The sequence below is a fragment of the Peromyscus eremicus genome, chromosome 4, assembly GCF_949786415.1.
Source record: "Peromyscus eremicus chromosome 4, PerEre_H2_v1, whole genome shotgun sequence".
NCBI classification, from domain to species: Eukaryota; Metazoa; Chordata; class Mammalia; order Rodentia; family Cricetidae; genus Peromyscus; species Peromyscus eremicus.
Genome location: NC_081419.1, coordinates 138,996,967 through 139,069,055, shown reverse-complemented (window position 1 = coordinate 139,069,055; position 72,089 = coordinate 138,996,967).

The window sequence follows — 72,089 nt, the reverse complement described above, 5'->3', positions numbered from 1 at the left end:
GGCAATACCACCGCCCAGCTGTTTCTTGTAAGCTTTTAAAATGACATTTTTACTGATTTATTGTGCGTGTGTGTGTGTGTGTGTGTGTGTGTGTGTGTGTGTGTTGCTTGTATGCCATGGTGAGTGTGTGGAGGTCAGAGGACAACTTACAGGATACAGTTCTCTCCTTCCACCATGTAGGCCCTGGGGATTGTACTCATGGGGTCAGGCTTGGCAGCAAGGGCCTTTACCCTCTAAGCCAATGGTTCTCAACCTTCCTAATACTATGATCCTTTAATATAGTTTCTCATGATGTGTTGACCCCCCCACATAATTGTAATTTTTCTACTGTTATGAATTGTAATATAAATATCTAACATGTAGGATATCTGATATATGACCGCTGTTAAAGGGTTGTTCAGGATGGGGGTCACGACCCACAGGTTGAGAACCACTGCTCTAAGCCATTCCCGCCGACCCTCTCATACCATCTTTTTTTTTTTTTTTTTTTTTTTTTTTGGTTTTTTCGAGACAGGGTTTCTCTGTGTAGCTTTGCGCCTTTCCTGGAACTCACTTGGTAGACCAGGCTGGCCTCGAACTCACAGAGATCCTCCTGGCTCTGCCTCCCGAGTGCTGGGATTAAAGGCGTGCGCCACCACCGCCCGGCCTCTCATACCATCTTAAACACAGTCCATATGCAACCTTCTCTCGGCGCTGACTCAGCAGAGGCGTGACCTGCCTGCACAAGGCACACACGTCCTTACACAGTCCTTACACTCACATGTGGGACTGGCCACACCGGCTTTTCTTATATGGACAGCTGCCACGTGGAAGCCACCAGCCCACCTGTGCTGTGCAGTATATCATGTTCAGGGTCTGTCTGCTGCTAGCCTCTTTTATTTTTTCTTTCCACTGTATTTCCTGTGAGCTGGATTTAAACTGTGAACATGTTTAGATGAGTGTAGAGGGGACGGGGAGGCTTCCGAAGCGGTGGGGGCCCTTCTGCTACCTCTCCTCAGGGGAGCTTGTCTGGTGATGGCAGCAGGGACTTTCAATGGCACCATCCCACGGCCATCGACCTGGGCTCTAACGACTTCACTCCCGAATCTTTGTGGTCCGCATCAATTAGTTCATGAGGGTTCAGAGAAACTTAAATATATGTATTTTAAAGGGAGGAGGGATGTTGTGGGCTGTTTGATCATACTGTGAAACTCCAGGACTGTTAATAAAATTAACCTTGGCCAGTGAGCCTCAGGGATCCTCCTGTTGCCACCTCCCCAGCACCGGGTCACATCTGTGACTCACCTTGCCCGATTTTGATGTGGGTTCTGGGGATGGAAGTCAGTCCCTCTGCTTCTGTGGCGAGCGTTTTACTGATGGAGCTATCTCCCAACTCCTAGTGTTTACATGTGACACGTGGCTGATATACACCTCCCTTTGACGCGCTCTCCTGAGCAGCCGGGGCAGAGCCAGCCAGAGCCTGTGGCAAGCAAGCTCCCTGGGTGCCTGTTTTCCTCCCCAGATCTACCATTTGCTAGTGCTGAGGGATCTGCTTGGCTCAGCTGCCTCAATTTTCTCAGCTGTCAAATGGGGACATAGACAGCAGGTAGCCTTTTCTGAGGGCTTTGGTCAGGGTGTCATGGTTGACTGCAAAGTTCTGAGGACAGAGTGTGGTACAGAGCCATAGCCTCACTTCCCCCACTCTGGAGAGACAGCACAGAGAACCCAGCCACACAGGAGAGTCCCCTCAGGTCCCACAGGCGCTGACAGGCAGAGCTGCGTCAAAGCCCCTTAAGTTGGTCTGTCTCTAGGATCGGGCCTCAGATTCGAACAGGATGGGTTCAGAGGAGACACTCCTGGCAAAGTGGTCTCGGAGATACAAGTGGCATTGCACTGCAGGGCCAACACACTTTGAAGTGTGGGGCCGAGTCCTGGGGGCGTGTAGTGGCCTCTGTATCCCGAACCCCACACTTCCTCATACTTCATGCTAGTGTTTTAACAGATCAGCACTTCTCAGTGCTAATGGAAGCTGAAACCAGCCTTGCGGATGTCCCCTAGGCCATGTTTAACATCCAAGCAGAACCTGCTAAAGACAGGCCAAGCACCAGAGAATATACTCTGGTATGAACCAGGCCAGGGGCTTAGGCAAATAGACTGCCAACTTTAGCTCAGGCACAAATGCAGCCTGAAGAATTCCTGGGGTTTGGGAACTTCTGGGTGGGGAGTGGGGGTGGGGTGGGGAGATAGCTCAGTCAGAAAGTGTTTCCATGCAAGTGTGTGGACCTTGTTAAATTCCCAGAACCCATGTAAGCCAGGCACGGTGGTATGAACTTAGTCTCAGAGCCGGCTAGATGGCAGATTTCTGGGGCTCACTGGCCAGCTAGCCTAGGCTAACCAGCAAGCCCAGGTCCCAATGAGAGACCATGCTTCAAAAATAAGGTTGACAGTCCTGAGGAAGGACAACTGAGGTTGACCTCTAGCCTCCATGCATGCACACACACACACACACACACACACACACACACACAACCCTCACATAATATGTACACACACTCCAAAATAAGCAAAGTGAAAGAAAACCAGGAGGACTGGAGAGGGGCAGACAGGAGAAGTTGAGATATTAACAAGTCGTCACGGAGCCACCACAGAACTGCCACTAAGCACTACCGGGATCAGATTCCCATGAATCCAGAGGGAGGAAAGACACATGAAGCCGCAGCTCCCAAGAGCTAAGGTCCCCATGGACTCCATTGCAGACCATGGGATTTACAGCGGCTGTGAGCTTCACTGGGTGCTCCTCATTTTGTGTGTGAGTCACCATCTCCCTGAGTAGACCAGGCTGGTCTTGAGTTTGTGATGCTCCTGCCTCAGCCTCCCGAGTTCCAGGACTACAAATGGCCTCTCTACACCCAGTCTGACCACTTTTCCTGGCTGAAGAAATGCAAAGCAGTGGCCAGGGACCAGTTCTTTGGGTGGAAAAGACGCTCATTACGCACCAAGCCTTGACCCATGGTGTAAAAAACACGGAAGAGGAGAGGAGAGCCAGACATTGAATGCCTGAACAAGATGACCAGCTCGGCAGGTGGCTGGTGGCACTTGCTGGGGGAGGGACTGTCCTTTGGGGTTCACCTGTCAGCTCTGGAGGTTGTCACAGTTTGGGGAGGGAGGGCGTCTAGTGGTCAGAGGCCAAGGATGCTGCTACTCCACAGGCCACAGGACAACCCTGAAGCATGAGGTCACCTGCCCAGAGCGGCAAAGGCGCCAAGGTCCAGAAATGCTCTTTAGAAGAACGCTGAGTACTGGGGTGGATACAAGTTTCAAACACTAGTTTGAAAATTCAATTTTAAAGTTAAGAATTTAAATTTAAAAAATGAAAGGCCAGAGGGTTCCAGAAGCAGCTCAGCTGGTAAAGGGCTGGCCGTGCAAGTCTGAAGACCTGAACCCCCAGAATCCAAGTAAAACCCGGCAGTGTGCACCTGTGGCCCCAGCACCGGAGAGGCCGAGACACGAGGGCCCCAGAGCCCACGCTCCACAGCGGAGCCACGATAGTGAGCTCCAGGTTCTGTGAGAGACCTCGGCTCAGAAATAAAGCGCAGAACAGCCGGGAAGACAAGCAACACATCTGTCTGCCACATGAGCATGCAAACACATACCTGCTCCTATGAACATGCACACACACACACACACACACACACACACAGGAGAGAGAGAGAGAGAGAGAGAGAGAGAGAGAGAGAGAGAGAGAGAGAGAGAGAGACGGACAGACAGACAGACAGACAGACAGAGGTAAGAAGAAATCTGAGTGAAGGCAGCCCCTAAGATCCAGGGTAGGTGTCTGATAATATTCTCAGGTGGCCCCGTGTGGGCTATTCCCTTCTTTCAGGGGCTGAGGCCCTGGCAGCCGTGAGGCTTAGCTGTGAACACTGCCTCAGCTGGACAAAGTGTCTAAGAGAGGCCCACATCATGAGAAGTGCTGTCAGGGGGGAGCTCACACTGAGGAAACACCAGGTAAGTATTTGTTATCCCTGGGCTCACCACATGCAGGGAAGCTAAATGAATGTGTATGGTAGCCCAGGAGGGCCAAGTGTCAAGAGCCTAGCTGAGACCCTTGTGCATCTCTTGGCCTTCTGGTGTCTTAGGGCTGTATTCACCCCACTTGACAGGAAGGAAGGATATGGAAAGAGGCCCCCCTTCAGATGCCTTCATTTTATCCAAGAAGTGCTTTTCTACCCATGCCCTCCAGCCGACTTTCCCGTATCTCATCGGCTACTGTCTCATGTGGCCACACCTAGCTAATCAGTGACGAAGGACTTAGTCTGGCCATCTTCTATCCATTTGGCTGGGAAAGCGGCCAAGCAAGCAGGGCTGGGGTTCTGTAGTCCTGGAATGGGGGACAGTGGCTGCTGGCTGAGCCACAAGAGCTTTGCTGTGGCTTTGAAGGGCCCAGCTCCACCACGTCCCTCAGGGCTCCCCTTCTGGTGACATTACCATTCTCCCCAGAGTCAGTTAAAGCAGCGAGCTCCTGCTGCACTGCAGTCTGTGTGGACCTGCTGGGTCCTTCTGTCCTTGGATCTTGTGCCCTTCCCCCACATTACTGTCACCGTTTCCAGGAAGCCCTTTCCCAGCACCCCCACTGCGGTCACCATTTCGTTCCACTGGAGCAGTCTACATGGCACCCAGACTATGTCTCGCAGGCCACCAATCACCGCTGTGGTGGACAGCTGAGTGTCCCCTTGTGGAGTCCTGGCCTCCCCATCCAGATCCTGTACAGTCCCCATGAGCCACAGGGCCTCAGTGTGCTAGTCCAGATTGACAGGTGCCCAAACACTGCAGCTCAGCGAGAACCAGATCCCAAACCAGCAACACAGTGCCTGGTGACCTCATAACGTTTACTCTGCCCTAGTGGATGACACTTTGACACGTTGTGGTAGATGAAAGGCTTCTCAGTTTGTTCCTATGGCTACTGGAACATTCAAACCGTGTGTGTGTGTGTGTGTGTGTGTGTGTGTGTGTGTGTGTGTGCATGTGCAACCCAATGCAACACCCTTTTGGACCACCTTGTTTGAGACTTTAGCATATACTCCATGAGGGTAGAGAGTGGAACTCAATGGTTTCTTCTGTCCCCCAGGGCTTGGATCAGCACCTGGCATAGAATACACATTGAATGAATTCTGGCCCAGTGAATGACTAGATGAAGAAATGAACGAATGAATGAATGAATGAAGTTTAAAGGACTGTAGGTGTGTGCTTGTTCCCATCCTGACTGTTGGACTGAGGGTGTAGCTCAATGACAGAGCACTTGCCTAGCGTAAACAAAGCCCTGGGTTCCATCCCTGGTGTCATAGGAACAAATACACCCTGGTTGTCAGAGCACTCCCTTCCCACCCGAGTTTTCCAAAGACCCTCAAGGGCCACCTCATGGAATCAGTGCTGTTGCTCACCTTGTCCCAGCCTGCATGGCTGCCAGCCTTCAGACTAGGGTTCTGTAAACACAGCCGGCTTCCCCACCCTCCTCACGGACCCAACCCTAGAGAGAAGACAAAGCCAGAGAGCCGCTCCTCGGGGCTGTGGAGCCAGGACTTCCCATGAAAATCAACAGACGGTGGCTTGGGAATGTTGTCAACCTTGACTGGACAAACATTCTGAAAGGGCCACTCGTCATTACAGGGCCCAACCTGGCAGACGGGAGCCAAGGCAAGCCAAGCTGTGCCAAGCCCAAGGGAGCCAGAAGGCCAAGCCTCAGAGCGTCTGGGAGACCGGACAGGCCTGGGCCCGAATCAGCTAGGTGGGATCACCTGGCTCCCTTCTGAGCCAAGGAAAACAGCCATCTAGAATGGGAAGGCAGGACTGGTCGGACTCAGGAGCTAGGAGGCACGGGCTCAGGCCCCAGAGCGGAACCTTTGGCCTGGGACTTCCTGGCATTCTTAGAGGCTGAGGGTGAATCATGCATCTGAGGGCTCCCCAGGACTGGAGATCTAACGCGGGTCCACAACTGCCTGTCAGAAATAGAGAAAGGAGACTACAAATCTGAGAGGTCAAAAGTCATGACCAAACCTTTTGTCATGATCCCTTTGTTCGGGAGGCAAAGGGCTATGAGTGTGAATTCTGCCTTGGAGTTGGCTTTGCACAGTGAGGTCAACGCTCAGCTCACTCTTGGCGAGAGGCTGTAAGTGTAGACAGGCTAGGGCCTGAGTGCTAACGCCCAGTGCCTCAGAATAGGAGTGGAGTGGATGCCAGGGAGCCAGGGCAGAGGTGGACTTGAACCCCACAATCCTCCTCTTGAAGTTCCTTTGAATGCAGCTTGGCCGCTCACTTGTGGGAACAGGCTTGGGTACTGTCACTGCTCTCCTCTGATGCCCAAGGCTTGTTCCTCTAAGCACGTCATTGGCTGAATCCAGCACTCAACAAACCCTTACATCCTCAGCTCAGACATTCCCTGATTCTAGCCAGCATGTAGCTGTCACATACGCTTCAGGATCAGGCCTGGGGACTCACTACCTGCCTGAGAGCCCACTATACCGCATCTACTTGTGTGTGTGGTGTATGCGTGAATGCACGGGGGAGGGGCACATGTGGACGCAAGAGGTGAACATATGTGTCTTCCTCCATTGCTTGTCCATTTTATTTTTATTTATTTTGAGGTAAGGTCCGACTTTACTGACTCTGGAGTTTATGTTTCAGCCACACTGCCTGGCCAACCAGCTTCTAGGGTCTACTTATACCACCTGCCCCACCCAGCACTGAGGGTAAGGACACGCATTACCACACCCGGCTTTTTAATCAGGTGCTGGGGATCCAAAGTCAGATCCTTTGTGTGTGCAGCAAACACTTCACTCACTGGGTCGTTTCCCTAGCACCCGCCCGCCCCCACCCCCACCCTGTGTAGTCCAGCCTGGTTCTGAACTTACAGCCAATCGACCTCGATCTTCTGAGTGCCGAGATCACAGCTATGAGCTATCACACAACTTGAAGGGAGTTGTGGCTCTAAACCAAGAGCCTCTCCTCTCCCAGGCCTCAGGGATAGCACTTCTCGAGAGGGGTGTGTTAAGTGAACCAATGCTACAAAGCGTCCTGCAGGTTACCAGGTGGAGGGGGCAAGTTCAAGAGCCTTTTGTTGAACAGGTGGCTCAATGGATTGAATGTAGGCACAAGGACTGGAGTTTGAATGCGAAGAAGCCGTAAAGCCAGGCATGGGGGAGCACGTGCCTGTCATCCTACCTCTCCTATGGCGAGGTGCGAGGCAGAGGCAGAGGCAGGAGAAGCTCGTGGGCCAGCTAGTCTGGTGCGTGAAGCACAATGCTAACAAGGAGGCCCGGTTTCAACCAAGTGGAAGGTGGAGACTGACACTCAAGGCTGTGTTCTGGTTTCTACACGGCACATCATGCCCATGTGCACACACATACATGTACACACACCATTCACAAAAATAAAATAAAATATGCCTTTTGTCTGTTGTGCTTACGAGAGTTCGCCCCAGAAAGGAGGTGAGTGGGGAGGAGTCTGGGGGTCCCTGGGGAGGGAGACAATACTTTCAGTATTCTAGCCCTTTGCCCCTTGCAGGACATGCAGCCTTTTACAGTTATCCGCAAGGCCCGCCCCCACCATATGCCAGCTGCCGCTCAGGGCTGGCTGGCTGTCAGTCCCTGGTGACTGACTCCAACAGCCTCCTGGCCTGCCTCCCCCAGACTCCCTCTGCCAGCTCCCTGATCGAGGCTTTAAAACACCATTCTGGCCTTGTCATGCCCCCACTAAAACCTCTTTAATGGCTCCCCACTGCCCTTGGGCTAAATTCCAAACTTCACAGGGACCTAAAGCCGTGGCTTTCAATTTCTCTGACCCCCAGTGCACAGTTAGAAACCCATTTTACAAGACAACACAGTGGAGCTCTTCACCAAACTGGGGAGAAAGGTTGGAGAGACCACACTGACCTCAGGCACCCCACTCTGTGTTCTCTGCTCTATTCTCCCCGCAAGCCCCTCCCTTCGTGCGTGCGGGCTGCGGCCCGACGAATCTTCGAACAGATTCCATGGCTTCAGGGCTGAACCTCTCCCACTTTAGAACTCTGAGAGCCAGCCCTTTGGCCTCATACACCGCCCCCATCCCCACCCCCTGCTGCTTACCCTGGCATCTTACCCTCTAGCCACTGGGCCTCTTCACCTGTGTGTCTTTCAGTCTAGAGCACTGTTCCCGCTGTCTGTCCAGCACAGCCAAAGGCTATCTCCCAGAAGATCACAGACCCTGTCTCAAACAAGGTGGCAGATGAGGTTGTCCTCTGACCGCCACATGTGTGCACCCCCACACAAAGCTTTTAAAACATCCCACGAGAATAGAGAGCCCCTAAGTCCAGCCTATTATCCTGTTTTGTTTCCTCCGGAGCCCTAAAAATCAAAAGTCACATTTTATATTTATTTCTCCCCTTGTGCCCTGCACCCAGTCACAGCTCATGAGTTCAGGTCCTGCCTTGCTGCCGTCAGGGCAAGTGCAGGACCTCCTCCACAGCCACTCAGCCTGTTTCTTCTCAACCCTTGACCACTGTGGGCACTGCCCTGGGGACACAGAGACACACCTCAGAGGAGACAGAAGGGAGGTTAGTGTGGGTCCTCATCACCTGATGACAGGGATGTAGGGCACAGAGTTTGGTTTGGAAACACCTGTCAGGGCCAGCTATGGCCAGGGAAAGGCAGTCTATACTGACCACACAGTACCAGGGGACCTCCTGGAGCCCAACCGTATCACCTTGGGCAAGTCACACAACTTCTCAGTGCCTCGGTTCCCTCACACACCCACAGAAGCCACACAACCTCCATTTAGTGAGGTCGTCAGGAAGAATACAATTCATATAGGTGAAACACTCTGGACGGCTTCTGGCACTCGGCAAGCACGTCAAGAAGGCTCAGCTCCAAGATCAGCTTCAGTGTCTCCTCTTCCTAGGCCTGTTCCTTGCCTCAGGCTTAATCTGTTCTGCATGGCCCGAGTCGTCCCTTAAAAACTCATTTTCTGGGCTTAGTGGGAAAGTGCTTGCCTAACATGCACAAGGCTGTAGGTTTAATTCCTAGCATTTACCCTCCATCACCCCAGGAGCAACATAAATAAAAGTCATTTTCCTATAAGCTTTCCCTGAGATTTCCGATTGAGCTGGTGAATCCCAGGGCCGGTGGCTCTGGGGTTCCTCTGGGTGCCTGCTGCTGGAGTGGGATTCTGCAGAGAGCAGATGGGTGGATGGATGTGCATGTGTGTAAAAAAAGCAAAGCTTCCTTCTCTCTGTCACTTACACATGCCAGAGTGGGAGCAGGTGGACGGAGAGGCTTACCCTTGTTTGTGTGTACACAGGGTGTGTGTGTGTGTGTGTGTGTGTGTGTGTGTGTGTGTGTGTGTAGCAGAGAGACACAGGAAGAAGTTGAGGATGCTGTGGAATGGAGGCCTGGGTTGGAGTTCTGAAGCGGGACCATGTCTTGCTAACATCAGCTAAGACGGCGACCCACTACTGTGCAGGCAGACAGGCACAGGCAGGCTGAGGAGACCGATGTTCCGGTTAGACAGGAAAAAAAACAAAAAAAGATGTGTGCACTTCCACTACAGACAGGCTGGGGAGAAGAAAGTGCCAGGGTTGGGGCTCAGGAGCCGGCTCACTGGGTAAAGCATCTGCTGTGCAAGCACGAGGACCTGAGTTTGGATCCCCAGAACCCACCTAAAGCAACGTGCTTCTGCAATCCCAGAGTTCATAGGTGAGATGGGAGGTGGAGACCTCAGGATCCTCGGAAGTTCTCCGGGGACCTGAGCTCAAAGTTTGTTCAAAGTAGCAAACGGCAAAGAGACGTTATTTCAAAGCAGCTGAGAACCAAGTCATCTGATTTCCACGTGCGCAGCGTGGGTGTATTTTTTAAATACACATTTTTTTTTTAAAGGAAATGCAGAGTACAGGGGAGCCACTTCAGAGCTCCAACAAGTCTTAGTGGCCAACAGTGAGGGGTGAGGAGGTGGCCAGGGAGACTGAGGCCTCCAGGCCAGCCATCAAGGGAGGGAGGCAAGCATACACCCACCAGGAGGAAGGTCAGCAGGATGTCGGGGAATTCAGTTTGGGACAATCTACAGCTCAAGTTTCCTACACATGTCATCGCTCAGAGAACCCCAGGAGGCCTCGAGGTGTCCCGGCCTCCTGTAGCTGCTGCCTTGAAGTGCCACATCCTTAGTGGCTGAGGATAAACATGAATGTATCCTCTCAAACTTCAGAAGGCCAAAGTTCAAAGTCAGCACCACTGGCTCCGTCAGGTTACGGTGTCTCCAGAGCTGTGTCCTCTTGAGGAGACTCTTGTCTCTCATCTCTTCCAGCTCCTGGTGGCTCCCGTGCCAATGGCTTGTGGCTGCATCCATCCATCCGGTCTTCAAGGCGACTGTCTTCAGATTCTGTCTTCACACCGCTTTCTTAGGTGATGTGGGGATGTATGAAGTACACCTTTTTTAGAACACCCATTATTGCATTTGGGGACAACTTGGATGATCTAAGATCATCTTCTCCTCTCAAGATCTTTAATCCAACCCTAGCTGCAAAATCTTTGTCACCTAAAATAACATTTCCCTTTTTATTTTTATTCTTCAGCCCCTCCTGGGGGTCAAACCCAGAGCCTTGCACATGGTAGGCAAGTGCTCTGCCATCAAACCACACCTTTAACCCTTTGAATAATTAACTTTTATTTTTTGAGATAGACTCTCATTTTGTATCCCAAGCTGGCCTTGAACTTACAATCTTTCCGCCACCACTTCCTGAGTGTTGAGATTATGGGTGTCTACCACCATGCCCAATTAATACTTACAAATCTCAGTATTAAGAATCTCTTGTTTTTGGGAACATAGTTCAGCCCAGTGCACTTGGTGTTGATCAGTTTTTATGTGAAATTCTAAAAAGCCTGGAGGGTCAACAGGCCTGCCAGTTAGTAGGGATTAGGAGTTGGTGAAACAAAATCGGCAGTGAAGCAGACATCTGCAGAGACAAAGGACACATGGGGGATGCGAGGATTATGACACTGTAGAACAGGGAAGAACAGTAGCAGAGGTCATGCTTAGTGGGTGCCTAGCGCTCTGTTGGTACTGCTTGGCCCTGACAGAGACATCTAGTTTCAGAGGTTCTGAGGAGGCTAACGTGCTCACCGAAATCCAGCTTGCTTCCTCTTGGACACAGGTGCACACCATTTCCCCAGATAGGTGCAGCTAGGTGTGGCTAATGACTGTTCTGACCCATGGATCATGAGAACGTGTCCTGTGTGCAGGGTGTAGCTGTGATACAGACCACATGCAACACAGATCTTTGAACATGTGTCCTGTGGCCCTTCAAGCTTCTAACCCTCAGTCATAGCTTCTCTTTTCTCAACAACTTGTCATGGAGGGATCAGAGCGGGGAGCAGCTAGGGAGGGGAACAAAACTTATCAGAAAATCTGAAATTAGTCTGTACATGGGAAATCACCTATGATTGTGCTGCACCTTGGGGCTACATGCTGTGTTTGTCATAGCAGCTAGCATTACCATGACCACTCCTTAATGGCTCTTCTTGCATATGTAAGTTCCCTTGCCTCTTCTGAGGGAAGCCTCCAGAGCACATATTTATTTTTGGTTGTGAGCCTATCCTTTAACTGCTGAGGCATCTCTCCAGCTCAAAGGAGAGATGTATTTATTATAAGCTGGTCCGATCAGCAGTAAGTCCTGAATGCCTGGAGAACTACCTGCTCGGTTACACATCCTTCATGCCAGCCTTCCCTTCCCTTCTTGTCTTTCCATTTCCAGTACAGTGTTTCCCAGAATCACCTCTTAGATGGGTCACTTGCATCTGAATCCTCATCTTGGGGTCAGCTCCAGGGGGAGCTACACTGAGATTCTCTGAGTACCAATACACAAAACTATGAGTACCCATTGAGATTCTATGAAAGCTGCATACTAAACCCTTCTAGACTGTGCTTAGAGGCAGAACCAGCCTAAGCAGCCAAGATGGCTTAATCATGATCTCTGCCTTTGCCTTTTGGATCCCACAGGAGTGAGTCTGCTTGAAGGAACCTAGCTGCAAGGGAGTCTGGAAATACTGTCATCAGCCAGGTTCTCAGCCTAGTGACAGAGTTGGGAATAGGTGTTGTAGGTTGACCACTGTGCCCTTCCTACAGTCTAGCACTCCAGCCAAGGTCTAATTTTGGAATGTGGAGGCCACCTCTAAGGCTTCCATATTCATGGAACTCAGTCTCAGAATCTTAGACTTCCAGGGTTAGAGGGCCCTGAAGAATATTTTATGGTAGTGAAGACTCATCTCTGAGAGGGGAGAGTTTCACAGAGGGCAAGGGGCACATGGGGAACAAGAATATATTCCTCTCTGATTCTAGGAAAGTAATTAATATTATTTAAAGACTTATCTATTTTACTTTATGTGTGTGAATGTTTTGCCTGCATGTATATATGTGCACCACTTGTATGCCTGTTGGATCTCCTGGAACTGAGGTTGCAGATGGTTGTGAGCCACTGTATTGGTACTAGGAACCAAACCTGGGTCCTCTACAAGAGGAACAAATAAATGCTCTTAATTACTGAGTAATCTCTCTAGTCCCTGAAAGTAATTGGTATTTATATTACAGCTATGTGTCTGTGAAGGCTGAAGTGCCCTCTTCACCCGTGTCCCTGCATCACCTTTAAACAAACCCACAGAGGTGGCTCTTTACACATCAGTGTGTAGTCTGTGCCAGGAACACACTGTGTCTATGTGGTAAAGAAAGCAAAACTCCAGAGCCAACCGCCTGGCATGCACTCTGGCCCCACAATCCCACAATTCACCTTGCTCAGCTTCCTGTTGCACCATCCCTGTATATTTTATGCAAATCACAGGAGGGCTAAAGATGCATAGTTCAGGCAGACAAAGGTTGAGACCCTTGTCCAAGCCCCACAGTACGTCAGAGGCATGACCAGAACTGTCACCACAGAACTCTGCCTCCATTCTCCCTCCATATTGTGATGTATAAACACTCCCAACTCCCAGAATAGGGATTGACACCTAGAAAACTATCAAGCGTTTAAGCCAAGCTTGTGTAGTCTATTCATTCAATGAACAGTTACTGAGTTCCTCCTGTGTGCCTAAGAGCATGGGGGTTGGGATGCCCCCACCATCTGGCTCATGTGCAGGCTGAAATGAACATAATCGGGTCCACAGCCAGAAAGCACCAGGAATCCTCACTGTCTCACCTGAGCCCTGACTCAGCTGTGCCTAAACTTTATTCTAACCTCAGACCCTTAGTTCCTCCAGCCCACATCTCCCCTCCTCTGGCTAAACTGGTTTGAACTGGATTTTCTATATAACTGAGTCTTCATCGTGAGAATGGGTTTGGTCCCACTGAATCTCACACCATCTCAGTTCTAACCACTGAACTCCCAGGCTGGGGAGGTGACTCCATAGGGGAAGCCCTTGCCGCACAAATATGGAGACCTGAGTTCAGATCTCCAGAACACGTGAAGCCAGATGTGGTAGCATCTGTAGCCCCAGGCTAGATTCTGTGGACATTGGAGGTTCACCTCTGACCTCCACACACAGCAGTGCACACCTGCTCCCCACAGAATTGGAATGATTAGACAAGACAATTCTAAAACGGGCCAGTTTTCCTCTTAGGCATGTGACAAAAAGGAGCCGGAGCCCACTACTCACCGACCACCTAAGGCAGGGAGATGGGTCAGCAGACATTTTATGTGAAAAGCTGAGGGGCAAATATTTCAGGCTTCTGGGGGCTGAGAAATTTGTCACTTTGTTGTAGAAGGGGAAACATGCAAAGGCTACAGGAGCCAGTGGTCATGGCCTTGTGACAATAAAACTTTATTTACATTACAGACAAACAAGGAAATTTGACCTTTGGGTTTGAGTTTGCTCAAACCCCTGTTTCTGGCTGTGGACCCGATTATGTTCATTTCAGCCCCTTGCTCTAGGGGATCACTTGAAGAAGAAGCAGATTAAAAGGGCATGAAGGAGATCCACAGAATGGTTAAAGAGGGATTCCCATTTGAACAAAACCTGTCCTCCACCTAGGGGTCTGCAAACCCTGGCCTCTGGATCGGTTCCGGCTGATGTCTTCATAAATAAAGGTTTATTTGTTTCGGTATTATCTGTGCCTGCTTTGACACAGCCACAAGATGACTGGAGTTAAACAGCTACTGGAAGACTGTCTGGCCCTCAGAGCCTGAACTCCCTGCTCCCTGGCCACTCACAGAGCATGTTTGCTAGCCTCTGGCCCCCACAGACACCCCTGTGTTCAAACAGTGGTATCAAGGGGCTTTTGGGGGACCTGGGGCCACATGCACAAAAGCTCTGAGAACAAAGGCAGCCCCAAGCAGAACAGTGTTTTTAATAAAGTGGATAGGGCAGTCGCCAAGACAAGAATCAAAGTAACAATCTGCCCCGCACCCTGGAGAGACTCTGACCACAGTGACGCCGGAGAAGCGAGTTCACAGCTAAGACGCACTCCATAAATGTTAAAATAACAAGAACAATAAATAGTAATAAAACACAAAGCCCTGCATGCAGGCTCCTCGGGCTGGACCTCCCAGGGTTTTGAGCTCCAGAGCCAGGAGGTCAGGCTTGGCAGAGGTTCTGCAGGGCCTGCAGGGGCTGAGTGGGGCCAGCGGAGGAGGAAGTTCCCATATGAGTGAGCAGGCACTGGGGAGAGCAGCCTGGGTTGCAAGATGGTACCACTTGTTAGGTAAAGAGACCCAGGTCCTAAGGGTAACTCAACACCACTAACTCAACACCCTCCATGACGGGGCCGGGGAGATGGTCCTGTTGGTGATGCGCCTGCCCTCCAAGCATGGGGGCCTGAGTTCCATCCACAGCACACTTGTAAAAGCTGTGTGTGGCACCTTTAACTCCAGTCCTGGGTAGGGGGAAGAGATAAGAGGGTCCCTGGGGTTTGCTGGCCCACTAAGCTCCAGGTAACTCTAGTTCCAAGGGATCTGATGCTTTCTCAAATCTGTGTGCACAAAAATGTGAGTGCATGCTTGCGCGCGCGCGCGCGCGCGCGCGCACGCGCACACACACGCACACACACACACACACAAATAAGATAAATAAATCTTAAAAATAAAGTGGAGAGTAAATGAAGATGACACCCAGTGTTGACCCCGACCCCTAGTCTCCACACACATAGGCACATGTGTGCACATGCACCTGTGCACACACATACCTACACCTCCCCTCACTCCCAAGGGTGCTTAGCCTGTCTGTGTGCTGAGGGTATCCTTGGCCCAATCACGTGGGACCCCACAGACCAGGCCTTCCAGAAAGCTCCAGTGACCCAACACAGTGTTTCCTGTATTTCCACCCCAGACACACCATCAACAGCTAATGGTCCAACTAGATTGTCTTGGGACACTCATCTCTTCAGCAAAGAGCAGAGGAAGGTCTTCAAGGCTGGCAGAGCCCAACAGCATCATGCCAGGGGCTGAGGCAGATAGGACAAAGACCCAGCCTCTCGCTGAAGCATGCCCAGAGGTAAAAGGCAGACCACATCCCAAATCATCAACAAAGAGTCTAAAGTACTCTCAGAGTACCCAAGACCCAGAGGACTGTCCGGCCTCTCAGTGGCCAGTGCGCTCTGCAAGACCCTAGTCTCAAAACCAGGAGGTGTCCTGTGGTTCACAGTGGGCAATAGGCAAACGAATCCTTTCTGAGGCTGCTCGGCTCCTTGAGATGTCTTAGAGGTGGTTAAAAACAGGGAGCTTTCAGGGTGCCATCAGCTTGTCCCCAGTACCCAGCCACCCAACTTCACTTGGCCAACTCCTCAAGAGCTCTAAGAGTGCTCATAGCCCTGTATCTAGCCGAGGGCACCACATCCCCCATGCTGCTGGGATGTAGATACAGTAGGACTCCATGTGACAGACGAGGAGGCTGAGGTCCAGAAGGGGAGATTACCGGGGACAGGGGACCTTCCTGCTATTTACTGTGGGGCAGGGTGACCAAGGAATATCTTTGCCTCCACACCCCTTACTTCTAGCTGGGCCTCTTAAGAGTCAGCATGCTGGAAGTTGAGCAACACTTGAGACATAGCCCAGCGATCAGTTCGAGAATATTCAGAGAGCCAGGTCCTCCTGGAAGGAGAAACACGGTAAAGAGCTTATAGAGTGTTCTGGAGAGCTTGAAGGAGCTGGTCTTGTCTTTCTTCCCAGGTTAGAGATGAAAGTGACAGAAACCATGCCCAGCTGCATGTAGGCCAGGGCACCCTGCACCAGCTAGCAAGAGGCCAAGCTACAGCTGTCCCGATGCCAGTGCAGTCCTTACAAGGGCCACAGCATCAGATGACCACCTCCAGAGGGAACCTCTGACATCTTATCCTCATCTCCACCCCTGGTCCTTGGGTCTGGAGAGACTGTCCACATCACATACAGGCTGACTCACAGGAGGACTGGGCTAGGAGTCTTCCTATTTGGAGCCGTGGACTGCAATGTCCTCCCCTTTCTCAGACACACAAAGCCACTTCCCTGTCACAGCCATTCCCAGACACCAGAACAAGTGGAGATGACAGGGGAGGAAGGTGTTGCTGAGTACAGCCAACTCCCCATGCCAGGAAGACAAATGACTTTTTCCTAAGGAAGGACATGGCTGGAGGGCTGCTGGGGGGATGGTGGGGATGGCTCCGGGTAAAGTGCTACTGTCCAAGTGTGAGGACCTGAGTTCCAATCCCACGCACCCAAATAAAAAGCTGGCCATGGTGGCACCAAGGAAGTGGAGACAGGAGGATTGCTGGAACTCACTGGCTAGCTAGTCTTGCCAGTTGGCAAGCTCAGGGAGAGATCCTGTCAGAAAATCAATCAATCAAACAAACAAAAAACCCCACCAAACTAGACAACGATAAATGAAGACTCCCCCCACTGACCGCTAGCCTCCACATGCACACACAGAAGACACCGGAGACACCGGAAGGCACCAGAAGACAGAAGTGTGTGAAGGGCTTCCAGCCCTGGAGGCATTTTACTCAGGAGCCCTCTGATGAACCAGGCACAAATGTGGCCACCAGCATGGGTTAAATTCCCTCAAAATTCTTCCTGCTTGGGAAGGAAGGAGGAGGGGAACGGGGCCAAGTACTCTAGTCTCCTTAGCTGCTGCCCCGAGGCTCCACCCAGGCAGGTGCCTCGGCCAGCTTCCTTCAGAAGCATGAGTTTGAGCCGGAAGCAATACGTGCTGAGATCAGACCAGCCCATCTTCCAGATGAAGCCTCTTGCCCCAACCCCAGCAGCCTCCCTGGAGCCCTCACTGTTCCTGTAGGGGGCCACACCGGCAGGCACTTTGGTGCATTTTCTCATTAAATCTCACAACTCGACTGTGAGGTGTGGGCATTCTCTCCATGCCAGGAGAAAGGGAGAAGGGAGCTGGCAGGTTGGCTAAATTCATCAACAAAAATGAGCGTTCATTGACCAGAAGTCACCTTCTACTTCAGGACTTTTATGGAGATTACTGACACTTGGGGAAATCTCTCTGTGTCAACGGTTCTCAATCTGTGGGGCGCAACCCCTTTGGGGGGAGGGTCGAACGACCCTTTCACAGGGGTCACATATCAGATATCCTGCATAATCGATATTTATATTATGATTTATAACAGTAGCAAATTACAGTTATGAAGTAACAATGGGATATTTTTATGGCTGGGGGTCACCACAACAGGAGAAACTGTAGTAAAGGGTCGCAGCGTTAGGAAGGTTGAGAACCACTGGTCTAGATGTTCGAATCGGGATTCCCTCACAGATTTATGCTGTCAAATGTTTCCCCTGACAAAAGAGTGACTCCAGGGATGAGACCAGGCACTCTCTGTAGGTGGGCTCCAAGAATTCCCTCTGAGCTGGGTCTGTGGGGTCCTCTGCAAAGGGAGGAACTGACTTGGAGGAGTCACGTGGCTTGCTTTGTCACACGTCGCAGGGTTAGTGTGCCAGGTGGGGTTATAATCCGGCAAGTCTCAAACCCACAGCTGGTGTGTAACCCGCTCCTGCCTGACCCCCCTCCCCGGGGAGGGGATGGGTTATGCCTTCGGTGTCACAGAGCTGAGTCAGAGACCCTTGGAGATGTCACCTTAGGGGCTTGTGTTCATACACCCAAAGACACACAAAACTGTCCCTGAATATCAACAGGCCCCTCCCTCCAAAAAATCTGTTGACAGACCTTTCCTAATGGATGAGATTTTGGTCACCCTGAGAGCAAATATTTATCACGGAGTCACCACCTGCCAAGGCCCAAGGGCTTTTAAGATATTTCATCTAATCCCAGGACAAGCTGCAGGGGAAGGAGCCAGAAGTCCCCCCATGTCACAAGTGAGGAAGCTGAGGTACAGTGAGGGGAAGCCACTTGCCTCAGCCACATGGTGGAAAGGCAAGGGAGTCTGTATGTGTGTGTGTGTGTGTGTGTGTGTGTGTGTGTGTGTGTGTGTGTGTGGTGCATGCATGTGTACATGTTCATGTGTGTGCATGTGTTCATGTGTATGCACGTGTGTGCAAATGCATGTAGAGGCCAGAGTTCCACATCTGGTGTTTTCCTCTGTCTCTCTCCATCTTCTCTCACAAATTTAGCTAGACTGTCTGGCCAGCAAGCCTCAGGGATCGTCCTGTCTCTGACTCCCCAGAACTGGGGTCACAGAGGCATACCCCTACTCCTGGCTCTTTATATGGGGGTTCGGGATGCAGTTCCTCAGGCTCGTACAGCAAACACCTCACCTACGGAGCCACCACCCAGGCCCTGCAGCCTTCTACTTGTCACACGGCCTGCCTCTCTGACCAGAACCTGCTGGGATCTGTGGATGCCATACATATTGATAAACTCACCTCCTAAAGGCCTTTCTGTCATGGGACGTCACCTCATTTTACAGATTTAGAAACTAAGCCCCCAGCAGCCTAAGGAAACCAATCCAGGCCACAGACCTGGAGAGGGATGGCTTTGCCGTCAACGGGCTTGACTCCAGGTAGGTCACAGGGTGACAGAGTCATCTCATTAGTGTCTCCAGCTCCTTGCAGGGTGGAGACAGGAACCTGCTTTGCACATGACAGAGGGGCCAGTCACCAAAGACGCTCCTGGGGTCCATGAGACCTCGCTGCCTGACAGCAGGCGGGGACCCCAGCTTTCTCAGCCGGTACACAGTGACATCCAGGCCTTTGGAGGAGAGGATGCCCTATCCATTTCTTACCATCTATTATGTATGTAGCTGCTTCTCCGTTGGTGCTGAAGGGGAGAAGCCAAAATGGCAGTTGCAGGTGGGGAGACAGATGGTGAGGCTGGAGGCCGCAGGCCGCAGGTGAACCTTTCACCCCAGGGTCACCGGCCCCACTCCGCAGGTCGCCTGTGGCCAACAGGCACATTCTACTGTGGCAGCTGTTGAAGTCTCACTATAAGAGGCCTGGGGGGACTCAGGCTTGGTCAGCAGGGGACAGCTGGCCTCAGCCCCCATGCCACCAGCTGCCTGGAGCTCTCCTGACCCACTGTCCCTGAGAAGCCATCCCCAAGCTGGGCCTTTCCCCGAGTCCTTTGCTTGGCCCTGCCCTCCTTCACTGAACAAAGCGTTTAATCCGTGGGGGGTAGGAAGCACACAAACCCAGACTAAGTGCTGGCCACATAGTCTATCCTCCCTCCCTCCCTCCCTCCCTCCCTCCCTCCCTCCCTCCTTCCAGCACAAGCTGACTTCCCATGAAGCCTGACGCACAGTAAGTGTTCGATACTACTAGTATGTTGCTGGCCATACCATGTAGGAAGTCCCCTTGCTCACTATGGTTTTTAAATCTGGGGAAGTGTTTGGAGGGCTAAATTGATCCCTTCCCCCTCCAGGAAGCTTCCTGACACAGCCAGGGGGGCCTGTCTGACTGGCGCACCTCTAGAGGCCTCACACAACCCTAGGCAACAGGGGCTGGCAGTGCAGGTGAACGGCTGTTTTGTCAAGTTCTTCCCATAACTCAGCACACACAGTCTTACGTTTACACTCTTCTAAAGTCTGTGCCTTAATAATGGACCCACCTTATTGATGAGGAAGCTGAGGCTTGCCAGGGCTATGTGACGGGTGTGCCAGCCCAGGGCACAGGGTAGCAGGAGGAGAGGGGCCTGAAGCTTGCCTGGCACCATCTCCAAAACTCTCTCAACCGTCCGAGCCTGACTGTGATGTCTGAGAATGCGACCCCAGCTTTTCAGAGCAAGACTCTGTTGCGAACCAATTTACATCTGTGGCGAAGAGTTCCAGTAAATCATCCCCACCCACCCCTTGCCTGGAAGATGCCTGGCTTAGTCAGGACCCTTTCCCATGCAAATAACAGGAAAGTTAGTGCAAAGTGGTTCAAATTAAAAGGAGGACTTACTGATCCACATAGCTAGAAACCCTAAGGATCTGGCTTCAGGCACCGTTTGATCAAGGGTTTTTTTTGTTTTTAAACAATGAACCTACTACCCTGTCTCTCCCCTTAACTGTCTCTCTTTCTCTGTCCCCCATTACTCTGTTTTGAATTCCCCCAGAGCCTCTCCCACAAGCAGCTGGCAAAGCTGTCTCCCAGAGCCTTCAAGTGGCCCTGGGCTCCTTGTGAGAAGATAGCATGGTTTCCCTAACTTACAGTAAAGGCTAAAAATCCAGGAAATGTTCTGATTGGCTGCATTTGAGTCACGTGCCCATCCCTGATACAACCACTATCAACCCTGGTGTTGATGTGCTCACTGGAGGGATGTGAGTCACATGCCTTTCATGGTTGGGGGATGGGACCAGAGAACCCTGAGCTAGGGCCTGACAGTGGGAACCGCGCACTTCCTAAGGTATAAGTAAAGGCGTGTCTGTGTCAAGGGTGGGTGGGTCTAGACTGGCCTCTCAGGCCTGGCACAAAGATCTGGCCGAGTGAACCATGAGAGATATTTACAGAAGAGTGAACGAACAATTGAGTTGATTTTCTGGTGGTGGTTTCCAAATTCTCCTTTGTTAACTCATGTCTAAGCTGCCTTCAGGAAGCATGTCCCAAAACGCTGGATTAAAATCTGAACAATGAGAGGCAGGAAAGATGGCTCAGCAGGTAAGGGCATTTGCCGTGCAAGCCTGATAAGCTGAGTTGGAGTTCTTCCAAGCACTTAAGACTGGGTGCTGATTCATGGACCAGACCCAGAAGCAAAAGACGGGAAAACACTGAGAGGTGACGACATCGACCCACGATCACATTGCCACCAAGAGGCCTCCTGTCTCATGAACGTGTACGCTGTCACGGTCCCCACTTCCTGAGACAGTACGCTGAGCACCGAGCTGACAAACCTTGAAGACACCATTGTAACTACGATGACCGCTGCAGTGACGGTCAGTGATGGCGTTATCGTTGTCTGAACACTGTTCTGTTTCATCCTCATCACAGCCCTGGGAGGGATGTGTGTGTGTGTGTGTGTGTGTGTGTGTGTGTGTGTGTGTGTGTGCGCGCGCGCTCATGCACTCACGTGCACGTGTGTACATGGAGGTCAGCTGGTGTCTTCCTCCATCTTATTTTTTGAGACAGGGTCTCTCCCTGAACCTGGAGCTCATCAATCCAGCTGGGCTGGCTGGCCCCCCAGAATCTTCCTGTCCCTGTCCTCAGCACTGGGATCACAGGTGTGCACCGTCTCACTCAGCTTTTATGTGAGCACCTGGGATCCTCTCCCCAGCCCCACAAAGCTTTCCAGCGGAGGAGAGAGACTGAGGGTAGAGAAGTGAGGCATCCGGGACAGTGAGCCCTCAAAGCGAGTCTGAGCTGCTCTGTTGGTGGCAACGTCTGCTGACAGACGGGACAAAATGGCTGCCAACGGGCTGCCTGCTGGGGCACCCAACAGGACCCCCGGAACTGCTTTCTGGGACTCAGTTTACCTGGTAGTGGACAGGCTTTGAGCATAGCCATGAGAAGGAAGAGTGCTCCCACCCGGCTAAGCCTGGTCCTCTCCCACCTGGACTGAGCCCTCATCCTCTTCCCTGGCCTCTCTGTAGAGTGAGTTGCTGGTGTGTATTTGCAGGGTTAAAAAAAAAAAAATGTCATCTGAATGGACAAAAATGAAACACTAAGCTAAGTAGCCTTTTCCCTCTGATCCACTTCCCACCAGCACTGGCGTGTGTCTGGCCATGCTCTGGACTGCAGTGTCGGCCACCAGCCATGTCCCTCTCAGCCTGGGTGCTCCGCTAGTGTGAGCTAACCTCCTTCCTGAGCCTGTCATAGGCCTCCAGGCCTCTGCTCAGGCAGTTCCCTTGGCCCAGCACTCTCCTTGGGCTCTCCCCTCCCTCTCAACTCCCCTCAGGTTCACTGAAGTCTCCCTCTTTGCAGGTCCTGTGGACACTGCTGGTAGCATTTACAATGCCTCCGCGGTCCCCGGCACATCTCTGTTCCTCTCTCTGATTGTTCTTCTGAGTGGAGCTGGTCGTCCTAGGCCCATGGTGCTGTTTCAAAAAGGGACCAGCTCATTTCCCAAGCTCTCTCAGAGCCTTGAACCATCTGTGGCCATTGTTCTGACTCGGTATGGGTGCATGACCCAGTTGGACCAGCAGCTGTCCGTCCTGGGACTTTGGGGGACACTATCAGGACAAAAGAGTCCCTTTCTGCTAATGTGGCCTGCCCTCTGAACAAGAGATGCCTAGATTAGAAGGAAAGGGAAAACTTGCCCCAGAGGAAGGTGACAGAGAAAAAGAGAGCCCAGAGATACAGGAAGGTGAGGATGAAGGGAAGGGGAAGGCCGCTTTAAGAGATGGGCTTTCTGGTCTGTGAGCTCATTAGGTCCTAAATTTGTTTCAACTACTTTGAAATTTTGTTGTGGTTGCTGTTACCTGCCACACAAAGTGCTTTAACTCCTACACACACCCCTGACATCAACAAAGCCGCCCACTGATCCAGGCAGTATTGTTTTGGTTGCTGACTCAGTTTACATCCATCTTCTGGCCTGCAGTGGGAGGCCCTGATAGCACTCGCCAGGCCATACTGACTTCCACATTGCCAGAATCCAATCCAGAGCCTGACCCAGGGTGGGGCTCACTGGACTTTGCCTGGATAACGTATTTGTCCATTTAACAACTCTTTATTGAGCATCTACTATGGGCTGGACACTGATAGAGGTGTAACGATCCGGCCTTCCTCTCTCCCAGCGACTCTGTATCTTAGTGGCCTTGGTGGCAGCCATCACCCAGACTACAGATGATGGGCTCAACTGTGGTCTAGGCCGAGTCTTGACACAATTCTCAAGATCCTCCCAGGAACACGACGAGACATCAGAGGAAGCTGCAGGAGTGCTTCCTTGTCACCTCTTTGGTTCTGGTGACATGGGACCCCGGACCCATCTATCTGCCTCCTCACCGCTGCAGGCCACAGAGCCACCACATTGCAGCCTGGATCTGGTTCTTCAATGTGACTTGACACTTGTGTCGTCTGCCTCTAGTATTCAGAAGCCGGCACCAGACAGATCTCCCTCTCAGGGGCCACAGCCTCAGAAGTGGTGACCTGGCAACGGTAGCCACCCGGCAACCTGGGGACTGCCGTTCTGCTCAGCAGCCCCACCAACCTCTGGACCCCATGCTCCTTGGCCGGCTTGTTGCCTAATAACATGGATCTCGTGCCCTGAGCTGACATGGACTGAGCTGTCGCTGAGCTCTGCACTATGCCAAATACACAGCAGCTTTTCCAGTTTCCATCTCAAATGGCCCCATGGATAAAGGTCCTCATTGGCCATTAGTACCCATTCCACAAGGGAAGAAACTGAGGTCCCCTTGTCTACCCTCAGCGGGTAGACCTCACCCCAGAGCCATGGTTAGATGCCACAGGGCTGGAGTGAGTAGCACTGGGCTGGAAGATGAGCTTTATTTAGGCACAGGGACACTGGAAAGGTGAGGGTAAAAAGAGGTTCTACCAGGAAGAGGAAGCTGGGGACACAAGGTTGGAGCAGAAGGAGGGCCAGGAGCCTGGGGTGACAATGGGATGTGAAATAAAAAGCCACCCCCACTGGTTAATCTCTCCACCACCCTGTGGTTGTGGAGGGCCCTGGCTGCTGGGCCAGGACCCCAGGAAGCTCCAGAGCTGCAGAGCAGGGCCTGGCTGGTAGAGCATTCCCTCTATTTTCAGACCAGTGGATTAACATCTTTGGTGTGCACATCTTCCCAGGATCCTCCCAAGACTCCTGCTGGTGGGAGACACAGGCCCCATGGCTCAGACAGTGCTTCCTCAGGACATGGGTGGGACACCAAGGCCAAGTCTAGTTTTATCTGCAGCTTGGGGCTGACTGCTCAGGGGTCAGCAAGAACTCTACCTAGGTGTAACACGGGGTCTCCAGTACAAGGAAGCAAGGAAGACTTCTCCCACCAGCCCTTTCCTCCCTCAGCACGGCATCCCCATTGTATAGAGAAGACTGGGGACAGGGAAGTTAAAGGCATCGGAGCTCCAGAGATGACATACGCACTGGATGAGGACATTCAGCTCCAAGGCCACTGCTCTCTGCTACCACACCACCAGCTTGCTTGGAAAACCTTAAAGATACTTCAGCCTGTCTTCAGAGATGCCCACTAGGCTTCAAGCAGCAAAGACACACAGTGGAGCCCTGTAGCACCGCTTTCCATCACTGTCCCTGCCGCCAAACCCAAAAGACGACGAAGAACCCGTGTGCCTCAGCACGTTCTCGTCTCCAGCTCTTGTGACTGTCCCGAGTTCCTTTCAGTTCTTGCCAAGTTGCAGAAATCCCAAAAATGCACAATCCCGGGGCAGAGGCACACACATGGAATGCCAGCATCCGGGAGACTACGGCAGAGGACTGAAAGTTCAAGGCCAGCCTGAGGTACACACTAAGTCTCTACCTCAAAATAAACAAGAACAAAATTTAAGAGAACTTAAAGCAAAATCATGATCTCTTTTTTGTTTGTTTTCATTTCTTCTAGCACCTTCTGGTCCTTCCCGTGGCACCCTCTCCCCGCACCTCAGACCTCATAGAGGTCTCACCCACACAGAAGACACATGAACATCATGGACATGGGCCTGCATCTGATTTATATTTCTGAGTCACCCAATGTGAAGCAAGCACTCTTGCTCACTGGCGTCCCCTCCCTAACCTGGGACTCGCTACAGAAAATAAACGTAAAAGCTCTTGGTGCAGAATCCAGGAAGGGCGGCTACTGTCATTGGTCTTTTACTGCTGAGACGTTGTAGGGCTGAGAAGACAGTTGAATGAGTGAAGTGTTTGCTGTCCAGGCATGAGGACCTGGGTTGGATCCCCAGCACCCTCGGAAAAGCTAAGTACGGCGGTGTGCGTCTGTAATCCCAGTGCTGGGGAGATGTCAGAAGGGTCCCCAGGGCTCTCTGACCAGCCAGTCTAGTCAGCTTGATGAGCTCCAGGTTCAGAGAGAGACCCTGTCTCAAAAAATAAGGCAGGGAGTAATAGAGGAAGACACCCAACTTCTTCCTCTTGTTTCTACATGCATGAGCCCAGATGTACACATACAACATGCTCAAACACATGTGCACAGGTAAACACAAACAAACACATATGTACATGCAAACATATGCACAAAAATATGTACAAACACACATGTACATGCAAACATGCACAAACACTCTCCACACACATATATACGAATACAGATACATGCACACACAAACACGTACACACACAAATGAATACACACACAAAGAAGTCTTATAATTTTCTTTAAGTTCCTACTGTACCTTTAAGTCATTTTAAAGCTCACATAAGAACACAGAATTGGTCACAGGGGACAGGTTCCCCAGGGAACTGGCATTGCCAACCTGCCCACTGTTACCTACCGGCCATTAGTGCCTCTCTCTAAATAACAAAACACCAGCCGCACACCCCCAGGCTGGGCTTGCACTCTCTTCTCTCCTGTTTCATCCAAATCAGAAACATATTTTCCTGGAGTCACAGACGTTAGCGGTGGGAGGCACAGCAACCTCGAAGCCGAGGTTTCCAGGCGCTTTCACTCACCCGCTGCGCGTTCTGGAGGGCGGCTGAGCACCAAAAGGGAGGGCGCAGTTCTTTCGAGAAAACCAATCAGGTTTGGTTTGAAGAGATGGCTTGGCCAGGAAAGTGCTTCCTGTGAGGGCATGAGGACCCGAGTTCAGATCCTCCGGCCCCCACATGAAAAAGCTGGGCCAGGCATGGGCACGCACACCTCTAGCTTCAGCTCCAGGAGGTGGAGACGGGGGAGTCTTGGGGCTAGCTGGTTATCCATGCTATTCAACCAGTGAACTCCAGGTTTAGTGAGAGACCCCGTGCCCCCAAATAATGTGGGGCTAGTAAGATGGCTGCTGAGCAAGCCTGGTGACCTATGTTCAGTCCCTGAAACATGTGAAAGGTGGACAGAGAGAAGAAACTCCCAAAAGTTGTCCTCTGGCCTCCACACACAGGCTGGGGCACATGTGCACTCACATACCTGTACCATGCACACACAATAACGATACATTAAATTAAAAAACAAGATAGGGAGCTGGGCGGATCTCTGTGAGTTCGAGGCCAGCCTGGTCTACAGAGTGAGTTCCAGGAAAGGTGCAAAGCTACACAGAGAAACCCTGTTTTGGGGGGAAAAAAAAGATAGGGAACGGTTGAAGACGACACCTCACACCTATCTCTGACCTCCACATGTGAACGAACACACACATATGTGCACACACATATGTGCACACACACAAACACATGCAACGTCTATGGTATTTTTCAGAGTCTGCCTCCATAATCAGTTCCCTTTCCCTCCACTCACTGTGGATGAGAGCAGGCCCTGCCCACAGACCAGAGTGTCTGAGTTTCTGCTTCATGTTCCATATCCTTCCCCAAAACTGGACCCCGGCACCACCACCAGGCTCTGCCTGAATGCTTCTGGGTGTGGTCCCCTCACTACCACAGGAGGAGTACTGTGTGGGTCCAGAATCATCCTTGCCGGTTTTCTTCTTCCAGGACCCTGATCATCCCTGACAGCACTTATTTCCTCAAAGAAATCTCATTTTAAAGGTACGGGAGAGTTTTTTCACCCCACACGCTTGTGCCCCTGCTTCAGCTCTTTCGGGGTCGTTACAAAGAAGCCGAGTGATTCCACCAAGCCCCTTCCAGGTCTGAGAGGGGACTTCTATTCGTGGAACATTCCAGGCCCCTTCTGAGGGTTTTCCATGAGGCTATGGGGTATCCGAGCCTCCTAGATCTGGCTGCGTTCACGCTCTCTTCCCCTCGGCATTGAGGAAAAGCCTGCAGTAACTTTTTTCACACCCCTGACTGTGACAGCAGAGCCCAGGCCGCTCCAGCCCGCATCTGGCCAGCCTACTCCGGAACAATGGCCCCATTTTGTTATTTCTCCCATTTCTCTCCTTCAGATAGTCTGCCCTGCTAAAAGTAGCTGTTGGCAGAGATTTCTGCATTTCAAATGGCTGGGGTGGGAGACCAGGGCCAGGACACAATACGCTCTTGTTGGAGGGAAGAATTGGTGTGTCCTTAAGAGGTGGCCATGGGGACAGCAGCACAGCGCCTCTTCCGGGCCACACAGCAGCCCTAGAAGCTGCTGATGTCTGCATCATGACCAACAGAGGACAGAGGACAGCTCGGGGGAGCTTCCACCAGCAAACACCCCAGGAATTGGTGGTGCTGCACACAGCACTATGTGCCCCCCACCCCACAACGCTAACTCTCACCTTGTGACAGCCCCCCCCAAAGACACAGGGGAGGGGAGGGCCCAGACTTCGTCTTCAAACTCTGACTTTTCCTCTTACAAGTGCCTGAAATCCCGAGCCTCCCTGAACATTGATCTCTTCATCTATAAGGTGAGGATAACAGAGCTCAGGAGAGGGTAAGAACTCTTTGCAGGGGTCAGTGACTGGTGCCCAGCAGGTGCCCAGCAGGTGCCTTGGGCACAGTGGATGCTATCAGCTTCCTCACCCCCTTTATGTTGGGAAACCAGGCTCTTAAGGTTCGTAAGCTGCAACCTCTCAAAAGGCCCAGCCTAGGCTGGCATATGCAGCTGGGGGTGTGGGCTCACACTTCAGACTCATGGCCAAGGTTACTGAGGAGAAGCTGAGCTCCCGTGAGTGTCTGAGCTGAGCTCTCGCCTGGATTCAAGGCCCACCTCTGGCGCTCCAGGGCTGGGCGAGACAGCTGATCTCCATGGCGAGACCCATAGTGTGATGGGCCTCGGTCTGCTTCACAGGGGAGAGTGGCTGAGGGCAGAGCCTGGGATAGTGCCGGGGCTCAGTAGCTTCCGTAAGAGTCTCACGTGCCATTGTGTTCCAAGCAGCTGGCAATGTGCCCTGGACTGGAAGCATTCTATGCACACACCCATGCTGCCCTCTGTGAGTGTCTCAGCTCCCAGGTTCCAGGACTGCTAACACAACTGGTTTACAGATAAGAGAATTCATAGTGTAGAGAGTGGAGTGGTATGTTGGACACCACACGTGGAGTGAAGGGGAGGGGTGGGTTCTGTGTCCCACCCGCTCTGCACACCTGTTCCCCCACGAGACAGCACGCTCACCAGAGGTGACCTGGGCAGTTTTCCTAACTAAGGGAAGGGTGTCTGTGGATCTCACTGAGTTCTTAGCGTTAGGAACTCAATGGCAGGTAGACACGCATGGCAAGGCTCCTCAGTTCAGGTGAGCTTGGTGGTTCATGCCTGTGATCCCAACACTTCGGAGGCTGGGGGAGGAGGACTGCCACAGTTTGAGGCCAGTCTGGGTGCTGTGGGATGTCCTGTATGTCAAATGTGTTGCTAATTAGTCAATAAATAAAACACTGATTGGCCATTGGCTAGGCAGGAAGTGTAGGCGGGACAAGGAGGAGAATAAAGCTGGGAAGTGGTAGGCTGAGTCAGAGAGAGACACTGCCAGCCGCCACCATGACAAACAGTGTGTGAAGATGCTGGTAAGCCACGAGCCACATGGCAAGGTATAGATTAATGGAAATGGATTAATTTAAGCTGTAAGAACAGTTAGCAAGAAGCCTGCCACGGCCATACAGTTTGTAACCAATATAAGTCTCTGTGTTTACTTGGTCGGGTCTGAGGCTGTGGGACTGGCAGGTGATAGAGATTTGTCCTGACTGTGGGCCAGGCAGGAAAACTCTAGCTACATCTGGGCTACAGAGTGAGGCCTTATCTAAAAAGACAGACAGACCCTGGCTTCAATAAAAGAAATAAGAAGGGTCCACTTCCTTGTCCAGGGCACAGCTGTTCCACCTGTCCTGCTATGGACCATGAGTTGATCTGCATTGACTATGAACTCTCAAGGATGTGGTGTCTCCTAGAATCGCAAGAGAGGCCCCAAATTCAGAACTGAGGATGTGAAAGCAGCAACATGCATACCAAGCAACCCTCTGCACCAGCACCAAGGCTGGGCATAGGCTATTAGTGTGTGTGTGTGTGCGCGCGCGCGCGCGTGTGTGCATATATGTGTGTGCGCGCGCGTGCGCGCGCGAGAGTGTGCATATGCGCACTGGGGACAGACCCTTGGGTAGTGCACAGGGCACACATGCATTGTACCTTTGAGCCACACCCTAGCCCTTGCCTTGATCTTTAGCTTAATTTAAAATGTAGATTCTAGACTCTCACATGATTCAGAAACTAAAATGAGAGAGGAATTCAATGAAAAGCTCTCACCCCCATCATTCCCACAGCTGTGTTCAGTGGGATGATGGTGAATTCTGTGTGTAGACTTGACTGGGCCACGGGGCACTGGAATCAAACCGTCTTTACCTGTGTCTGCAACTGGGTTCCCAGATGAGATTGGCATTTGAACCCATGGGCTCAGCAGGTGGACCCCCTCTCCAGTGTGGTTCTGAATAGAACAAAAGGTAGAAGGGTATTTTTTCCCTCTCTCTTCCTCCTGTCCTCTTCTCTCTCTTCTTTCTCCTCTCTCTACTTCATTATTTGAGCTGAGACATCTGCTCCCCTCTTCCTCTACTTGAACTGGGGTCCCATCCTTGGTTCCCTGGTTCTCAGGTCTTTGGACCCAGGTAACATCCCCAGCAGCCTCCCCACATCCCAGGCTACAGAGAGAGAGAGCCTGTAGGTGTTCTCAGATTCCACAGTCGCATGGGTCAGTTTCTGGGGATGGGCGGGAGAACGAGATTTATTTCCCACTGGTTCTGTTTCTCTAGAGACAACTAATACACTAGTTTTTAAAGTAAGCATTCACATTTTCTTTATGCACATTGCAGCAAATACAAAAACATATTCTTGTTCACGCCATTCCTGTTTTTAAATAGACAGAAGCATCCTAGATCACTTTCTTTTAGAAATACTTGTTTTGGTGCTGGGCATGATGGAGCAGGCCTTTGATCCCAGCACTTGGAAGGCAGAGGCATGCAGAGCTCTGTGAGTTCGAGGCCAGCCTGGTCTACAGAGTGAGATCCAGACAGCCAGTGATACACGGTGAGACCCTGTCTCAAAAGCCAAGAGAAAAAAAGAAAGGAAGGATGGAAGGAAGGAAGGAAGGAAGGAAGGAAGGAAGGAAGGAAGGAAGGAAGACAGACTTGTTTGGAAGTTTTGACCAAAGAACGCCTGGAGTACGTTGTCATTCTGTCTCAAAGGTAGGCTGTTAGAAATAAGATGAAATAAAAACTGTTCCGTGCACTGTTTTGTGTGTACACTTGCCATAAGTTACCAGAAGTAAGTTCTCAGAGCTTCACCTGTAATTTGAATAAACTTGCCATGCCACATCTCCCTCCCTCCCTCAGGCCTGGGTCTTTACACACTCCTAACATAGGAGAGTGTCTGATTCCCCACAGCCACACCCCCCAGCATATTAGCAATCTTAGAATTCCTGTCCATCTAATGTGAGAGAGAACACATTTCCACATATTAAGAGTCTCGTCTCTTTCCTTCTCTGTGAACCACCTACCTGTTCACATCTTTCACTCATTTTTTAATAGTTTATTTATTTATTTATTTGGATTTTTTGAGACAGGGTTTCTCTGTGTAGTTGTGGTGCCTGTCCTAGATCTTGCTCTGTAGACCACACTGGCCTTGAACTCACAAAGATCCGCCTGGCTCTGTCTCCCAAGTGCTGGGATTTAAGGCATGTGCCACCACCGCCCGGCTTTTAATAGTTTATTCTCTTGTTTCTTCTCCTCCTCCTTTTCCTTCTTGTCTTCTTTTTCTTTAAACTGATTTCTAGGAAGCTTCCGGTGTGTTAGAGAAGTCAGCTGCTTTTCTGTGACGTGAGCTATTCAGCCCCAGTTGTCATCCGCTTTTTGATTTTGCAAAAATTCCATGGTGTGCCTGAGCTATAGTGAGACTCTGTCTCAAAAAGCCAAGAATTGAGCTATGTGGCTCAACCGCAGAGCCGTTGCCTGGCATGGGAAAGACCCTGGGTTCTGTCCCCAGCACTGCAAAAGACAGACTGACAGACAGACAGACAGGTGGGCAGACAGACAGACAGGCAGACAGACAGACAGAATTAAAAGACAGCTTAAACAGCAAAGACAAATCTATAAGAAAGTGATGCTGTCCCAGGGGTAGTTCCTGTCTGGCGGCTCTTCTTTTTCCAGGGAGAATTATCAAGTGTTTAGTGTTTATACATAAAAACAAGAACAGGCTGGGGAGAGGCCTCCGTCACCAGTGTTTGCCTGGAAAGGATGAAGACCTCGGTTTGACACCACCACCCCAGCCTATGGGGAAAAGCTAGGCATGGTGGCACAAGCTCGCAATCCCAGCACTGAGCGGGTGGAGAGGTGGAGACAGGTGGACCCCTGGGGCTCTCAGGACTCCCACCCACCCTGGCAAGCCCCAGGCCAGTGAGAAAGCCTGTGGATGGCATGTGAGGAACAATACCAAGGTTGTCCTCGGTGCGGGAGTACGTTTGTGCAAACAAACAAGAAACCTAGCACAAACCCAAGACACGCTTTCGGATGATTTTAAAAGTTTTCCAAAGTCTCTGTGTGATTTTTCTGTCACCAGTGCTCCGTGTGCCATCTAAAATTGTCACACAGCTGGGAAGACAGCAGACTCCTGGGACACTGTGGGTCCTTCAGAGGCCAACCTGCATGAGCACAGTGTAGAGAGCATGCACGTGTCCTCCAATCAGACGAATCGGTTGTCAATATTTCACAGATGGCTTTGCCTACTGCTCTCTGTCCCAACATGTGGGCACGCATATTATTTTTCTTTCACGAACCATGTGAGAGAGGAAATCACACCACAACTGAACACTTCCATGCGTATTTCCTAAGAGTTAGGACCCTGTCTTACCACCTTAGCTCTGTCATTAACCTCAAGAAGGTGACATTGCCAGTGTGCCGTCACATCCACTTACCACAGTTCATTGTTGGGGAATGCGGTTCAGTCATCACAGCTCTTTGGTTCCTTCCTTCTAGAACATTCTCTCATCCTGCCTTTTCCAATGTGGGCATGCTTGAAAGAGCAAAATGTCTGTTACGCAGTGGGATATTCCATGTTCTTTTGTGTCTTTTCTTCCTGAGTTGTGCCCTTTCTTGGAATACCCCACAGGTGATGATGTGTCCTCCTCGGGGCATCCTGTCCATCCTCCTCCTCCTCGGGGTGGCCTGTTTGTCCTCCTCACTGCTAAGCGTGGTACAGATTACCCAGATACCAGATTGAGTAACTTCTCCACCACATAGTGACTATGTTTTCTCTCTGAATCCAGGAGCCACGCCTACTCCTTGATACCCCTCCATTTAAGACAGGCTAAGGATTCTCCATGAGCTGGTCTTCACAGTGCCTGTTAGCCCAGCTCCTAGCTGGCTAACACTTGGCCTTGGCCCCCTGCCCTGTTGGTTTATGTATTGATTTATTATTAGTACAGCTCTGTGTATGCATGTGTGTTGTATGTGTTCATGTATGCACTTTTATGTGCATGTGTGTGGAGGTCAGAGGTCAATGTTGAGTCTTTCTAAGCTCCCATATACCTCATTTTCTGAGATGGGGTCCTTCTTAGTCACTGTTCTATTGCTGTGCAGAAACACCATGGCCAATGCAAATTATAAAAGAAAGCGTTCAATTTGGGGGCTACTTAGAATTTCTTACAATTTCAGAGGGTGAGTTTGTGACCATCAGGTCAGGGAGCATGACAGCAGACAGGTGAGTGTGGTAGTGGAGTAGTAGCTGAGAGCTCATGTATGATCCATAAGCAAGAAGCACACATACACACACACACACACACACACACACACACACACACACACACATACACAGAGAGAGAGAGAGAGAGAGAGAGAGAGAGAGAGAGAGAGAGAGAGAGAGAGACTGGGCCTAGTGTGGGCTTTTAAAAGCTCAAAGCCCACTCCCAGTGACACACCTTCTCCAACAAGGCCACACCTCCTAATCCTTCCCAACACAGTTCCACCAACTAGGGACCAAGCATTCAAAAACACGAGTCTATGGGGGCTGTTCTCATTCGAACCACCACAGGGTCTCTCACTGAAGCTCACATTTGCTGATTCAACTATAGTGGCTGTTGAGGAAGCTCCAGGGATCCTCCTGTGTCTGCCTCTCTGGCACTGGGATTAAGGAAGTCACATCAGGAGAGTCTAACCCATTCAAACACTGCAGCACAGGGTTGACATCTACAAAGTTCACACTCAGGAGCCATAAAAAGAGTCTCATAATGTTTTAAGTATATTATCAATTTGTGTTGAGCTGCACTCTTAGCTGTCCTGGGGTACATGCAGTCCATGGACTATAGACTTGACATGCTTGCAAGATGTCATACCAAGCCGGGTGGTGGTGGCGCACGCCTTTAATCTCAGCACTTGGGAGGCAGAGCCAGGAGGATCTATGTGAGTTCGAGGCCAGCCTGGGCTACCAAGTGAGTTCCAGGTAAGGCGCAAAGCTACACAGAGAAACCCTGTCTCGAAAAACAAAAACAAAAACAAAAACAAAAACAAAAACAAAAACAAAACAAAACAAAAAGATGTCATACCAACTGGGCCAGTGGCATAGGTCTGTCATTCCTGTGCTGAGGAGGCTGAGGCAGGTGGACCCGAGTTCAAAACCTTTCTGGGTAACAAAACAAGTTCAAGCAAGTTCAAGGCAACTTCCTGAGATCCTGTCTCAAAATACAACGTAAAAAAGGGGCTAGAGATGTAGCTCGGTGGTAGAGCACTTGCCTAGCGTTTTCGAGGCCCTGGGGTTCATCCCCAGCACCTTAAAGGAAAAAAAAAAAAGCCATCGGGCCAGCAAGATGGCTCAATACTTAACGGAGCCTGCTACCAAGCCTGATAACCTGAGTTCGATCCCCAGAACCCACAGGGTAGAAGGCGAGAACTGACTCCCACAAGTTGCCCTTTGGCTTCCACCTTGGCACCATGGCGTTCACTGCTCCACACACACACACACAAAATAAACAAACACGTGTAAAAAATGTTTTTTAACTCTTAGCCGGGCTCACACACCCAACACTCACACATATAGCTAACCTCTTCTCCACGAGCCCACTCACTTACTCACTCATACATGATCACTTGGAGCACAGTTCACGCACACCCACAAGCTCTGGCATCCCCTCTGACACACACACACACACACATACACACACACACACACACTTCTTCACACTTGCACACTCATATATGCACACACACTCCTCCCTAACAATCACACAGGCTTTCTCTTGAGCAATTAAAGATTATTTAAACTTTTCCAAACGGCTTAATTTGGTTTAATAGCATCTCAAGTCTCAGACAAGCAGGGCAGATTTAGGTCAAATACGTTTAATTCAGCCTTAAAAAAATAAGTGGAAACTCTAGGGCTGGCGTGTACAAGGGCAAGCGTCATGCTGGCAGAGGAGGGCCAGCGTTACAGAGGGATGGAGAGTGAGGGGGGGCTTCTCCGGACACAGACACAACACTGCCTGCATATTAAATCCACACCCCCCGACCACCATGACAAAAGAATGTTCTCCCAGCTAGCTGTTAAGCAACTGGTGGTTTTGTTGTCTAATCTCCCTTGCTCACATACATGTTGAAGACATGTAATCCCAGGCACCACAGAAGCTGAGGCAGGAGGCTCCTGAGTTTGAGAACAGTCTGACAACTTAGTAAGATCCTGTCTCAAAACAAAACGAATGTGGCTGGGGACCCAGCTCAGGGGTAGAGGACTTGCCCAGCATGTGTGAGGTCCTGAGTTCAATCCCCAATACCACAAACAATAAAAAGCATTCTGGCCCCTGAGAGAGCCAAGACAGGATTCTGAGATGGCTGCCTACCTGGAGCTCCCAAGATGAACAGGGTGTGTTCCAGGGAAAGGCAGTGACTGAGTCCCCAATTGTCACCGTGCAGGAATGTAGGCCTCGTTGGCAGATCTCCCAAGGGCCCGGGAGAAGCCAGAAATCCAGGCTTTTATATGGAATCTCCTGAGTTTTAAATGCTGGCAACTTGCTCAAATCAAAACACCCTCAGGCCAAAGAAAGCACATTTGTGGAGCAAAGGTGGCCTCAGCCCGTCCCCATGACCTGGGATCAAAGAGTTCGAAGAAGTCAGACTTGGGATCTAGAAATCTGCATGAGACCCGGGCGCGTGAGTCCACAGCCTCCCTCAGCCTCAGTTTCCACATCTGTTTGGGGGAGCTGGCCTAGACAAGAAGTGTGCTCTACCACCACAGCCCTTGGAAACACTGTCAGGAGAAAGAATGGTGTATCCAGGCCACAAAGGGGGCATAATCTGACACCGTTTCAAAAACCGGTAATTCAACCAGAAATGTTTCCCCTTCCCCGGCTGAGGTTTTTGGAGGCAGTGGGTGTGTTTTTAGAAAAACACAACACACCAAGTCAGGAATTTCATGAGGAAAAACGTGGCAGCTGGGAAGGCCACATCTGGGGATCTGCTTGCTGTGTGAGTACATGCCGTTCTGCCTTCCCCAGAGCAAGGCAGGGCTACAGCCCGGCTGCTGCCGGCTCCTCTGGGACCCGGGGTGCTTCGAGGGCCAAGGCAGGCCTCCTGGGGAGGGACACACACCCAGATAGGGTCTCCCTCCTCCAGGACGAGGAACAGAGAACTGACAAGGCCAGTCCCAAAGCTCTCCAGCATGAGGCGCACCAAAACCCTTACCCCACCCCGCTACGAATATCAGTCAGGCGTTGGTTACAAACCCAGCCTTCATACTAGTTCCCATCTGGAACAACGCATGCCGTAATAGCCTCCTTTGCTCTGTACAGCTATGGGGCTAGTACAGCACTATGTGCCTGTGACCTCGTTTAAGCTGCTGGCCCCACTCCACAGATGGGAAAACTGAGGCTCAGGCGGATAAGGACAATAAGTGGCGGGTCTGGATTTCCACCGGTGCCTGAGTGGCACGGAAGCTATCCGCACTGCCAATCATTTGTCCACAGAGCCCTGCATGTTCTATAGGAGTATGCTCTCCTTGAGGTCTAAGAGGGATCTGTCCAGCTGAATCCACACATATGTGAACTCAATCGCTGGGCTGCTGTCTGTGGCAATGGGATGAGTCCCAGTGACACTGTGGGGTCCTTTGTGGAGTCTCTCTAACCTCAGTTCCCCAAAACAGAGAGTTGGGACAGCCTGGGAGAGCCCAGCAAACTAGGAGGGATGATGGGGTGGTCATGTGGCCACAGTGTCAGCAGGCCGACACCATCAGCCATCTTGGTCATGCCGTTTAATCTTTTTGGATTACTGTCATATTCCCTGAAGTGCCAATAAAATGTCTGGCCTGTGAGGATGGAGGTGGCGGGACATGTCTGGACTGTGAGGATGGAGGTGTTGCTGGACATCTGGGCATATCCTAGCAGTTGGTTTGGAACCAGAATCTCCAAGGTACCTGTTCCTTCTTCTGGTGACTGGTCCACTGTGTCACACTTTATGAATCCTCTGAGATCTCATGGTCCACCCCCTGTCCCCACGTTCTGTTCTCAAGGCAGCCAGATCTCACTGTTCCTACTCTGCTCAAAGCCCTGCGGTGCGGTGGCTCCCACCTTGCTCAGAGCATAAGCCAAGAACAGACGGGGCCTGGAACGTCCCTGTTTTTCTGACATCCTGACTCCACCTGCTCTAGCAAATTCCTGGCTATTCCAGAATGTACCGGCCACGACCCACTCTGAGTCCTGTGTGTGCCCTTCTGCCTCAGCACTGAGGGAGCCTTTCTTTGATGATGATGGCCTGTCCTGTCTGTGAGGGGCGGTTAAGCCTTTTGTAGCTGGGCATCCGTGAGAATGGAAGATTCACATCTGGAAAGGCATAGTCTCAAATCAGAGCCCTGGGTTTCCAGAAAGCCAGTTTCCCAGCATGCCGTGGCAGTGGCCACCTTTGTTAATTTAAATGTAGCAACACCCACCCCTGCCCAGCCAGTTTTCATAGCAGACTTGTTTTCAAGCTGAGAGGGCATAGTGGACAACATTTTGAGAGAATCTTGAGAAACATTCACGATGGGCTGCAGCTTGCAGGGCCAGAGCTGGACATGCTCAGAGGTCACTCGGTCCCTCGACCCATTTTCTCACAGGCTTCAGTCACTGCCTGAACCCCATACGGCAGCCGCGTGGCAGGGCCCAGATTTTGAAAGGGGTATCCACCGAGGCCTCTCAAAGCTAAATGTTAAAAAGGGTTCCAAGGATTCTGTAAAAAAAGATCGATCCTCTCACCCATGCCACATTCCTTCTAGAACCTTCTAGGCAAGCAGTTGTAAATGGCCTCAATGGCCAGCAAATACGCATACAATCAAGCTAGTCAGTCAACTCAAAACTGCCACTGCCAGCAAGGTCCCAGCAGGGACAACTGTCTTCACTTAGGCCAAGTCTGTACCGAGCTGTGGTGGGTGCCAGTGGCACAGGGGGGTGTGGGTCTCGGTGCATCACAGCCTATGTGTGGATGTGTGAATGTGTGAATGCCATTCCTTAATAATCATGGCAAGAGATGGAGACAGTCAGTGAGGTGTTGGCCACACAAGCACAAGAACCTGGGTTTGATTCCTGGAACCCAGATAAAGGTGGAAAAAAAAGAAGTGATGTCATATGCCTCCTGACCTCCATGCATACCATGGTGTACACAATGTCTGAACTCACGGCACACACATACACAGTAATAACAAAATAAGAAGCTGGGTGTGGTAGCGTGTGTTTATAGTCTCAGAACTGGGATGGAAGGGTCAGGCAGATCCCTGGGGACTTGATGACTAGTCGGCCTAGCTTACAGGATGACTGCCAGGACAGTGGGAGACTCTGTCTCAAAAACGGGGGTGGGGGAATGGTGTCCAGGAACAAGACCCAAGGTTGACTTCGGTCTTCCACAAACATGTGCACACTTAGGCACACCTGGCACACCTGTGGAGGGGGTTTAAGGTCTCCTATATGCTCAAGCTACACCTAGTGTGGCACATAGTCTCCTTCTGCCGTCTATGGATCAAGATGTAGAACTCTCAGCTCCTTCTCCAGCACCACATCTGCCTGAGCGCCGCCATGTCTACTATAATGATAATGGACTGAACCTCTGAACTATAAGCCGGGCTCAATGAAATATTTTCCTTTATAAGAGTTGCTGTGGTCATGGTATCTCTTCAAAGCAATAGAAACCCTAACTAAGACTGTCTGTGTGTGTGTGTTCATGTATGTGATTGCAGGCATACACATGCCATAGCACATGTGTGAAAATCAGAGAACAGCCTTGGGGGTCAGTCCTCACTTTCTACCTTGTCTAAGACTGTTCATCTTGTTCGCTGCCGTGCAGGCCAGGCTAGCTGGCCCTCAAACCTCCAGGGGGGCTTCTGTTTTCATCTCCTAACTTGCCATAGGAGCACTGGGGTCACAGACACATACCACCATGTCCAGCTTTACACGGGTGTGGGGATCCGAACTCAGGTCCTCACACTTGTGCGGCAGTACTTACCCTCAGAAGGCCCAGACATCTGCTGTGCTTGGCTAGAGCCCCTAAATATCGAGTCCCAATTTTATACCAAGCACCATGAGAGAAGATGACCCAGTGTCCATCCTCCACGCACGAGGACAGATGAAGGGCCCAATAGCAGCATGTCTTATAGTTATCTGCCTAACAGGAACATTTGGACAGTGAGGAGGAAACACAGAAGTCCCGCCCTGCGTTTGGACAAAGGGCACATTTCATAACTAGCATAGCAACCAGGAGAAGGATGAGGATGCATGTCTACAAGTGTACAGCGATAGTCTGGGGGCCACAAGGAGCTTGCGTACACATCTTCTCTAGCAACTGCTACTGAATTCAAACATTTCTCCATTCCCTCCTTGGTGCCGAAGGTGACAATATAGAGGATGGACTAAGATGTGACATATGACCTACAGATGAGCTCTTGACCCAGCTGCACCTGAAGCCAGATCCCCCAGGATGTCTCATTTCCCAGGTCAGTACATTTCCTTTGTAGTCTGTGGGCCAATTCAAAAGTTGTCCATCACAGAATAATCTCAACAGCTAAGGGTGCTGTTGGCTGGGGTTTTGCTCAATGCGACTTTCAGGGTGGGGAAGAGAGATAATGATTTCACTGCCAGCCTGGGCATCAACACGTCTTTTAAAAGCTCCAAGCACATCCCTTACCACGTCACCAGACCCCCCCCCCCCCAGTTCCTCCTTCTGTGTGGAATCCTCCCAGGTCCTGTCCCCACACAGAGCAGCACAGGTTCCCTGATGCTCTTGAGAGCACCAGACAACCCCTTATGAGACCTGCAGACATCTTACCCCTCTTACATCAACCCCAGATAACATGACCGTCATCTTCGTGAATCCAGTGAAAACCCAGGGGATGGACTTGGACCGCTGCGCTGTTATCCATAATGAGCCGTGATCAGGGAAACTCCTGAGAAACACACGAAGCTGGGGAGAGCTGATTGCTCCTTGGAAGACTCGGCCAGGCCCCGAGAGGCCTGAGTCCTACTTTTTCCTGGAAACAACATTTAGTGACTCTTGGCATCTCTTCTGGTTAGGATTTAGTCAAAAGAAACAAAGTGACAGGAGCAGGGCGAGGCGCAGGGTCTGCTGCAATGAGATGCCCGGGACCTGTGATGTGTGCAAGGAGGAGCCAACCGGGTTCCTCATTCGGGTTTGAAACCAGGACCTGTCTCATGAAAATCAACGGCAACATCTTTTGGAAAATCAAAACACCTGGCAGCTGGAGACTGATCCTGGACTAACTGGTACATCTCATTCCCTCTCTAGCTGCTCTGAGCAGCCTGCTTTAGACTAAGGGTGTGTGTGTGTGTGTGTGTGTGTGTGTGTGTGTGTGTGTGTGTGTGTACACCTGTATGGGTACATGTGTGTACATGGAGGCCAGGGATTGACATCATGTCTTCCTCAAGCATTTTTCCTCTTCCTTCCTTCCTTCCTTCCTTCCTTCCTTCCTTCCTTCCTTCCCTCCCTCCCTCCCTCTTTCTTTCTTCTTTCTTTCTTTCTTTCTTTCTTTCTTTCTTTCTTTCTTTCTTTCTTCCCTTTCTCCCCCTCCTTCCTTCCCTTCCCTTCTCTTTTCCTTCTTCTTTTGAGACAGCGTTTCTCTGTGTAGTTTTGGTGCCTGTCCTGGAACTCACTCTGTAGACCAGGCTGGCCTCGAGCTCACAGATATCCACTCACCTCCACCTCCTGAGTGCTGGGATTAGAAGGTCTTCACCTTCTTTTTCAAGTGACCCTTCAGGGGCACTCACTGTTTTGGAGCTTGCTGATTGGCTAGACTGGCTGGGCCAGCAAGCCCCAGGATCCTGTCTCTGCATCCCAGAGTTGGGATTACAGGTATTTATGCTTGCACCTAGTTTTCTACCTGAATGCTAGGGATTCACACCCAGGTCCTCACACTCACATGCTGAGTACTTTACTGGCTGGGCTACCTACTCAGGCCCCCTGCATTTTTTACTCTTAAAAGTATCCTCCTCTGGAGTAGAGCCTGGTACACAGTAGGTACTCAATACATGCTTTGGAATGTATGGATGAGTGCAATTTTTATTCAATAGAAATGAGATGGGGGATGAGTAAGGGAAAGAGGTAAGAAATTGCTGATTGCCTGTTCATTAGAAACAAGGTAGAGACTTCTGGAGAAAAACATTGTCTACAAAAGAAGGCAAAGGACAAGAAATAGAAAGAAGAAAATCCTTAGTGGGTCCAGCAACTGCTGTAAGCTGGGGGCTCCAGGGCCCGTCTGTCCTCCTCCAGCCTTGACTCACAAAACCCAGGGTCCTCGGACACAGGGCTGAGGTCTTTACTCTGGCTGTGCAACAACAGGCTAAGCCCTCACCTGACTCAGTTTCCTTATTGTGGCTACTAATCCTCAGGGGCTTTGACTCTCAGGCTTCTACAGACGACCCCTGGGAACCTCTCAGGCAGGGCAGGGGGAACCAGAAGTGAGTGTCTTGGGATCAATCTAAAGTCAGTCCTAAAATCTGAGCTCCTTTACAGGTCATACCCGTGCCGCAGGCCCTTCCCCTCTCTTCACCCCCAAATGAGCCCAGGAACATTCATGTCCAACAGAAAGCTAGGATCCTGATGGCTGAATCCTTTCTCTTCAGCAGGTGATACATAGCTTTTAACGACTGCTGTGGGTCAGGTTGGGTCAGGGGCCTCCTGGCGCAGATCACATCTGTGACCTCTATCATCTCATTGAGAAAGAAACTGAGACCGGGAGGGGTCGCGTGAGCCCGGGGCTGTGAGACCAGTGGGTGCATTCATAGCAATGCTTCCATCTGTGATGGACAGCATGCACAACAGTGGTCCCGTAAGATCACAGTGGAGCTGAAAGTTTCCCTCTGCAGGGTGACAGCATAGCCCCTGAATCATCCCAGTGCGCACAATCATGTTGGGGTGGTTGGCACTGGCGTAAACAATCTCATGGCGCCCTCAGAATAAACACAGCGCACATGATTACTCATAGCACATCAGACTCGACCAAGACAGTAAACCACCTGTCAGCACCCAAGGACCGGCTTCTGCTACTTCACATCATCCTTGGAGCGTGTCCCGCCTCCACAGTGTAACGTGGGATGCTGCGCACACCAGAGCAGTCTTGGCTATTACATTCACTGTCGGCATCTGGATCGAATACAGCAACTGTATAGCGGAGATTGGTCTAAATGCACACAGCAACTAAACCACCCAATGGTGTGTTCCTCGGAATGTTTAAACTACAAAATCGCAGCTGAGAAACTTTTACCTGCTTTGTACACTTGTGTTTAGTTCATCCATGACACGGTTAAGTGAGGGGGAGTGGGAGGGAGCTGGATTCTTTCTGGGTGATAGAGGCTGGGCAGTGTAGTAATCAGGGAACATACCTCCTGACCCAGGCCTCACATAAAAGCCTGGCTTGACCCTTCTCTGTGTGGACTTGAATGGGCCACTGTGTGCTGCCCTTTGCTCGTCTATACTAGGAACAGCTGTCATGAGGAAGAGGGAGGTTTGTGTCTACGGCCATTCGGGGTTGGACCATGCAGAAGGGACACTCAGACTATCGCTGCCACCTCTGTATGTGCCCAAAGCTGGGCCACACACACGCGCACACATGTACCATACAGCTGCTCAGTCAGCTGAGACCAGCGGTGTGTGTAGGCCTAGACGGCCGTGACTGTCATCCTCGGGCACCTCACTCCCTTCATCTTATGCCCGATGACAAAGCACAGAGCAGCAAGACCAGAGTCTCACTACACCAGAGTCTCGTTATTTGAGGGGAGTTTAGAAATAAAGTATTTCATTGTTGTATTTTGTTTTCAGTTTTTGAGACAGGGTCTTGTTATAGAGCCCAGGCTAGCCTCAGAATTGAACACTTCCTGCCTCTGCCTCCTGAGCACTACATATCCCACCATGTCTGACTTAAAGTATTCCCTCCCTCTCTCCCTCCCTCCCTCCCTCCCTTCCTGTCTTTCTTCCTCCCTTCCTCTTTTTCTTTTTTGGTTCTATTGAGACAGAGCCCCAATCTGTAGCCCAGGCTAGCCTGGAACTCATGGCAATCCTCCTGCCTCAGCCTCCGAGTGATTGGGATTGCAGGCATAGGCCACTACACCCTTCTTAAAATATTTCCTTTTAAATAAAGAGGTCATGGGGAAACCCCTGACCCTCAGACACACGCGTCAAGACTTTGCTCTAGAATTCAGGCACACCGGTTTTGTTGTTAATTAGTTTATGGGCTTGGGTTTTAAACTATTCTAAACTGTTTTATGATGAGCAGTAAAAACTTTGGAGCCCATTGGCCCTAAATTTTTTTTCCTGTTTTCCAAAGTCTAAGGAGAGAAATGTCCCTGCACGTTTGAGCTGCTGTGGAAGGGTGCACACCTTGCACACCTCTCTGAAGACTCATAGGCTCTTGCAGAGTGTCTCCAATCCAGAGACTGTACTACTTGAGAAGCAGCAGGATTCGCCTAGGACAAGTGACTTTGACTTTCATCCTCTTTTTTTTGAGTTCTTCTGAGGGCAGATCTACTCCCACATGCAAATTTTAAATTGTAAGACATGATTATGATGTGTATGTATGTTTGTACATGTGTGTGCATGCATGTGCAATTGTACATATGTTTGCGTGACTTCACTGTGCATGTATGTGTGAACCCAGAGACCAACATCAATTTTTCGGGTCAGAAGTTATCTACCTGTTTTGGAAGCCCGAGTCTCTCATTGGCCTGCCTTTCTCCAGCCAGGGAGCCCCAGGAATCAGCCTGTCTCCCCCGAAGGCTCCGGGTTTGTAAAGGAACATTACCGTACTTTGTGTGGGTTCTGGAGTCAAACTCAGGTCCTCTTGCTTGCAAGACGAGCGTTTTACAGACTAAGCCGCCTCCTCAGCCCTGGGATATTATTTGATTGACGTCCTTATAACAAATCTGACACAGAAGCTATCTGTCTCATGAGCTGGCAAAAGTCCTGAGGCTCAGAGGGCTCTTGGCATCTGCCCAAAGTCACACAGAAAGTAGGTGACAGGGTGAGGAGTCAGCCCCGGCCCCAGTACTGCCCCATTTCAGACATAGCACTGGCCCTGCCTGGTCTGAGGAGGCGGTCCCTCGTGGTGGGCACGGGTTCTTAAGAGTTCTGGAGGTCCTCACAGCCCACTTGGGTTCCTCTCTCTATCTGCTATCAAAAAATGTATATACCGGTTCTCACGTGAGCTGGACAAGGAGGACATAGATATGCTAATGTGGACGGGGAAATCGTGAGAGACCTCAACCCTACACAAAGAACTGTCTTCGACCAAGGAAGGCTGGAGACAGGAGAAGTCTTCCCCAGGGAAGAGCACACTAACTGACTGTCCAATATACCCGATGGTCAGCCCTGAAATCATACACACAAGTTACATTATACACGCAGACACACACACACACATACACACATGCGTGCATGCGCAACAAATTAATGAAAAAAGAGACCATACATTAGGAAAGGCAAGGAGGGGTATGTGGAAGGGTTTGGAGGGAGGAGGGGGAAGAGGGAAGTGATGAAAGGACATTAAAATCTCAAAAATAAAAGAAAAAAATGTTGAGAACTGAATGATCAGTCTTTTTGTGTTTTGAGACAAGGTTTCTCTGTGTAGCTCTGGCTGTCCTGGAACTCACTCTGTAGACCAGGCTGACCTTGAACACAGAGATCCACCGGCCTCTGCCTCTGGAGTGCTGGGATTAAAGGCGTGTGCCACCACCGCCTAAGAAAAAAATTTCTTAAAAAGAAAAACATTACTGGTTCTCAGTGAAAAGAGAGGGTAAGGACCCCAGAAACCCTGGCTGGTTTAATATAGAGAACCCTGCCATCAGCCTCTCAATTTGTCACACAGACACACCTGCAAGACAAGGGTCTTGGTTTTGTGTTGTTTTTGTTATTTTAATGTGTAAGAGCATTTGCTTGCAAATATATACATCATGTACATGTAGTACCTATGGAGACCAGAAGAGGGCAGAATTAGAAAAACAGGCATTCGTCAGCCTCCATGTGGATGTTGGGAACCCAACCCAGGTGCCCTGGAAGAGCAACCAGTGCTCTCAACTGCTGAACCATGAGGATTTTTGGAGAGACAAACACATTGTGAAAGTTCACAGCACCTAAAAACTTGGTGAGGTTTTTAATCTACTACCCCTCCCCCATCCCTCTCTGGATATTGAGACGATCTCAACCTCTAATACTCTCATAATTTCATTCTCCAACGTCCCAAAGTCTGGGGACATTTCACACTCTAAGGAAAGCAAAAGACGAAAGCCACCACCCCGATGCATTCCTACCACAGCCCCCAAAACCCGCAGGTTACCTGCATTGTGAATGGGGAAACTGAGGCAAAGTGAGGCTCTGAACCCAGGTCTTGGCTGTCAACAATGTACAAACTCCCTATCTATAAAGTCTGGGGGAGAACACTGTTGAGATTAGGTTAGCTCAGATCATTCCAAGGTGGTCCCTCCGAGGGTCAGAGCTATGTCACTAGCTAGCCAGTGAGTCCCAAGGACACTCTATGAGTCTTTGGCATTAGGAGAAAATCTTTTGTTTTTCTTTTTCAGCCCCTTAAGGTTTGCTAAACGGAGCAAGAACCTCATTTTTCCCCCTTCCTGTGACTTCCCTTTCATTTAAATGGGAAAACATGCATTTCAAAGAGGTTCAATAGCAGCGTTGAAGTCTCAGGTTCAATCACAATGTCCCCATTGTGGCTGGGGACTCCTTGGCCTTTAAGCTTGGGTTATAAAAATTTGATTTGAGCCCAAAGTCTGGCTTTAATAGAATATTTTAATTTTGTTTAATGAATATTATTTTAAGTCTATTTGGCAGTTTAAAAATGTGTTCTTTTATTTTCAAATTAAGCTTTACCCGTGATCTGTGCTTTCTTGGGGGTGGGGGTACAGTGTGCAGCAGGGGCGATAATAATACAAGCTACCATTTATTGAGTGATTACTATGTGCCAAACGCCCTGTGAATGCGTGCCACCTCATTTAGTGTGCACAGTCTTTCCAGGAACAGCCAGCCGCTGCGTCCAGAGGTGGCAGTTCTAGGGCACCGTCAGTAGCCAAAATTGACACCAGCTCTGTCTGAGTTTAGAACCTGTGCTCTTAACCACAGCCCAAACTCTCTCCACGCGGACCTGCAGTTCCCAGGCACCTCACCGGCCTGGTGTGCAATTCTCTGTCATCTTTACAGCCGGCTTAGTAAACACAGACAATCGGGACCACAAAGCCAAGACAGTCACAGGTGATATCTTTACATTTTCACCACAGTCGATGGCAAAATCCTTATTATCATTATCACGCCCAGTTTTTTAAATGGAGAAACTGAAGCACAAAGAGCTAAGTTGTTAGCCTCAGGCCACGTGATCACCGCAGTGTTTGCCTCGGTCGTCCTCATTCTCTGCCCACTGCTGCACTTTATCTTAGTACCGTAATCTCACTAGAATCCCCGTTGTGCAGATAAAAACACTGAGGTACGGAGAAGTGCAGTGACAGGCGGGTAAATACCAGGAGAGGACTTCAACCCTAGCAGACCAGGGTTCCCAGCAAGGCTCCCATGTGGGGAAAGCTGAGCCTTCCCACCCTGCACCATTTCCCAGGGAGGCAGAGAGCAATGGTCGGGGTACCAGCACTTCCCACGATGCACAATGCAGTTTGGGGCACAGAGGCTGGAACGCCACTCCTGCTGAGCTGGGCATCTTGGGGTGAGTATCTGCAGAGTTGCACTATCCCTCATCCTCCATGGAAGCTATAGAAAACTCTAGAAAGGTCTGGGAGTCACAGCAACACCTATCACCAGGACTAAGGCAGGGATACAGCTCAAGGACATGAGTCCCACTCTTGTGGGTCTCTCTGATCACAGGCACGGAAGTGTCTCTGAGGAAAGGATAAGAATAAAGGTGTCGGGAAACACAGCACGTCTTTGGAATGGCTTATCAAATGCTCAACGCACACTCTTTCTTGTCAATGGAATTTATCTTGTCATACTGCAATGGGTCAAGGGTCAACATATTTTGTTCTAAAGGGCCACGGCCAGTGTGCCAGGCTCCGTGGGCTGCACAGTCCCCGTAGTAACACTGAGGTTGTTATAGTGGGACAGCAGTTGAGGACAGCCAGCTGCAAGGTTGGGGACCGCCAGCTGTAGGGTTGCAGACCAGCTGGATTGTGGGTTTCAACAGCCCCTAGCTCAGAACATGCCTAGGCTTCCACAAGGGCAGATTCGAAGACAGCATCTCCCTCTTTCTTCCAAGGTTGGCTTCTATTTTGACCCTCTGCGAACACCCATAAGGCCATGCAAGTGGAGCTGACTTTAAAGTCTGCCTGCCCAGGGCCGACGTGGAAGCTGCTTGTTCTAGGGGCTTCGGACCAGAACTGGACGTAATCCTGGCTCTGACACAGGCTATAGGACCCTGACCACGTGACTTTACCCATCCCAAACATTCCATTTCCACATCTGTAAAATGGAGATAATAACAGCTTACTCCATCCAGAGACAAAGCAAAATATTTCCTAAGTGTCGTGGCTGGCACCCAGCTCATCTTCAATAAACAGGGCGACTGGCTATTGCCAACAATTCTTTCACACTGGCAGCATATTTTTTCTTTTCAAAAACAAAGAAACCAAAAATGAATTCACTGAAGTAAAAATATAAAAAGGCAGACAAACGTTCCAAAGCAAGTTCTCTAAAGTTACCCTGAGGGTCCCAGAGGTCAGAAAACACCCCATCCTGGATCAAACCACTAGAAACCCCGCCCCCATGCCTCTCTTGCCTCCCCAAACCTGCATCCACGTCCTGTACCAGTCTGTCTTTTTTGTGGTGTCTGAGCAATGTGGAGACATTCCATGAGTTTCAGCCATCTGCTGAGATGAAGACATCACACACACCCCTGCCCCGTCGACTCTCCCCCTTCCCCCGACACCCCAGCTACCAGCTTCTGGGGGTGGGGACCAGTCTCTTCAGCAAGAGGAAAACACACAGAGCTCAGGGTCTTCACAGACCGGAGGTGAATAATCTCCTAGGCTTCACTCTTTGTCAGGGCTGGATGGGGCCAGAACTCTGTTGACAACAGGGATACAAGTCACAACTTGTTGTGGCACTTGAGACCATCCATCCCAGCAAAGCCGTCAGTCAGTCTCAGCTTCCCTTGCCTTCCCAGTGGCAAAGAAGGCCAGAAATCCGTGATCCTCCCCCTCTCCACCCCTTCCCTAGCAAGCAGGGAACACAGACCTTTGCTGGAGAGACACACGGTGCTAGAACATTCCAAAACAAAAGTGGCCATATGTGCAAATAATATACACCCACAAAAGCAAACACTCTCTATGGGCTGACACCTTTTCTGTCTCTCAGAAGAGGGTTAAATCCTTTGTGGAATTCCTATCAGCAACTGGGTTGGTACCAAATTCAGGGACACGCAGACACACTGTGTGTACACTTCAGGAAGCCGGCGGCTAGCGAGAGCTAAAGGCTTGTCTTCACACTGTGCATCTCACTTTTTAAAAATCACAGAAACAAAAAAGAAAAGAAAGAAAAAAGAAAAAAAAAAACCATGGTAAACTGTTAATACTTCAACCACAACGTGACCATGAGCTGGGGAATAAGAGGAAATTGACCGGGGACCACAGGGCGTTTTAATCTCGGACTCCCACAGATCTGAACATCAGGAGGAGGCATCAGTGGTGACAGATAGACCCTGAACCCAGTTTTTCTCTAGAATAGTGAAAGAGAAAGTTCCAGAGGAGACCGCCATTCCAGCCTCTCCTTTTACCACAAGACGTCTTTGCTAGTCCTCGGAGAAGCCAGATCAAGTCAAGAGCAGAACACCCCTCTTCTGTGTCCAATTCAACCAAACACGTCTAACAGGCAGGAACTCGGACTTGGCCCAGGGAATGATGGCTGGTGGTTTCGTCCTGTTTGGGTGACCTTCAGTCCGTTTATTTATGCACTTCAAGCCCATGATCTAATCATGTCGGTCTGGCTTTCGTGCTCACAATAACAGCCTGGAAAAAGCTATTGAGAATTCCCCGTGTTTTCTCATTTTGGGTCAAGAAAATAAAAATCGATATCTAAGTAACCTTTATAAAAATTTAAAGGCCTGTACAACCCCTCCAACATGGAGTGTTTCACCTGAAAGAAGGCTGTCTCTTAGAGCCTCCTTAAGGTGCTGGTGTCCGCCTACGTGAGAATTAGCTAAGAGGGACTTTTCTAAGTCAAACAATGACATTTAAAACTCACGTTAAAGCAATTACCATGCAGAATCTGCCCGTGTTTTTCCCATTTCTTAAACAGAAGTGTGTATGTTTTCACATAGTTTCCTGCAGTGATTTTGTTTCTTGGCAAACTCACGTCGTACCATGAAACCCAAAGTATTCACGTTGCAGGAACAATAATGGCCGAAACAGACCCAGTTGCTTCTGCCATGATTTTTCTTTACAAAATTAAAATGTCTACTGCTTAATACACGGTCTATTTCAGTTCTGGAAAACGGTGCTTAGGAGATAAACAGAAAAGAGACAGATCCCCGCCTCTAGAGGATGCAAGAAAGAGTGTGTTGCCACACATGTAGGAGTAAGGGTTGGATCGTTCCGTTCCTCATTCTTCAGGGGGCGGGGGTAATGTCGACTTTTATCATTTTTCCTTCAATTACAATCCCTACGAGCTGACTGGTTCCTGAATGAGTGAACACAAGCAGATATGTTCATATGAGTTATGCCTGAGACTACACAGACTTTTGAAAGTTAATTTTCCTAGATATCCAGACTGAAGGGGAAAGTTGGATGCCATCGACATCACACGCATTTTATGGTATGGGCACAATACTGTGGACGGTAAATGACAAGACAGTTTTTAACCTCTGTTAAATTCTTCACACATTTTTAAAGATGTTTAAATTGGCGTTCCTTCGCGCTGGCATTTCTGTTTTAAATTTCTGCATAGACTCAAGAGTACAAATTCATATATCAAAACACCGGGAGCTGGCAAACCTCTGTTGGAAGTGCTATAATTGCAAGAAAGGCAAGGCTGTGAGGCCGAGGCCCCTGCTCTCAGTGGGACGGTGTGCCGAGATCCTGTGTTCCATCCATTTCCCTCTGCTTCCCTTCCGAGGATGCACCTCTCAGGCCCTATTAACCATAAGCCTGCGCGTCCACACACTCAGGCTACCGGTAGCATCCCTTGACATTCTAAGTGGCCAAGATGAACTGCTTCTGTTACCTGACTCTCCAGACCACCTGTTCCAAATTACTTTGTCCTCCAAATGTTTATAATCGAACCCCAGGCCAGCTTCCACCCGTAGCAATACAATGCAGCTCCTTCCGGTAAAGCCGACCTGAGCCGTGCCTACCGTAATGTTTAGGGCCTTCTCTCTGCCGGTAAATTTATTGACTCATTTTAGGAACAGAACTGCTCGGTGTTAATACAAAAGGGACAAATCAAATTAGCCCTCGTAAATAAACAGCCGTTTTCCTTGACAGGACCAGACCCAGCCTGCTAAATACGACTCCCAGGGTTTCTATTCCTGTTTTCTAAATACCGAATATGATTTCCCTTCTATTTAAAACAAGAGAGAGAGAGAGAGAGAGAGAGAGAGAGAGAGAGAGAGAGAGAGCGCAACCAGGGCAGCTTCAGAAAATGGTTTGCTCTGTGCATGTGCAGAAGCGTCCAAACTGAGTGTCACCCTCCAAGGGGAGGGAGAGCAGGGTTTTCGAGGACTTGGTGAGGCACCACTGGGGAACCGAAGGCTTGGGTTTCATCTACACTTCATTTGCGGCCTGTGTGAGTCATCTGCTCTGTGACTCAGTTTCCTCCTTAACAAGGCTGGGCTATTAATAATAGATAATAGACACCCAAAGGACTGCTGTGAAGAGCCACCCTAAGGATCGCTGAGCTGAGCTGACTGTTGTCCTCTGCATTCAAGTCCTAGATGTGGGCTGGCTGTTTTTGTTGTTTGTTTGTTTGTTTGTTTTATAACAATGTGTGTTTCTATAAGTGAATCTTAAGTGTGGTCTATAAGTGAGAAAAACAGCATCAGCGTTCACTGGCCATGAACGCCAGTGAGAAGAAAAGGGAGAGGACACGTAAAAATGTGTAGCTTCCTTCAGCTCTAGGTACACTGGGCAGGGACTTTCCTACCACGAATTACACGCTACAAAGAATGAGCTCCTGTGGATCAATTACAGAGAGACAAGTGGGTCTGCAGTGACCAGTTGTCATTTCAAGTATTAGTCCCCGGTGGAGGATTGACCCTCCCTGGATTAGAAGGTGTTAGGCAAACATCATTAAAGCGGTTAACACAACCAAATAGCAAAACCGGAGTACTGTCACCAGCAAATTCTCCACTCATTGTTTTCCTACCAGAAGTTTCTTTGTGTGCGTGGTGTGTTTGGGACTCTTTTGTGGCCTCAGATGCTGAGCGGGAAGTGAGGTGCTCACAGAAACTGTGATTCTGGAATCAGGAAGAGTGTTGGGACTGAGCGAGGAATGAGAGAGAGAGAGAGAGAGAGAGAGAGAGAGAGAGAGAGAGAGAGAGAGAGAGAGAGAGAGAGAGAGAGAATGTGTGTGTGTGTTCTGTCAACAGGCCATGTTTTCTCAACTCCCGGGTTAAGCCTCTGTAAAGGATTCCTTCTGGGCAAACGCCTCCAACTCTTTATTCAGAACAAATAGCCAGGAAAATGTTTCCTGCCCACAGCAGAACCCAGTCTTGGTGACAGGCAGAAAGTGTGGCGTCTGGGAGTGACTCTCAGCCCCAAACCCCAAGATCGGGAGGCCATAGAACTAAGCAATCCTCCCCTTTCAGAAGCCTCTGGGAAGGCAATTCTCTCTCTTAAGGAATTTCTCTCAAGCCCTACGGTCTGCCTTTGTATCTGGTGCCTAGGTGAGAGGCAGGTAAATATCTCTGGCCATGTGACAGGAAGCAAGTCCTTTCTTCCAGACTTCACAGACAGACACACAACACACACCTCAGGTCTGTGGACACTGCCTGAGAGCTAGGCTTTCCCGTGTGCGCCCGAGCATCCTTCATGGTCAGGATGCCTGCTCAGCAAGGGCAAGCCCCTGCTCCAGCTCCCCATCCATCCTCTTAGATGCAGGGGCTTCAGCAGCTGGCCCAGCTGAGCAAGACCTCTCCCCTCCCTTCTTTTTCTGACAGCCAGAAACACATCTGCTGTGGGTCGCCCGGAACCTCACTCCCGCTCAGTGATAGCCTATGCTTTTGCTACACAGAAGTTTATTGCTGAGCTAATGAGTTTCAAAGGGGGCGACACAGCTGAGGACACCCAGCACACATCTTGTGTATGTCTGTGTGTGTGTGTGGGGGGGTGGCCCGGACAGAGAAAGAGTTCTCGCGGAGCCTGGCTTTAACTGTGTTAGTTGGATGGCCGCTTAGCTCTGGTCTCCTGCGCCCTGCACAAGTTATCTTTGGGAAATAGCTGAAAAATAAGGAAATGGTTTCTTCTTTGTCAGGGATGGAGTCATCTTGTCTTGGGGGAACCAAAGGACATCTTGAGTGGACGTGCCTGGACTGTGCATACATCTTTGCAAACTGCCAGCGTCTCCACAGTGTATTCAACCCAATTCTGAAAGTACCCAGCTACACCACGGGACCCAGTTTTCTGCCGGCTCTTCCACTCTCCCACAGCAGCTAGCATTTTATCAGTTTATCCAGAAACTAGACTCGAAATCTCTTACACACGATTTAAGGCAGCAGGGCATTTTGGAAGCGGTGTACTATGGGTGGTTCCCCCCTCCCAAATGGTAATCCTGTAACAGGTCAACAAATCACATCTCTTTATGAGGTGTTTAACCCAGCACGAGAGTCATGAAAAGATGCTAGAACTTAGGACATTAAAACAGCTGGCTTTTTAACACATAAAAATATCGGGGCACAAATCTTTTCATTTTTACTTCACATTGTTTAGTTATCTGACACTAAGAAACCAACTTATGTGTTTGTGAGTTATTTTTATACATTTGGCCACAGCACTCTACAAGTTCTCTAAGACACAGGAAGAAAATACCAATTATTTTAAGGTAAAATGGCTTATCAAGTTGTGAACTATGATACAAAGGGGCCTAGGGATCTAAAAAATATAGCGCTCTCTCTCTCTCTCTCTCTCTCTCTCTCTCTCTCTCTCTCTCTCTCTCTCTCTCTCTCTCTCACACACACACACACACACACACACACCACTGAGGTTCTCTCAGATCTATCCACATTGGTTTTTCTACAGCTGCAGAATTCCGAGTTTCAAATACACACTCGATATTACGTCCGGTCACAAAAAAAGATTCCAAACATTATCATTTCTTACATAAATAGCCCGTTAATTTCCCCCAGTCTGAAGACGTCTCAAGACAAGGAAATATTCGGCTTGAAGAGCTTAAGCTGGAGGGAAGGAGTGGGTATCTCTTGAATAAAACTGTAGAACGTCTCTCTCTTCGCCAAAGATTATTTTGAAAAGTCTGTGTGTTGGGGTCTAACACACTGCCGCGGGCTGACGTGTCTGCTAACCCACACTCTGGTTAGTAGAAATTTCACCCGAGCATCAAGGGCTTGTGGAATTAATAGACTTGGCTCCAAATACAACTGTTGTCTCCAGTTGTAATTTCTTTGGGGCGGGTGACTTGTATACCTCGCGCTGTATTTTTTTTAAGTCATTAAAGGTTGTGTAGCATTTCGGGTGGTGGAGGGAAGAGAGAAAGGACAACCTACGGTAGCGTCTGCCTTGCTTTCCCCGCAGGCAATGAGTGAGGGCTATCAAGTGCGAGTCCCGGATGGCTTTGGGGCAGTATGAACCTTGCAAGAAAGGCTCGCATTTAACTGCTGAGCAAAGCACGTTGAGGCTTTAGCAGTGGGATACTTCTCCCAGTCACGCTTCCCTAATACTCCTTGAGCCTGAGAGCTATTTGAAAAGCATTGAAGCAGCTAGGGCCCGTCCACAGCCGCCTGGCTAAAATAACTGCAGACCGCGCGCTCTCCCCTTACTACGAAACCCAGTCTAAGCGTTCTGATGGAAAGTTGTGTTAAAGTTTCAGCTCCAACTTCAGCGCCCTGAGCTGGACCACTGCTGGCTGCTGGATCTAAAGACTTTTCAAAAGAAAATCGGCGTGGAGGAGGGCCGGGCCAGCGGCTCCGAGTCCCAGTGGTTTGTCCCGCTCCTTGGCCACTCCAGCACCCCGGCCCCGGGCATCAGCTTGTCCCTGGGTTCCTTTTGGGTGGGATCCGAGATTCACCACGAGCCTCCTCCAAGGCCAGGCATCTAACCAAACACAGAGACACGGCCGCGTCCTGCACTTGTCCCGCGCGCGGGAGTTGCCAACTTCAGTCACTGCGCCCCGCACCCCACTCACCTGGAACACGCGGGGAAACTGAGGCCCAGAGACCCAGAGGGATCCCGAGAGGGGATCTGCCTGCGGCCGCCGGGTCCCCAGGATCCGCGATCCCGCCCTTCGTCCCCCGAGCGCGGTACTCACCCGCGCAATGCAGAGGCGTCCCGAGCGGGCCAGGCCGGTTGACGGCACGCGGAGCGAATGTCGCGGGGCTGCGGCGGCCGCCTGTGCCGGGGACCGGCCCCCTGTCCCGGCCGCGGGTCTCCTGCGCCCCCGCCGGGCCGCGCCGTGCGTGGGGGCCGCGAGGCACGGCGCTGACTCCGGGCGGAGACTCGGCCCTGCAGTGCGCGCTGCTCTCGCTACCGCCGCTGCGCTCCCGGAGGAGGGACGCGCCGGCCTCCTCCCCGCGGCGACGCCCACGCCGCCTCCCGGCCCCGCAGCGTCCTCACCGCGGCCAGGCGCGGCCCCAGAGAGCCAGCAGCGCAGGCAGGGACCGCGTGCACGCTTTCATCCATCCATCATCCACCCACCCATCATCTATCCATCCATCCATCCATACTCCGCTGGCCCTGCCGGGTCAGCCGCTCCACTAGAACAAGACCAACTCGTTTGCTGTCGTCCTAGAACTTTCCATTCACGCCGAGAGAGGGATCATGAACAAAGAATCCAGGAAAAAGAAGACAGTTGGAGAAAGTTGTAAATACTAAGGAGGAGGAAAAAGAGGGGCGGGGTGGGGAGAGTAGAGCATCAGAGCAGTCCTGGAAGACGTCTCTGAGGAGGTGTCACCTCAGTTTCAGGAAAGGGGTGTTGTGTGTGTGCGTGTGCATGTGCATGCGTGTGCGTGTGCGTGTGTGTTAGGGCAGCGTTCAACATTACTGTCATCCTCAATTGCTCTGTACCTTTTTTTTTTTTTTTTTTTAAGGTTGGGTCTCTTTTTTTCAATTCAGCCAGAGTGGCTGACCAGCAAGCCCCCGGGACTGTCTCCCAGGCACTGCATTACAGGTAACGACTGCCATGCCTACCTTTTTATATAGGTGATGGGGATCTGAACCCGGGTCCCCATGCTTGTATGGCATTTTAATGACTGAGCCAGCTCCTCTGTCCCAGCATCTCTCTATGGAGCTCAGCGGGCTTCAGAGGACTACTACCACTGCCTACTCGGCTGCTGGTGCTATAGGTGTCTCCACCAAGCCAGTCAGTCTCTGGGCACCTTATCAGAGGCCCTGATGGGAAACTAGACGTGGGCTCCGACTGGACTCCAGTGGTGGAGGATCTGTTCCAAGTTTCCAAACATCAGCCTCTTTTGGCCTCTAGCTGTGGTCAGTCAAGAGCCTCTGACTCTTTGAACCCTGACTCCCTCTTGTTCCGGAGGCCACTCACTACTACGCACAACTCCAGAGGATCGGATGCCCTCTTCTGGCCTCTGTGGGCACTGCACTCACATGCATAACTTCCCCCACTCCCACCCACACGCATACAGATAGATAAAAAACAAAATTCGGGGCTGGAGAGACAGCGCAGCAGTTAAGAGTCCTTGTTGCTCTCACAGAAGACCCAGGTTCAGTTCTCAGCACCCACATGGTGACTCACAACTGTCCTAGCTCCGGTTCCAGGAGATTCAACACCATTTTCTCAACTCCACACAGTGTACATTCATTCATGCAGGCAGAATACTCGTGAACAATAGTAAAAGTAAATCAGAACCAGCTGTGAATCTTTTCCTTAATTCAAAGGAATATCCATCCACCTGTATGTCCACTTTTGTACTCGTGGTGATTTTATACTCTTGTGAGACAAGGGCCCCCGACTGTTGACGGGTCAGGCCCTGGCATTTCTGGTCCCATCTCCAGTCCTATCTGTCTCTTTTCCCCACAGACACCATATCAGAGCAAGTGCCTGCAGCTGGCCTGGATGTCCCCACTCAGTGAGGAGGGACCAGGCATCTCCCGGTCTTATATAATATTAGAGGGACCAGCCTCAATATTATACATCCCAGGGGCTCGGGAGAGAGAACTACTAACGGCGAGGACTATTTTTAGGAAATAGAATCTCAGCACACCGAGCTCTATAGTCCACTTGCTTTAATTCTTCTGGCATAACATCCACATGTACACAGCTTCAGTTCTGTTCTCGTGCCTAGCTCCTTTCTTGCCTGATCTCTCTCTGTTTATCTACTGTTCCCTCTTAAGTTCTATCTTCATTCTGCCTCATCTAGGTCCTTTTCACCTTGTTCTTATTCAGCTAGGGCTTTCCCATCTGACTCTTCCTCATCTTCCATCTCGTTCCTCTAGTACTCTTTTCTAGCCCTTCAATCTAGTTCTTCCCTGTCTCAGTTTGTTCTTCTCAAGTTCTTACCCATGTAGTTCTTCCATTCTCTTTTTCCTTCTCTGTCTCCCCGTGCCCTGGAAGTCCCGGTATATATATATATATATATATATATACACACACACTTACAAGCAGTATTCCCTTAGCAGTGCAAAGCCAGGCTTCTAGGGTCAAACGGAGGGGTGATAAGAATCATATAGGGAGGCAATAACCGTTAATTATTGTTTGCAACCCCAGGGTGGGGGAAAGTGTGCTCAGTCACTAGGCAACCTGTGTACCACTAGATGCCTCTGGTGATAGTTAAAGGGAGATCTGGAACTAGAGGTAAGGTTTGGGAAAGGAGGAAGTAAGGCTTAATTGGCACATCCGCCAGGCCTTTTCAAACAGGTAGCCTGGATGCTTAAGTCTGTTCTTAGAGAGTACAGCGGTAACTCTGATAAGGTACTTTCCTCCATCTGGGGATGGACCTGGCCGGATGCTGCCAATGATGATAATTACAGGGAGGCTTGAACTGGGGTTCTGGCTGAGCATAGCTGTCAGCATAGAAAGTTAACTAAATATTCCTAGAAGTGGTTAGGTAAGGAGTTAAAGGTCTATAAAGTTAGTAAGGCTGTAAGAAAGGAGGGTCTGAGCTAAATTGTGTAAAGCTATTACTTAACATCCACCTGACCTAGGTGGTGTCTCCTTGTGGAATTTGCCTTAAATCAGCAGGAGACTTGCATGTGGACTGTTATTACTGCTAGTCCTTGAAAGTGGCCAAGGGAGATATCTGATTCCAGAGAAAGCCTTTCCTGAGGCTGTTCTCCAAATACCTGGAATGTGTATGTCCAGAGAGTGATCAGTCCACACTGTTAGCCCTTCGTAGGGAAAAGTCAATTGGGAAAGCTATGAAGGCACACATGTTTTTCATAACAGAATACAGCTGATATATAACAAGCCAAGTAACACCAAAAACTCCTTGGGATTTGGCTTCCTCTGGAGGAATTCCCTGATTCCTCCAGGTAGTGACTTTGCCATAATCAGCTGAGTTCTTGTGATATATTTCTGCGGCCTGCAGCATCCCTGCATCACAATGACTCTTCTGCCCTTTAGAAGCCACAAGGGAAATAAATCTACCCTTGGTCTTGATTTTCTCATCTAGAGCTCAGAAACCCGGGACTTACTTTGTATTGTCACTGTTAGAATGCTGGGTGCCCACACTGCCACCAAGGCTGAGTCTGCCACCAGCCATGCTCCACATATTACCTACCACTCTGGGCACTTCGTTCCCCTTGGGGTCATCTCAGAAAGCACAAAGCTGCCCTTACTTGAGAAAGTGTTCCTTGCCAGGGCTTTGTCTTGGCCCCTGAACCTCACTTTTTCTTCTAAACACAAACCCAGAAACCCAGAGTGAAGGGTTAGGGTGGTGTCTCAGCTGGTAAAGTACCTGAACTGGAAGCATCAGGACTTGAGTTTGGATCCTCAGCATCGTGTAGATAGCTGGACCCCATGGGCGGCTCATGCCTGTAATCCCAGAATCAGGGAGGCAGAGACAGGAGGACTCCTGGGGCTCACTGGCCAGCCAGCCTGGCCTAACCAATGAGCTCCAGGTTCAGTGAGAGACCCTCCCACAAAAAATAAGGTAGAGTGTGATTGAACGTGCCACTCGACATTGAATTCTGGCACACACACACACACACACACCCCACAACTAGGTGAGGATAGACTGGACTAGGACATGTCACATGAGTTGGCACAGTATGAGTGCAGGTCTGCACTCTCAGATTCAATCAATCCCAGACTGAAGGATTCAGAGAAAAGCACTTCATCTGCACTGAACAGGAACCTGCCTTTTGACTAGAGGTGCTGAGGACTGAATCCATGTGGTGTCACAGCAGGCAGTTGTGTTTCCCCAGCCTCCTCTCACACACTTTTTCTTGTCATTATTTCCCAAGAAATATGGTACAGCAACTATTTTCATCACCTCTGATCATAGCAGGTGCCCAAATAATCTGTAGTTCACAGCCCATGAGGGGATACACAGACTCTATGCAAATGTTATGCCATTTTATCAATCACTTGCATATGCTGAAGTTCTACAATACATACATACACATGCTATATACACACATACATATATACATATATACATGCACAATATATCATATACACATCATATATTATATACACACATACTATATATACATATATACATGCACAACATATCATATACACATCATACACTATACACACACATACTATATATATACATATATACATGCACAATATATCATATACACATCATATACTATATACACACATACTATATATATACATATATACATGCACAATATATCATATACACATCATATACTATATACACACATACTATATATACACATATATACATGCACAATATATCATATACACATCATATACTATATACACACATACTATATATACATATACCATATATACATGTAGTATAGAAATATACTATATACACATATGCTACACACATATTATATACATACACACATATACTATATATACACATATAAACAAGTGCACACACACAGAGGACCAGGATATGAAATGTTCCTTTCTCTGTGGACTGTGTGAGGAAGTCTTGGGCATCTCATAAACTCGGTGAGAGTTAACATATCCCCTTCAGACTGCTGCCAGAACTGGCCCGTTACCTCCCTGTGTCCTCACCAGCCTGATGCCCCTGAGATGTGTGTGAGAGGTACCTACACCGACACACACCTACACATATACACATCTTACACACACGTGTGGGAGGCAGGTGTTTATTATCTTCACATCCCCTTCTCCGGGGCAGCAGTTCTCAGCCTCCTGTTAGTGTCTCCAGGGGAGTTTTTAAATCTCCACCCACACCAATCAGCGGCCTCCCTGGGGACAGGGCTGGGGACCAGCATTTTCCGAAGCTTCCTGGTCGTTTCTACAAGAGAAGGAATCCTGGTCTTTGAGACTACCACATTGGAAGATCCCTCCAGCCCGGGGCCTCAGTTTTAATCTGAAAGTGCTAGGCCATGGGGCAGGTTCTTCAGGAGGCCGTGCCTTACACATAGGATGCCTTGGGGCAACTTTGCCTCATCTTCCCAGTCAATGTATATGGGAGAACAGATGGACTTTGAAAACCATGAATTCCACACCATATCCTACACATATACACATCCTACACACGTGTGTGCACTCCATATCCCACACCATACACATTTTACACACACATGTGCACTCAATATCCCAGTGTACACATCCTATACACATGTGCAACACACACGTGTACAATTCATATCCTATACACATACACATCCTACAACACACACGCGTACTTTCAATGTGGAATCATTCCTTATTTCCACACACATTTCTTTCCCACCCACAAGATGCCTGCTGTGAAGAAAGTCTCCATTTTTTAATGTTCTCATGGACATTAGTTCTTTTTTGAAGGATTTGAGGCAGCAGTGATGGAATGGACAGGATATAGAAAGGAAGGCTGCAGGGAAACACGGGGGAGGAAGGAAAGTCAGGACGGGGCTCCCACACAGAACGTGAACTGGGCACTTGTCAGCGGTGTGCTGAGAATTAGATGTGAGCTTCCTGGCTGCCAATGCAAACAGGAAAATGTGATCAGTTACTGTGCGTTTCTCTGATTTAAAAGCAAACGTGCAAAGATGCTCACCATGAGGAAAGAGCCTGAGGTCCCGGCTCCTGCGTCACCCCTTTCTGTGGAAGCGTGAGGGGCCTGAAGGAGCCCCTAGACCTCCAAAAGCTCTGCAGAGTCAAAATGGAAAACTAGTCACTTCAAAGCGTCTCACCGTGTGCAAGACCACAGACCAAGCTGCTTGGCCCATCGGGCCTTCGGCTGCTGCTGATAAAGGGAGATGATGACACACGGGTCCTCACAGATGTGGAACCACGCTGCGGCTTGAGACAAGGGGGCTTGTTACAGACATCTGGGTCACAAAATATTCCCAGACCAGGAAAGAAAAGGGGGCCTGGGAGACGCCCCGTGGGAAAGAGCCTGCCGTACAAGTGTGAGGACCGGAATTTGGATCCCTGGAATCCACATAGAGCCAGACACGGGAGCACACATCTGTAATTCCAGGGGTTCTATGTGAGATAGGAGGCAGGAAAGGAAACTTCCTGGACACTCGGGGTCCAGCCAGCCGCGGGGAACACAGCAACAAACCAGGATAGCCTGTTTCAGACATGGTGGAGGGGAAGGCCGACACCCGAGGCTGGCCTGTGACCTGCACATGCGCAGTGTAGCTCGCACGCACAGAAGGTGGGTGGCACCGGGCTGGGTTTTCCGTAACTCAAGAAGACATGCTTCATGTAGACAGCCCTCCAGTGAGCAGCCAACGGAGAGCTCCGCGTCTGACAAACACCCAGCTGCACAAGGCACAGCTTCTTGCAGTGATCACATGAAATGACGCTGGTCACCCCCAAACTTGATTCAATAGTCCTCTCAAAACAGCAGGAAGGAAAAAATAGCGTTATTACTGCCAGTGAGAGATCACGGGGCCACGTTTGGACACGAGGCTGGGTCGCCACGTGCAAACAACAGCTTGTTGACAACTTTAGCTGCCCCTCACTGATTAGAAAGCTGCGAGTTTTGTTAATTAACTACTTAATCAATATTCCGTGTTCACATACTAGTCTGGTCTTTACTGGGGACACTTGCTAGGGTTTGTCCTCTTTCTTTGAATATGTCCTCTCCAAAACTCAGGTGTTGACAGCAAATGGCCTTTGCATTGGTACTAAGGGAATGTTAAAAGGTGGTTAATCCACAAGGCTCCTCCCTCGTGAGTGGAATTCAGGCCAAAGGCGTTTGTAAATAAGTTCTCTTGACTTCTGCCTTTTGCTCCATGGTGACACTGTAGGGTGCAGCAGTGAGGTGCCACCTTGGCAGCAGAGAGCAGCCCTCACCAGATTCTGAACCTGCTGGCACCTTGATCTTGAACTCCTCAGCCTCTAAACTACGAGGAGTGAGTTTCTCTTCTTTATAAAATACCCAGTCTCTGGTATTTTCTGATAACAGAACAATGGACTAAGGCAGCTTTTAATGTGTTAATTCTATTTTAGGAGGTGTGGCCTTGTTGGAGGAAGTGTGTCATCATGGAGGCGGGCTTTGTTTGGGGGGTTATGCCAACACAATATGTTTTATAATTTTTCTAGTTGAAACTATGGTAAATTAGTGAATTATTGAAATTTGGTAGCCTTTAGGAGATGTGACTTGATATGTCTTTAGTTTGTTAGGGGCCACCCTCGAAGGGGCTTGTGGGACCCCCAGATCTTCCTCTTCCTGTCTCTCTCTGCTTGGATTATAAGGAGAGCAGTTTGCTTCAGGATACACTCCTGTTGTGACGTGTTCTCCAGTGGCCTCAAATGTATAGCAATGAGAACATCCAGAACCCTGATCCACAATAAACCTTTTCTTTTTATAAGTTAATTGATGTCTTAGATTAGGTTTCTATCACTGTGAAGAGACACCATGACCATGGCAACTCTTATAAAGGAAAACATTTAATTGGGGCTGGCTTACCGTTCAGAGGTTTAGTCCATTATCATCACGGCAGGACATGGCAGCACACAGGCAGACATGGTGCTGGAGAAGGAGCCGAGAGTGGAGAAGGAGACACATCTGGATCCTGCAGGCAACAGGAAGTGGTCTGAGACACTGGGTGTGGCTTGAGCATATATGAGATCTTAAAGCCTGCATCTATGATGACACACTTCCTCCAACAAGGCCACACCTTCTAATAATGCCACTCCTTATGAGCTTATAGGAGCCAATTACATTCAAATTGCTTCAAGAGTTTGGCTATATTGATAGTAAACCGAGTAATATAAGTTCCAGCAGGCACTCTCCATCAGGCGGGGAAGGCTGGTTTGCTGATGTTAACCCTCAAGAATTTCTACCCCTTGTGTCTTCCTTGTTTTTTCCTTCAAAGACATGAAGCTTTAACTTTCATTTTCCTTGGACACAATTCCAAGATCTCTACCATCTTGTCTTTGTTTGTATTCTTTTTTCATGCTTTTAGCCACAAAGAAATGTCTTTGCTGCTGAATGGAGCCAACTAGCTGTGGGGTGTGTCTACAGAGTGGGCTGCTTAGGACCCAACCCCACATTCCCAACTTGCTGAGCAATTGCCCTACTCAGTGAACCATCCTGCAGTCCTGAAGACATCTTGAGTACCTGAGGAAGATTTAGGAGTGCCTCAAGTCAGAGGTCTACAGACCTGGGGAGGACGGCATTCACAGGAGAAGCATAGCAGTGTGACATAGCACAAAGGAAGATTTTCTCAGCCAAGTGTACAGGTGTCATCCCTGCCTGATCCAGGGTACGTAGATCTGTCCTCAGTACCATGGGCCCCGGGCCCCTGGTAAGGTAAACAATGAGCCTCAGGCTGTGAGCTGCTACCTGACCGCATGTTCTCAGGCATTGGGCACACCCTATCTCAACCAAGCTCCAAGAATGCTCTGACCTGGACTCCTGGGCAGGATGACAAACCAGATGTCCCTGTGGTCTTGAGAGCTCTTCCTCCAGGTGACTGCAGTCCCTCCCATGCTCTGCTGGAACCTCTGAGGAGTGTGTCATGTACCTCTGCCACAGTCTGATGACAGCTCAGTATCTCTTCTCAGAACAACGCCTCTGAATCCACCAAAGGAGCCTATGAGGAAAGCCGGACACTGATGGGAAAGACGGACACACACTCCCACCTCACGCCAGATGTGGAAGTCAGCTCCCAGTGGATGACAAAGATACATGCATGTTCAAGAACCAAGCTACTCTTGGGAGAAATCAGGAGACAAACCAGGGCAACCTTGGGGTAGAGGCAGGATCTTTAGGAATATGACTTCTGGCCTCCACACACATGCTCATGCATGCTCACACAAACTCTTGAGCACACACAGAGCACAAAAAAGCACACACCATGAAAGAAAACATCAAAAAGTAGGCTTTTTGTTCTTCAAAAGTTTAAATCGAAAGGCTATGCAAGGGTGGAGATGGACACGTGTGGACAGATATAAAGACAAGAAAAGGGGCCTTTGACACCTACACAGGAACCTCCCTAGCTCCAGCATAGGAACATACATAGGAACGGTGGAGGAACATTTTCTCTCAACTGAAAAAAATGAGTGCAAATTTTGAACCAAAGGTTGGTGTGATGGCTCAGTGAGTACTTGCTGTACAAGCTGGAGGACCTGAGTTCAAATCCCTGGCACCCATGTAAAAAGACAGGCATGTCAGAGTGGGCTTGTAACCCCAATATTGTGAAGGATAGAGATAAGAGGATCTGGAGGCTTGCTGGCAGCCAACATGTCTCTAAGTTTAGTAAGAGACTCCATCTCAGGTAATGAGGAGGAGAGCCATAGAGGGGGACACCTCATGTTCTCTCCTGGCCTTTGCATGGGTGCATGGGTGCACACACATGCAGAGAACTGAATTCAGTCCTCGCGCTTGCCCATGTCACTGAGAGACATTTCTACAGTCTTTCATGGGAGTTGTAGTTAGATACTTACAATCACGGAAACAGATTTGAAACTGAAACCTAAAAAAACTGAATGGGAAAACCAGATTGTGGGGGGGGGGCCTTGCCACCGACAGGCAGTCAGGACTGTACAACAGGAACCAGAACAAGACACCGAGCCTCCGTCCCTCCCTCCCCCGTCCTTGGGCCACTGTCATGGAGGAATTAGCCACACACACAGGAAGGTTCTTTTCATGATCCAACAGTCTACAGGGCTTAGCAAAAAATTTAAAGTGCTGAGTCACTTAAATTTTCAAAATGGAGAAATCTCAACAAATTCTCTGCTGAAGAGCAGATGAGAGAGCCTGCCCACAATCCCAGTTGGTTTTGAAAGCTACCCCCCGCCCCCCTCCCCCAGCTCACCCCCGTTCCTTGAGCAGGACAGAAGCCCCTGTCCACCTTTCTGCTCTAGTTTGTTTTCAATTGCTGTGATAAACGCTGGCCAATAGCAACTTGGGGAGGAAGGGGTTTATTTGGCTTACAGGTCACAGTCAGTCATCCAGAGAAGCCAAGGCAGGATCTCGAGCAGGAACCTGGAGGCAGGACACAAGGTGGAGACCATGGAGGAACAGCTTCACATGCTTGCTTCATCTGGCTTGTTACATATACAGCCCAGGTTCACCTGCCTGGGGATGGCTCTGCCCACGGTGGGCCAGGACCTCCCACATTAATTAGCAATCAAGAAAATGTCTCACAGACATGACCTGAGGCCAACCTCAGCCGAGGTTCCCTCTTCCTAGGGGTGTCAAGTTGACACCTGAGATCAGCCACCACACCCTCAATAGCAGTGACTTTGCAAGAGCACTGTCTTCGTATGTGTCCTAGCCAGGGTTCTATTGCTGTGAGGAGACACTGACCACGGCAACTCTTATGAAAGAGAACATTTCACTGAAGCTGGCTTATAGTTCAGAGGTTTGGCCCACTGTCATCATGGCAGGAAGCATGGAGTTGTGCAGGCAGACATGGTGCTGGAGAGGTAGCTGAGAGTTCGACATCTGGATCTAAGGGCAACAGGAAGTGGACTGTGTCACACTGGTCAGACTTGAGCTTATAAGACCTCAAAGCCTGCCCCCACACTGACACCCTTCCTCCGACAAGTCTGCACCTCCTAATGGTGCCACTCCTTGTGGGTCAAACCCTCAAACACATGAGTCTAGGGGCATTCCTATTCAAACCACCACAGTCTGTGATATGGGCAGCTGCTGAGTGCCACCATTCCCATGCTCCTCCTTAGAGCTCTCGGCCATCTCCCTGACGTAAAGGACAACCGCCACTTCCTAGCCTCGTCTCACAACACTCAGTGACCACCCTTGTCACTTAGTGTCTCAGTTCATCTGCTGTGACAGTGTGACATTTTTGAAAAGTGACTTTCCTGTGACACTTTGTTTTCCCCTGACATCCAAGTCTGAAGAAGGAGTCGATAGCTGTTTTGAGGTCTCACAACCATCTGTCTTGGGTCCTTCAGTTGTGTTACAAGCTATTCTCAAAAAGGACTTTTGCTCTGTAGTCTAGAATGGCTGCTGTAACTCCAGCCATCACATCTCTCTTCTAGCCAGAAGGAAGGAAAGGAACTGTGGGGCATCCTTTGCTTAAAGGAACTGCGCAGAAGTCGAACACGTCACCTCTATTAAAATCCTATTGACTGGGACTTAGCAGCAGCCATGTCCAGCTGCAGCAGACTTTGGGGGGAAAGACTGTGTCTAGGTACTGAGTACTGAGTATCCCATCACTAAGGGGGAAAGAAGACCGAACAGAGCTGACCTCAGCCTCACTCATCACTAAGTCATCAGGATATTGAGTTTTGAGAATTATGAGTGAATTCTCTCATACTATGTCGATATTCCTTGCAAGTTCAAATCATTGAGGGCCACTAACCAGGAAATTAGAAAATACTTTCTCAAAATGTAACGTATGGGATCAGGCTGTGGTTCCACAGCAGCAGCAGCAGCGTTTGCCTGGCATGCACGAGGTCCTGGGTTCCATCAGAAGCACCATGAGCAAAACAAGTAAAATACAGCCCACTACTTCTATTTTCCAGATCCTTCTGGGAGACACAGAGAGCATCTCCAGGGAGCGTGTGCAAATGTTCACTGTTGTGGCACAAATGGGAAACAAGACCAATGGCCATCCAAGGGATGTGACCAGGTGGCCCAAACCCACATGTTGAAGTGCTAAGGGAACCTACAAGCTGGAGGCAGGGGCAGGGGAGGTAATCTATAGAAGTTAGTGAATGGTATGATTGACGGTCCTTATGTATTTCAAAGAGAACACAGATGCACACATCAACTCATGTATATCCAGAGAAATGTCTGGAAGAATTATACGTTAAAAGACCTGAAAAAAACTTGCATTTTTAAGAGAAAACTTTATTTTTTTATGAAATTATTTTCTTACATTTGTTTCATGTGTGTGCCTGTGTGTGTGTGCCTGTATGTGTGTGTGTGTGTGTGTGTGTGTGTGTGTGTGTTTGTGTGTATGCATGCTCTCCAGCACACACCTATGGAGGTCAAAGAACAACTTTTGGGAATTGGTTTTGCCTTTCTGCCATGCTGGTCTCAGGAACTGAACTTGGGTCATCAGGCTTGGAGGCAAGGGCCTTTCCCGGCTGAGCCATCTCACCAGCCCTATTTTTGTGAGGGTCTTTTTTTTTTTTTTTAGATTTATTTATTTGTTTGTTTGATGAGTGTTTTGGCTGCATGTATGTAAACACACCACCTGCATGGACAGACCTGCATGGGCAGAAGAGGGAGTTGGATGCCTGGAACTGGAGTTACAAATGGTTGTGAGCCATCGTGTGGGTACTGAGAACCACACTCCAGACTTTGCAAGAACAGCAAACGTTCTTAACTGCCAAACCATCCCTCCAGCCCTATTGAAATTTCTTTTCCTGTTTTGTTTTTTAAGACAATGTATCACTCTGTAGCCCAGACTGGCTTTGAACTTGTAGCAATTCTGACTCCCCTGAGAGCTGAGAGATTCCAGGTGTGAGCCACCATACACACATACAAAACATATTTACATACAAAATGTTTGTTTAAAAAGAAAAATACATGTTGAACATATGCATGTATGTATGATGCTGTGCATGCTAGTGTGTGGCTGAGATTCTGAGAGGCCCCCAGTCTGTGGCATGTCCCTGTTTAGATGACCTGAAATTCTCTTGGGATTAGGTTAAGGCAGGAATCTTTTGTAAGAACACCACAGAGTCTGCAGTGTGCTCCTCTCGCACGTGTTTTTAATTTGTCCCCTTCAGAGTGACATTAACTCTGATCCTAATTGAAGGTGGTGTCTGCCAGGCTTCCCCGTGATCAAGTTACCATCCTTGCCTTGGTAGTTAATAAGGCTTCTGTGGACCGAGACTTTGAGGCTAGGTGGGCCTCCACCTCCCCAGCCAGTTCCAATTAACAACCTCATTGATACTTTTAGCTGACGGCTAGAAACCCTTACTACACTCGTTTTTAAAGATTTATTTATGTGTGTGTGTATGTGTATGTTTGCCTACTTGATCTCTATGTGTATCGTGTGTGTGGGGCCTGCAGAGGCCAGAAGAGCGCATCAGAGCCCCTGGAGCTGGACACACAAGTGGCTGTGAGAGGCTTGATGTGGGTTCCGGTAGTTAAACCCGGGTCCTATGCAAGAGCATCACGTGTTCTTAACTGCTGACCTGTCTCCACAGCCCAACTGCGCTACTGTTTTGATGCCTGGATTGTTGCTCCATGTGGCCAGAGAGCATCTTCATGATAGCTTCTGTGTCCCCTGGGCACAGCTCTGTCAGCCTACGAGCTGTTCCTTCCTTTCTGGCCATTTCTAACATTCTGTTTCTCCTCCTTGCCACAGCACTGAATTAAAAGCTTTCTGCTCCTTTGAAAGGGAAATGGTTTTTAGAAGCCGAGACCTGCACCTGAGGAAATCTGTGGTGGCTCTGATGTCACTGTCTTCCTGTCCTCTGGATAGACAGACATACAGACACCTGTACACACACCAGTATCTACTCATTTATCATCTATTTATCTGTCTGTCATCCACGTATCTATCCATCTGTATATCTTTGAATCTATCCATCCAATTATTCATTTCACCCATTAATTTATCCATACATTTATTTATTCTTTCTTCCATTCATCATACAAACATCCATCTACCCATCTGTGTGCCTACATATCCATCTCTCCATCCATCCATTCACCCATGTATCATCTGTCTATCCATGTATTTACCTGTGGATCCATCCATCCGTCCATCAGCCAACCATCAATCCATCCATGTGTATGTCTATTTATCCATTTGTCCATCTATCATCTATCCATCTATGTATCTGCGTGTCCATCCATTCACTTATTCATTAATTCATCTATTCATCCATACACCCATTATTCATCCACATATTCAACTATCTACCCACCAACCCATCTATCTATGTATCTGTGTGTCCATCTATTCACCTATTCATTAATCCATCTATTCATCCATCCACCCATTATTCAACCACATATCCATCCATCTATCCATCTACACATCCATATGTTCATCTATGTATCCATTCATCCATCCTTCTACCCATCTACATTGAAAACTGTGAGTTGCTTCCAGGGCTGTCTGAGCAGTATGAGAGCCTGGTATGAAACAGGAGCTTGGGATTCTTGTTGCAAAGAGAGTGGAGAGTGCCCTCCTTTCCTCTCTCTGGACTTGCCATAGAGACTTTGCTGTTTTAGGTCATGCATGGAAAGCTCACATGGTGGTGCAGAGCCTTGGAGGTGCCCAGGACCCCAGCCTGGGCTCAGAAGAGTAGTGTGGTCCACCTGCGGTCTGTTCTCTCTTCTGTCACTGTCACCTAATGGTGGTGTCCCTGCCAAGCAAGGAAGTGGAGCCAAGAGCCTCCTCTCCTTCAGCCCACCTATCAGCCCACGGCATGGTTGCAAGCTGTGGGGCCTGTGCTCTAGGTACCTGGATGTCAGCTACACAGGAGATTGCTGGACGAGTTTTAGGCAGAGGGTGCCCGAGAAATGGTTGCTGCTGGGTGGCAATGGAGTCAGTGAAGCCAGGCATGTCTCAAAGGTCCAGCAGTGGGATGGAGAGCTGAGGCTCCATCCCAGAGAGGTGGGAAGAGGAGACATCAGGCTACTCCTGAGCCATGGCTCCAAGTCCTTACTCATGCTCTTCTATCCTATTGGACTGGGCTCATGAAATGCAAATTCAAGGACAAAACTCCAAGGGTTGCAAGTTGGCAATCACAGCCCATGTTCAGGGTCCCTTTGAGCGGTAGGTTCTGCAATTGGCACACTGGGCATGCCCATGAGGCCCTCCTAGCTTATGCCACCTACTCCAACACCAATCCTTTCCCCACATATTTACCGCAGTGAAAATGTGGGTACCTTATTCCCTTGCCAACAATGGGGCTCACCCTCCTTGCTGCCCAGCTCCCTGTTAGTTGCACACAAGCTGCGCTTACCCGGCCTGAACTTGGTGAGTGACCAAGAGCTCTCATCCTCCAACAGGCTGAAGAGGTAAGTGCTTACTCTGAGCTGGGCATCACCCCACCCAGACACCCCCATACCAGCTGGAACTGCAGCATCTGAGGCCAGGTGTGGCTCCTCCCTCTGCCGTGGGGAAGCCCTTCCTCCCTCTCTGATACAGGGGTGCTGTCTCAGATAATTGCATCCTGCCCTTCCGCCAAAGGCAGAAGGGGGTGGGGCACAGGAAGGGCCAAAGAGGAATTTTTGGTTTTGTCTATTTGTTTTTATTTATTTACTTATCTCTCCTAGGAACACACAGCAAAGCACATATGTAGAGGTCAGAGAACAACTTGCTGGAATCAGTTCTCTGCCCCTAGCATGTGGCTCCCTGGTCATCAGACCTGGTGGCAGATGCCTTTATCGGCTGCGCCATCTTGCTGGCCTGAGAAGGGAATTTTGACAGTGGTAAGTTGGCTCTGTGGTTTCTCTGAAGAAGGAGGGGACTGTACAGGACATCTTGAAGTGAGTATTAGGTCCTTGTCAGGCGTCGACGCTGTCAGCTGATAACAAAATGAGAAAATGTTGGCAGAAAGACCGACTAGACCAAGGCAATGGGTCATGAATCCAGACGCAAAAAGAGATCCATGCACATTTGTACTCCTCTGTGGGAAAAGCACGGGTTAATGTACAGTATTGAACTATCGGCGCTCAGTGGGAAAGCCAGCTCTTACCTGCCTTGGGTCATAGATACCAATTGCACACAGAGGAGAAGGTTCACTTGCCACCAGGCCTGACGACCTGGGTTAGATCCCTGAAACCATGATGGAAGGAGAGGACTGACTCTTGCAAGCTCCACAATACGCTAACACACACACACACACACACACACACACACACACACACACACACTGATGATAATGATGAGCAGTTTAAAAGTAAAGGAAGTACATGTGGAAAGGAAGGATAGGTCAGTCATGGCGCCTCATACCTGTAATCCTGGTCCTGGAAAGGCTGAGGCAGGAGGATCATGAGCTCTAGGAAAAACTTGGCTACACACCAATTCTCTCTTACAACACCAAGCAAGCAACAAATCCCTCAAACAAAAAGCAAAACCCACAATGAAGAGGACAGATCCCATCAGATTAGAGGTATAAGACTGTCTGCAGAAGAAAAAAAAACAAAAAACAGAAACCAAACTAAGAGACAAGAGACAGTTTAAAAGCATCTGTGGAATAGGAAACAGATAAATTTAACCATTCTGACCACATTGCTCAAGAATTTCTATGACAACCCTATATAATATAGAGAGCTAAGAATACAGAGAGCTAAGAGTAGGAAGTAAATAAACGGTGAAATAGAAACATCAACAATATGAAAAGGATGCTGCCTAAAAGTCAGGACTGGCCATTGTGAAGTGTGTGTGTGTGTGTGTGTGTGTGTGTTTTCGTACGCATGTATGTGTGGATACAAGGGATGTACATGGGTGAGAATATAAAAACCAGAGGGTCTTAGGTGTCATTTCTTAGACACTGTCCACCTTTTTTTTTTTTTTTTTTTTTTTTTTGAGACTGCGTCTCTCACTGGCCTGGAACTCAAGCTAGACAGACTGACCAAAGACCCCAGGGACCCATCTGTGTCCCCTTCCCCAGTGCTGGGGTTTCAGGTGCACAACACCTGACTTCTTTTTCAGAGGAGCTCTTACTGTGCAGCCCAGGCTGCTGTGGAACTTGCTGGTAGACCAGGCTAACCTGGAACTCATGGAGATCCCCCTGTCTCTGTCTCCTGAGCACTGGGATTAACAGTGTGTGCCACTATGCCCAGCATGCCTGGCATTCCCCTGCCCCCATGGGCTCTGAAGAGACAACGCAGATCCTATATTTGCAAAGCAAGCCCTTCCCCAGCAGAGCCAACTCCCCAGCCTGGCTGACATGTCCTTTTGAAACTGAAGGTTGAAAAACAAAGAGAAGATTGCCAGCAATCTTCTGAGATGATGAGGGGATGGCTCTGCTCAAAGTAATGGAACATACATAAAGCTGCTCAGACTTTTAAAAAGAAGACTCAGTTTTAAAAAAGGGGGGTATATTTACTATATTTAAATTTGGTACTATTTTGTTTCAAATTCACATAAGGTCATATAAATTAAGTATGCAAACCCTTTAGTTAAGAAATGTAACTTTGTCTATCTTAGAAAAACAGTCATACAGAGAGGCACGAGGAAACCCACATGAAACTTTTCATCTAAACAGGCTGGCTGTTCCTAACCCCAAAACTCCCAAGTTCCAAATCCTCCAGGTCTGAGACTTCTGGATGCCAGCGTGTCACCACAGTGGAAAATTCTACACTGAGGAACTTTATTTCACACACAAACTCATTTTTAATATCATCTGGAATTCCGCTCAGCCTATGTGTATGGGACAGACAAATTGCATCTCTAAACTTGGGTCTGATCCCCACGAGATCTCATTTATGTCTATGCAGATTTCTCAGTTCCAATCTATTGTGTGTGTTCCTGTTTGTGAGTGTGAGCATGTGTGGAGGTCAGAGGACATCACCTTCCACTTTGTTTGAGGCAGGGTCTCTTGTTTGCCGTGTGTACTCAAGGCTAGTTGGCTTGATAGTTTCCGGGGATTCTCCTGTCTTAACGTCTCATTGCACCACAGGAGCAGGTTATTATATCCGGCTTTTTA